This window comes from Drosophila miranda, chromosome XL, assembly GCF_003369915.1.
Source record: "Drosophila miranda strain MSH22 chromosome XL, D.miranda_PacBio2.1, whole genome shotgun sequence".
In the NCBI taxonomy this organism is placed as follows: domain Eukaryota; kingdom Metazoa; phylum Arthropoda; class Insecta; order Diptera; family Drosophilidae; genus Drosophila; species Drosophila miranda.
This window is the reverse complement of record NC_046673.1, coordinates 17547418-17613416: the sequence shown is the minus strand read 5'-3', so window position 1 is coordinate 17613416 and position 65999 is coordinate 17547418. Positions and strand designations below refer to the sequence as shown.

General features: G+C 47.0%; 18 protein-coding genes across 21 annotated transcripts in view; 2 read left to right on the top strand and 16 right to left on the bottom strand.

The window, feature by feature from the left end:
* The window catches only part of LOC108161463 (tyrosine-protein kinase hopscotch), a 9156-nt gene extending 7518 nt beyond the window's left edge, over positions 1–1638 (top strand). The window contains exons 8-10 of the mRNA XM_017295731.2: positions 1–108; positions 166–333; positions 464–1638. The exon at positions 1–108 is cut by the window's left edge and continues 77 nt beyond it. Of these exons, the coding sequence (XP_017151220.1) occupies positions 1–108; positions 166–333; positions 464–644 (457 nt within the window). The 3' untranslated portion in view covers positions 645–1638. The remainder of the gene's footprint in view (positions 109–165; positions 334–463) is intronic.
* Positions 1639–2770: 1132 nt separating this feature from the next.
* On the bottom strand, positions 2771–3699 carry LOC108164913. Its single transcript, XM_017300899.2, has 2 exons — positions 3285–3699; positions 2771–3215 (listed from the first exon to the last, which is right to left on the bottom strand). Exons 1-2 carry the CDS (start codon positions 3569–3571, stop codon positions 3056–3058), a joined length of 447 nt encoding a protein of 148 aa, XP_017156388.1. The 5' UTR covers positions 3572–3699; the 3' UTR covers positions 2771–3055.
* Positions 3700–4455: 756 nt separating this feature from the next.
* On the bottom strand, positions 4456–7397 carry LOC108164601 (segment polarity protein dishevelled). Its single transcript, XM_017300439.2, has 2 exons — positions 7379–7397; positions 4456–7292 (listed from the first exon to the last, which is right to left on the bottom strand). The coding sequence occupies exon 2, from the start codon at positions 6803–6805 to the stop codon at positions 4940–4942; it is 1866 nt and encodes a 621-aa protein (XP_017155928.1). The 5' UTR covers positions 6806–7292; positions 7379–7397; the 3' UTR covers positions 4456–4939.
* A 2354-nt stretch (positions 7398–9751) lies between these two features.
* LOC108158504 (nucleolar protein dao-5) lies at positions 9752–14822 on the bottom strand. The gene is made up of 2 exons (XM_017290852.2): positions 14166–14822; positions 9752–13817 (listed from the first exon to the last, which is right to left on the bottom strand). The coding sequence occupies exon 2, from the start codon at positions 13802–13804 to the stop codon at positions 10745–10747; it is 3060 nt and encodes a 1019-aa protein (XP_017146341.1). The 5' UTR covers positions 13805–13817; positions 14166–14822; the 3' UTR covers positions 9752–10744.
* A 1193-nt stretch (positions 14823–16015) lies between these two features.
* Positions 16016–16485, bottom strand: LOC108158514. The gene has a single exon (XM_017290895.2). The coding sequence runs from the start codon at positions 16407–16409 to the stop codon at positions 16110–16112; it is 300 nt and encodes a 99-aa protein (XP_017146384.1). The 5' UTR covers positions 16410–16485; the 3' UTR covers positions 16016–16109.
* A 108-nt stretch (positions 16486–16593) lies between these two features.
* Positions 16594–17285, bottom strand: LOC108158507 (uncharacterized protein C1orf131). The gene has a single exon (XM_017290882.1). It carries the CDS (start codon positions 17193–17195, stop codon positions 16632–16634), a length of 564 nt encoding a protein of 187 aa, XP_017146371.1. The 5' UTR covers positions 17196–17285; the 3' UTR covers positions 16594–16631.
* Positions 17286–17898: 613 nt separating this feature from the next.
* LOC108158506 (alanine--glyoxylate aminotransferase 2-like) lies at positions 17899–25453 on the bottom strand. Its single transcript, XM_017290867.2, has 4 exons — positions 25093–25453; positions 24078–24196; positions 19463–19697; positions 17899–19386 (listed from the first exon to the last, which is right to left on the bottom strand). The coding sequence occupies exons 1-4, from the start codon at positions 25185–25187 to the stop codon at positions 18342–18344; spliced, it is 1494 nt and encodes a 497-aa protein (XP_017146356.1). The 5' UTR covers positions 25188–25453; the 3' UTR covers positions 17899–18341.
* Positions 25454–31278: 5825 nt separating this feature from the next.
* On the bottom strand, positions 31279–38004 carry LOC108161915 (putative vitellogenin receptor). Of its 2 annotated transcripts, XM_017296340.2 has the most exons (6): positions 37457–38004; positions 36935–37351; positions 34280–36862; positions 32087–34208; positions 31786–32028; positions 31279–31666 (listed from the first exon to the last, which is right to left on the bottom strand). In XM_017296340.2, exons 1-6 carry the CDS (start codon positions 37866–37868, stop codon positions 31513–31515), a joined length of 5931 nt encoding a protein of 1976 aa, XP_017151829.1. In that variant the 5' UTR covers positions 37869–38004; the 3' UTR covers positions 31279–31512. The 2 variants fall into 2 exon arrangements, with proteins under 2 accessions (XP_017151829.1, XP_017151821.1); XM_017296332.2 differs by having other exon boundaries at positions 31786–34208; positions 37457–38003.
* LOC108161948 lies at positions 37889–39300 on the bottom strand. The gene has a single exon (XM_017296394.2). It carries the CDS (start codon positions 39179–39181, stop codon positions 38204–38206), a length of 978 nt encoding a protein of 325 aa, XP_017151883.1. The 5' UTR covers positions 39182–39300; the 3' UTR covers positions 37889–38203.
* Positions 39301–40249: 949 nt separating this feature from the next.
* Positions 40250–40934, top strand: LOC108161970 (prisilkin-39). Its single transcript, XM_017296432.2, has 2 exons — positions 40250–40352; positions 40430–40934. Exons 1-2 carry the CDS (start codon positions 40350–40352, stop codon positions 40805–40807), a joined length of 381 nt encoding a protein of 126 aa, XP_017151921.1. The 5' UTR covers positions 40250–40349; the 3' UTR covers positions 40808–40934.
* A 938-nt stretch (positions 40935–41872) lies between these two features.
* LOC108161942 (probable ATP-dependent RNA helicase ddx17) lies at positions 41873–43050 on the bottom strand. Its single transcript, XM_017296380.2, has 2 exons — positions 42944–43050; positions 41873–42878 (listed from the first exon to the last, which is right to left on the bottom strand). Exons 1-2 carry the CDS (start codon positions 43025–43027, stop codon positions 41985–41987), a joined length of 978 nt encoding a protein of 325 aa, XP_017151869.1. The 5' UTR covers positions 43028–43050; the 3' UTR covers positions 41873–41984.
* Positions 43051–44549: 1499 nt separating this feature from the next.
* On the bottom strand, positions 44550–45290 carry LOC108161959. Its single transcript, XM_017296421.2, has one exon. The coding sequence runs from the start codon at positions 45201–45203 to the stop codon at positions 44829–44831; it is 375 nt and encodes a 124-aa protein (XP_017151910.2). The 5' UTR covers positions 45204–45290; the 3' UTR covers positions 44550–44828.
* Positions 45291–46714: 1424 nt separating this feature from the next.
* LOC108161934 (cuticle protein) lies at positions 46715–48311 on the bottom strand. Of its 2 annotated transcripts, XM_033397786.1 has the most exons (3): positions 48260–48311; positions 47757–48188; positions 46715–47705 (listed from the first exon to the last, which is right to left on the bottom strand). In XM_033397786.1, the coding sequence occupies exons 1-3, from the start codon at positions 48260–48262 to the stop codon at positions 46782–46784; spliced, it is 1359 nt and encodes a 452-aa protein (XP_033253677.1). In that variant the 5' UTR covers positions 48263–48311; the 3' UTR covers positions 46715–46781. The 2 variants fall into 2 exon arrangements, with proteins under 2 accessions (XP_033253677.1, XP_017151856.2); XM_017296367.2 differs by having other exon boundaries at positions 46715–48188.
* Positions 48312–49061: 750 nt separating this feature from the next.
* Positions 49062–49415, bottom strand: LOC108154124. The gene has a single exon (XM_017284297.1). It carries the CDS (start codon positions 49413–49415, stop codon positions 49062–49064), a length of 354 nt encoding a protein of 117 aa, XP_017139786.1.
* A 518-nt stretch (positions 49416–49933) lies between these two features.
* LOC108154188 (flocculation protein FLO11) lies at positions 49934–53850 on the bottom strand. Its single transcript, XM_017284428.1, has 2 exons — positions 53812–53850; positions 49934–51865 (listed from the first exon to the last, which is right to left on the bottom strand). The coding sequence occupies exons 1-2, from the start codon at positions 53848–53850 to the stop codon at positions 49934–49936; spliced, it is 1971 nt and encodes a 656-aa protein (XP_017139917.1).
* Positions 53851–55509: 1659 nt separating this feature from the next.
* Positions 55510–56664, bottom strand: LOC108154268 (proline-rich protein HaeIII subfamily 1). The gene has a single exon (XM_017284545.1). The coding sequence runs from the start codon at positions 56662–56664 to the stop codon at positions 55510–55512; it is 1155 nt and encodes a 384-aa protein (XP_017140034.1).
* A 907-nt stretch (positions 56665–57571) lies between these two features.
* On the bottom strand, positions 57572–58510 carry LOC108161951 (cuticle protein 16.5). Of its 2 annotated transcripts, XM_033393288.1 has the most exons (3): positions 58400–58510; positions 57799–58266; positions 57572–57768 (listed from the first exon to the last, which is right to left on the bottom strand). In XM_033393288.1, the coding sequence occupies exons 1-3, from the start codon at positions 58400–58402 to the stop codon at positions 57664–57666; spliced, it is 576 nt and encodes a 191-aa protein (XP_033249179.1). In that variant the 5' UTR covers positions 58403–58510; the 3' UTR covers positions 57572–57663. The 2 variants fall into 2 exon arrangements, with proteins under 2 accessions (XP_033249179.1, XP_017151898.1); XM_017296409.2 differs by having other exon boundaries at positions 57572–58266.
* A 1756-nt stretch (positions 58511–60266) lies between these two features.
* Positions 60267–62637, bottom strand: LOC108161926 (fibrous sheath CABYR-binding protein). The gene is made up of 2 exons (XM_017296353.2): positions 62633–62637; positions 60267–62524 (listed from the first exon to the last, which is right to left on the bottom strand). The coding sequence occupies exons 1-2, from the start codon at positions 62633–62635 to the stop codon at positions 60302–60304; spliced, it is 2226 nt and encodes a 741-aa protein (XP_017151842.2). The 5' UTR covers positions 62636–62637; the 3' UTR covers positions 60267–60301.
* Positions 62638–65999: the final 3362 nt, after the last annotated feature.

Genomic DNA, 65999 nt, shown 5'->3' with positions numbered 1-65999 from the left:
TCACATCGATCTGGACTGTGTGAAGATCTCGGACTTTGGTCTGGCACAGTTTGCCAACTCTGAGGGCTACTACTATGCCAAAAGCAAACGAGATATACCCTTCAAATGGTAGGTGTTAAGCCTGAAGCCCCGCCCGCCCAGATCTAACTACAATTCCAACAATAGGTATTCGCCGGAGGCCCTTCATGCTAACGCTAAATTCTCATCGTTTTCGGATGTCTGGAGCTATGGCGTGACGCTCTATGAGATGTTCACACATGGCGAGGCACCTAATCTGGTTCCGCCTCAGGAAAACGAAGTAAATTTCACCGAACGCCTCAACAATGGTGAAAGGTGAGTAAACTAATAAAATCAAATTGCTGACCATGGGCTGTCTTCTATCGTCTGCGTTTTTGGCTATATATTTCTGTCATTAGTCTCAATAATTTGAATACCTTTATCTGTTATATTTTTGTGGTTGTAGATTACCCCAGTCGCCGGGCTGTCCAGATTTCGTATACAACGAACTGATGCTGGCCTGCTGGAATCCCGTGCCACGTGCCCGACCCACATTTAGTCAAATTATAGAGATTATTACTGCCCAAATAGGTAATAATGTGGCGGGCACGGGTACAAGTACAGCAACAACGGAATCAGAATCATGAATAAAAGCAGAAGCAACAGAAGAAGCACATCACTGGGGAGCCGGAGCCGGAGCCGGAGCAGGAGCTTTAGAAAGAGAGTCAAAACCACAAGTGTTCTGAACACTAAACTTTTTCTATGCTTATATATATATATGTGTGTATATTTACAGATTTAGAGCTTGTTTGTAAGTAGCATTTTAGCATTTTAAAGTGTACGTTTTGAAAAAACACAACCAGACCCCCACCCTCGCAATTGACGGAACCTCTGAAGGGTTCTTAATCGTAAATCGTTTATTTTTAATGCTTAATGTTTAATGTCTGCCCACCCTGTCCCCTTTATTCTACACACTTTTTAGGTTCCCAATGCCCACCCACCACAAAATATTACTAAACAAATTCTCAATCACTTGTGTTATATTTTAGCAAACTTTGTTAAATATTGTTAAGCTTGTGCATCATATACATACACATACATAGGTATATCCTATAGTTTTTTTTTAAATAATAGAGTATTTTATAGTGTTGTTGTAGGAATGTACATAAATATCAATAATTTTAATTAGGCTTAAGCTTTAAACACGTGCAAATCCCAAACATACGAAAAAAAAACACACAAAAAAAAGTATAATAGATTTAAAGTTGCATATGTGATGGTTGTGTGTGAGTCTTTGTGCGTGCGTGTCCCGCATTATGTACGGGTGTTTATTGTTTCACACGAAAATCTAAAATTAAGTAACAGAAAAAATCTAAAACAAAACAATGTGCACATATAGCGTCTAAGGGATGTGTATTGTCAATTAATGTTGATGTCGATGCCATTTTCAATTAAAAAATATATATATAACTATACAAAAAAAAACACACACACAGAAAACGAATCAAAAATAAAATATCAAATATATTTACGAAAAAATGTACCACATATACAAGCACCACCCACTGGCACAATAACTTATTATTGATTATAGCTACAAGGATATGTCAAAAATAAATTGCATTTCTTACGTGTTTAAAATATCTGAATGTTTTTCTTTGTGTCTCTGGATAGGATAGATCTCCTTAGCTATTAATTGATTTGTTTTAAATTTCAGGAATGTTGAATTGCAGCGTCATGCCATAAGTTGGGTTTATCTTTGAAAACAATTACGTATTACGAGTGATTGGTACTATTTGGTACTCAAAGATTAATTTATTTATACAAGTGTAGACTAAGATAAACCCCAATGTGCTGCCCCTTGCTGCCTAATCGGCTTCCTACGACAAAAATACAGTATTTGGTGAGGCGCAATCGGTCCCAGTCTCGGAGATAATATGCCGTGCAATTGTATTATTGTATTATTTTGTGCTTCGCCAAAGACTGTGTATTTATTGTAGGATTCTGGGACGACTCGGCTGCCCAAAGCATAGGCAAATACGAGGCGTCCTGCGAAAAACCCACCACAGAACAGCTTTTTGGTTCAACATTTTCTTATTGTATAGTCTATAGGCCAGAGCAGCAGGGTCTTCCGGCGCGACTCAAAGACAAAGATAGGAACAGACTACTACATGCCATTGCTGCCTGCAAAGGCAGCAAAACATCGAATCCCTTAAGACATTATTTGTTATGTATGCTTTTATTTGGTAGGGTTTAAAGATACGCGGAATAGTTTACAAAAATAAAAAGAAAGGAATCAGCAGAGGATATCGTGAAACCTTTTTTTAAACCAGATCTTTAAAGAGGCTGGGCACCACGCGCTGCACAAGACTGAAGGAGAGCGCACGCACCCTTTGCCTGCACTCTTCTTTTTCACTTCTTCTATTGACAGTTTTGTTGTCTCTTGTTTCCGTTCAATTTTTTCAATTCTTTCCAATTTTTATATTTTAAAGGAATATATGTATATTTTTATTTACTTTTTCTTTGTTTATATAAAATGTTTGCTTAAATTTAAATATATATAAATTGCGTATGATAGTAGTAAAAGATAATACATGTATTATAAATTCCAATGGGAATTCCAGATGCAAGGACACATTTTTTAGGAAAATGGAATACGAATACTCATGCCCCAAATGGACTGCTCCAATAGGAGACCTTATCGTATAAAAAAAAGTATTTCCTGCTGATGACCCTATTTCTAATTCTATTTATATCTAATATATTTGTCTTGTTCTGCATCCCTAAAGTCTGTTGCTGCAATATATGATCTATAGCATAATCGAACCTTAAATTTTAATACATTTGAGGGGTGTTTTACTTAATGGCTAGACATAAAACATCTTAATACAACGTGGACAAAACAAATAGCCTAGGATAAAACATGATTGGTAGTGCCTTAAATACAAAATATTACCTTGTCGATCCTCCAATTCAAATCCAGAGTCAGGTATCCAGGTTCCGCGTCGTAGTCGTATCAGAAGAACGGCCTATGGCTGATACTACGCTTCCCCGTATGCTAGGAGCTTTCGGCATTCTTCTTCTTGAGCGTCTCCATAACACCGGCAAAGTCGGCCGTCTTCTTTTTGGCCGACTTCGGCGTGGATGTCTGGCTGCGTACCCGCATCTGTGTGGGAGCCACATCGTCGCTGAAGTCAAAGTCATTCGCCTTCTGCGGTCTGTGGGAGTAAACAAAATAAAAAGCCATGTTATCTATGTGGGGCTTACGCCTTTGGTGCTGTTCTTACTCCTGTTCAATGGCATCGGTGGCCTGCTCCAGCTCTTTGCTATTCCCCCCAGAACTGGCGTCCGGCGAGGGCGCCCGCCGTCCGGGAAATATCCACTGTAATTCCGGTATGGTACCAGCCTCGAGCATTAGATAGTAGCTCTCCAATTCCTCAGCATTTGCTGAGAACTTGTCTGCCGTTGTGACTGGCTCTACATCTGTTGCCATTGTTAATCTGCCTGCTTGGGTAATTTTATTCCACCTATGTTTATTTACGCGCACGCTGGATTCGATAGCTTCTCGAAACATCTCTGCGCAAGTGCTGGAAACCGGGCGAAGCCACGTGCCGTACGAAGCGCGTCATTTGAAGGGATCATATTCCTGTTCAACGGCATTGGTGGCCTGCTGCTCCAGCTCTTTTCCATTTCCCTCAACGTTCTTTTTCACAAGCGGCGCTCTTTTCGCATAATAGGCGCCGGCGAGGGTGCCCGCCGCCCAGGGCACGGCCACTCCAATATTGGTACATATATTACCAGACTGCAGCATTAAATAATATAACTCCAGTTCCTCAGCATTTGCGGCTTTTGCGATGGCTGGCACTGTTTTCATTGTTTATATTATTCTGGCCTTGTTTGGGTAAAAAGCAGGTCCGTTTTTTATTTTTATATACGCTGACAAGCCGGTGGATTCGATGCTTTTAGAAGCAACTCTGTGCCACTCGTGTTGAAAACCGATCACAGTGATGTCTGAAGCGCGTTTTTTGAAATAGTCATTTGTTTTCTGCAACAGAAATGCTTGGAACTGTAGAAGGAACACACAAAATGACGATGAATATGTGTGTAGATAAATTACAATTAGAATGCGATAGAAGAAAATACGGACATGGCTACGAATGGGGGTTCCAAAATGTTTACAAATCTGTATTTGTCGGCTGCTCTGCTTAATTGTTCCTCCAATAACCCCGTAAACAGTCAGGAAAGTCTATCAAAACTCTCAAATAACATTCGATTGGCTTTCCAAAGCGGCTCCCATTACGTTCCTAGAGAAATGTCAAGTTTAAAGAAAACAAAAAAAAATCATATTGCATAAAAGTACAAAAGCACCGACTTGACCGGATCGACAGATAAGAAATGCCAACCGACACGACACCCATGTGGCACAGTCAAAATGAAAGGGGAGTAGGCAATGGAATATTTTGGTTTTACTTTTATTTATTTACTTTTGTGATTACTAAATTCTTAGAACTTTATTCAAAATCTCGTCCCCACGCATGCATCCATCCCATCATCATTATCTCATTTCCTCGTTGTCCGCTCTTTCCCTCTCGCTCATATATCCGTCTGATATCCTGGATCTGGACCGATCCCAGAGGTATATCCACAACCGATCCGGATGTCTCCTCTCTCTCACTCTCGTTCGTTCTTTCTTTCGTTCTCTCTCTCTCTCGCTTGCATTTTGCATGTTGCATCTTGCACTTTTCGTTCTATATAGCTTACAGATACGTACATATACATAAGTATTATTAATATTGTTGTTGCTGTTGGTTGTGGTTGTTGGTTGTTTGTTGTTGGTTTTTTGTTTTTGTATACTCGTATATAAAAAGAATAATTATACATATTCATTAATAATAAATCCATAATAATTAAAAACACACAATTTGATTGCAAGAAAGAATTTCTACAATACGTAATTAAATACGGATACATCCTGATCGTTGGTATTGCCACCCCCTCCGCCGCCTCCTCCTCCACCTCCCCCGCCACCACCACGATTCGAAGATCCAGAAGATTTGTTCGAACCATGTGCGGCAATGGTCAGCTGATTGGTCTGATGTATAACCGATGTGATGTCGCTTTGCGATGCAGATATATCCTTGCTGGTGAGCACATCCGAGCTGCTCGAACCCGATGAGATGTGGCGCTCGGTGATGCCGTACTGTATCGGCTGATAGCCGTGACTGGGATTGTACGTGGCCGAGTATGGCATATAGATGGGGGGATTCGGCAGCGGCCCAATGTCGCTGGTGATGCTCTCCGTGTCCGCATGACTGAGCGCATGCTGGCCGTGCGGATGCGGATGCTGCTGCTGGTGCGGATTGAGTGACCGCAGATTGGGATTGCGCTCCTCATTCACCACATAATAGCACTGCTCGGAGAAGGTCAGCTTGTTGACCGTATGCTTGATGTAATTGTTACGCAGCATTGCGGACACAATCCGGCGTGCCTCCCTCCGGTCCTGCACATCCTCGACATTCTCCAGCACCCAATTGACCGCATCGGCGCCAATAAACGCATTCGGTATGGTTATCTTCAGCCACATGCGGTCACGTATCTCCAGACCGCTGTCCGGCTTCGTCATGGCCTTGACTATCTCCTCGAGATTGTTCTGGTCGAGCCGCTCCTTGATCGGTTCCGGTATATCGGCAATAATACTGTCGTGCGAGGTTAGCGCCTGGGTGTGCGCCACCCAGGCACCGGGATCTATCGGCCGTACCGGTTCCGTGCGCGGTATGGTAAAGTAACCCTTGGGATTCGGGTCCCAGCACTTGGCCACCACCAGCTTGATGGGCCCCGGCTTCTGTACGACCTCACGCAGCACACGCACCGCCTCGTCGTTGGTCATGTTCTCGAAGTTCACGTCGTTCACCTGGAGTATCATGTCGCCCGGCTCGATCCGGCCATCCAATGCGACGGCCCCGCCCTTCATGATGCTGCCCACATAGATGCCACCGTCGCCGCCACGATTCGATTGGCCAACAATCGAGATGCCCAGAAAATTGACAGCCTCCATGTTGATCGAGACGGTGATGATGTTCAGGGACATGGTCGAATCGGTGATCGAGCTGTATGAGGAGGTACGCGACATGCTGGGCGCCCGCTTTTTGCGACGCTGCGGCTTCTTGCGCACCTGCAGCCGCTGCACGCTGCTGTAGTCGGTCATGTCACGGTCCAGCGTCAGCTCCGATTCGGTGCCAAAGAGACTAGTCGAATCGAGGTCGCTCGATAGCACCGATGCCGATTGATATGTGAGCGGTGGCGGCTGGAGCATCTGGTTGCTAATTAGACCGCCGCCGGACAGCTTCTGTTGTTGCTGCTGCTGCTGCAGGTGCTGTTGATGCTGCTGCTGCTGTTGCTGCTGCTGCTGGTGCTGTTGATGCTGCTGCTGTTGCTGTTGCAGGGCAAGCTGTGTGCGGACATTGGCCCGACCGAGGCCGACCATTTCGCATTCGCTGGTGGGCAGCTCCGAGCAGTTGTCCGACTGATTGGTGCCGTCGGCCGAGACCAGCCAGGAGACGACACGGCCGTTGAAGCAAGGCAAGATGGTGGCATCGTCGGCGATCTCCTCCTTAACGACACCAAAGTCGGCGTCCATCGACTTGAAGAAATACTTGTAGTTGTTGTTCTGTTTATTGAGCACCAGCTTGAAGTCCTTGAGGGTTACCTGCGACGAGGGTATGGGTATTTTCACCAAATAGGGGGTGGTCTCATCGTCAATATGATAAATGACTTTCGTCTCTTGTCCATTTGGTCTATCTGTATCCATCGCGCCTGCCTGTTGTTGTTCTGCCTACTGGCTCTATCTCGGATCTCGGTCGGGTCTCGGTCGCGTCTCTTAATAAATTCGTGCGATTTATTTTGCCGTTTTTCAGCGATGATTCTCTGCTTATTATTTATGCCTCAAACACTTTTTCCATTTGCACAAATTTAAATACTTTTTCATGTGTGCGTCGGCTCTGTGCTTCCTTCACTTCCACTCCCCACTCCCCTCAAAACTCATCAAAACTCCACAACTCCACACTCCACTCGCTGCTGCTGCTGCTGCTGCTGCTGCCGCTGCCGCTGCTGTTGCTGCCCTCTGCCTCTGCTTCTGCCGCTGCTTGCTTTTTGGGTTGGGTGTCAATGGAACTGCAGCTCCTCCTCCATTTGAATAAAGCACAACAGCTTCGGCCCCAGCAATTGGCAAGGTAGCGTATTAGAATTCAGCTTTTTTCGCAACTCATCGATGGCTCACAATTCGGGGGCGTTTGCAACTAAAGATTAACCGAATAATAACAAAAAAACAGATCGAAATTCACTTTTTGTCGTAGTTGATGTAAAAAAAAGCATCGGTGCTTACTCAATTTATGACATGGCAACTACGCGGTATCTACACATTTGCTACATGATGGGAGGAAAAAGAGGGTATGGCCAAGAGACAAAACAGGCCAGAAAGTGCAACGCTTGCAAGGTAAAATCCACCACTTTTGCCGAATATACCTTCGGCTTTTTGTCTTCAAGATATATTGTCTACACCCGCGAGAAGGGTACGAACATAAGAATTTGCCATTCCTGTTTTTGCCTGTTGTCCATACCCTTTTTTATAGCCCATTCAAAATTACGACTCATTTTTTCGTCGCACTTATCGATCACTCTCAGGCATCTACTGAAATATACCGTCTCATTTTCAAAATATACCGTAAATATACCGATGAAAAAACGAACTTAGCCCACTTAAACCCCCTTTATTGGAACAAGATAACAACTTGAGTTAAACCGCGGATTCTTGCAGATCCATCCCATCCTTCATCTTTATTTAAAAAATACCACAATATCTCTTATCTGAACTGCGCTAAAATTCTTTAAGATTCATAATTTTCGTGGAGTTTATTATACCCACTGGTCGACAATGGGGTAATCGTTCGCTGTTTATGATAATATTCGGTTTAATATTACTAGCTAGGTAGGAATTTCAGGCACATAGTTTTAGCCGATGAATGAATCAATTTTCTACAAGATTTGCTAATTTTACATACTCCCTCCCTCTTATTTGATTGTGACTAAGATAAGTTTTAAGCATAAACATAAGTGGGTATGGAATGTAACGTGTGGAGTGTTTTTGCACTACGTAAAGTTGTTGTTGCAACAGCAAGTTGCTGCAGCATGCTTAAGAGTTTCCTAGCAACATGTTTTCAAACAAATTTTTGACCAATGAAAATTGTCGTCAAAAATGTTTCGTCAGAACGATGTCATAAAAAAATATCGATTAATTATAAAAAAAACAAAGTGAATTTTCGTCAAACAACAACAACATGCTGGGTTCACCTGGGGTCAATGTTTTTGAAATCATCATCATAGTTCTGTCAAGGCAGCATCCCAATGGTTGTAATGCTCCGACATCCTCGTCATCAAATGGATAATGTCGTACGGATTGGAATTGACTCAATATGGACTGAGACGAGACTCTGTTGCCTCCGATTCAATACCAGATTCAAAGAAGGCGACAAAGAGAGCCATAACTGATTCGAAGAAAGCAGTTCGGCTATTGATATTATCGACTAGATAATCGCTAGAGCTGAGCGCCAAAGTGGAATTGTTTGAAAGTAAATGAGTGACAAGGGTATGAATGCAATTCATCCGCCTGGCTGCATTTTCCGTGTTTTGGTCTGCTTGATATTGAGTTTTTGTTTGAGGATCCCTCAAATCCAGCAAATCGTCCAGTTTTTTTGAAAGTCCCTCCCTTCTGTTTGAGGGATCCAGCAGCAAATCGTCCAATTTTTTCTGGCCGGCGCCAATATTTTAATTTGTGCTTAAATTAAAAATTCAACAAGTTTTGCAATATCACCGGCCTATTAGGCTTTATGTATTGCTTTATTTAATACAACAAAAACCAATTTATGAAACGATTTTTTTTTTTTTTTTTTTTTTTTTATTTAAAAATTAAAATACGTACTCCAATTTAACTGCTATTTTCAAAATTATCCAATCTTATTAAAAATGTATTCATGAATCGGATTTGTAAGGAAAAAAATGAAAAAAATACATTCTTGTAATTTAATTAAAGATTATTAAAGGTAATTCAAGAACCCATTTATTTTTAAATAACATAACTTTATAGAAATCTTATTAATATATGGTTTAAGACTATTTTTTTTTTTTCGAATTTTGAATTTTTTTCTGCACTCAGAAATCTGCTGTTTGGAATTATTAACATAAAATTTATCACAAGTCTTTGATTCTTGAATATGTTACGCTCGAAGCAAAGCCTGGATAGCATCCACTGGCAGTACTATATATAGATATTTTGTTGCAGGAAACTTTAAAGTACATTTTTCCCAAAAATTAGAAATTCTTTATTATTTAATTTAATTTTGAACACTTTCGCAGGGAACAAATATTTCCTGGGTCAATAAAAGTTGGGCCTATTTGGTATATTTTTTTTTTTGATTTTTGAATATGCAAGAGAACTTTAATCGTAGAAGCTTTAGCTGATTTTAACGTTTTCATATGTAAATTAAGTTTTAAGGATATACAAAAATTCTAATTTCTAATAAAAAAAAAATGAAAATGTGTGTTCTACTGATCATTTTTGGGTCTCTTTGGGAGCTTTCCTTGGAAATATCCATATGATGATCGCTTTTTGGGGAAGTCTGTCATTATTTCAGAGAACCTCCAAGAGGGCTAAAATCCTGTTAGAAAGGGACCCTGCCTCCCATGCTATTGAATGTGAACATTGTGATGTGATTTCTGTTTATTTATTATGATGGGGGTTCGCTCTTCAATTAAATGTACAATAGATTAAATTACGATCATTTTCCTTCCAGTGCAAAATGCAGACGCACAATAATATATAGGGGTTACATACGAATTATAAAACTAGATTCCATACAAAAGAAAGATTTTTAGCATAATTTCTTCTGTATCAAAATTGTACAAAAAAAAAAAAAAACATTTGAATTCCGTTTTTTTCTTTAAATTATCGCCAAAAATACATATTACAAATATTATAAATCGAAGGTCCACACTCTGGGGATAATAGGGCCGACAAATGGAGGGGGGAGAATGGATTAAAACAACTCTTAGAGAAAATATGTGTGTGTGTCTGTGGAAGGTGGGGGGGGGGGGGGGGGGGGGGGGGGAGGGGTGTCTCTATCTTATGTATAGAAAGTTATTATTATTTAATATTAAAATGATACATATTTCTGTATGTAATCATGCATTGTCCTGAACCAGGGATTGCTAAAGTTCTAATCGGTATCGTTATCGGCTCTATTGTTTTTTTCTCCTTTCTTCTCTCTTTTTTCCTTCTTTCCTTCCTTCCTACACTTGTTGCAAGTACAGCCGGAACCATCTACTGTTTGCGCTTTCTTTTGTGTTTTTGTATCGCCTTCTGTTTCTTCTTCTTTTATATCTAGAAATATGCTTATTTTTTATAATTATATATATATATTAATGTGTGTGTGTGTGTGTGTGTGTGTGGCAAAAATACCAACCAGCTAATATTATGCTAAAGCAACTATTAAAAACTAGTGTGTAATTCGATCTCGACATAAAAAAAAAAACATCTTTTAATTCTACATTCATTTATACCGTGTGGGGGATATTCCGTCTTCGTTCCTTCTCTGGGAAGATCCTTCTCCTTCCCTCGTTTACTCACGATTCTTCCTCTGCTTCTGCTTGCTTTATAGTACATTTGATTCGCGTCTCGGTTCGCTTCTGTGCGGGCCTACTTTGAGTTGACCGTCTCCACCAATTGGCTGTTCAGACTCAGCGTGTCCACAATGTCCAGCAATATTTCGACATCCTTCATGCAGCCGACCGTCTCTGGGGCACCCATCAGATTAACATGCTTCCCATCGATGTTTGCGTAGAAGCAGCGATTCTTGAATATAATGGCCCGATCGTATGGCACCCGGCACTTGCTACGATCGACCACCACACGGCGGAAGAGCACACACGATGGCTGGTACTTGTGGCGATCCTCTTCGGGTATATTGTACACCTTCAGATCGCCCGTGAATATGGTCATTGTCTGGCGCTGCATTAGCGTCGGCGATACCTTGTAGAGCGTCACCTTGCTGCTCCACTTCGCCGACGGCATCTTGATGCGGGCCGCCACATTCGCCAGCTTGACCAGCGGCAGCTCTAAAAGCGTGCGCTGCTGGCGCGTCTTTTCGGGCAGCTCACGGGGATTGCTGATCACGTGCCAGGTCTCGTAGCAGGTGATCTTCTTGATAACGCGGCCATCCTCCTCCCGCACTGTGGTTGTCTCTGGCGGGAAGTATTTCGGATTCTTCTTCCCCTTGTTCTCGTTCTCCTCCTCGTCTTCGTCCTCGTCGAGGTTATCGGCCTCATCGTCATCGGTATCCTGATCTTTGATAACGATAGTGGTAGTCGAACTGTTGCTCTTGTTCTCTTTGCTGTAACGCCGCTGCTGTTGCGCTGCAGGACTCACATTGATGGGTGGCTTCTTGAAGCTCTCCTCATTGGCCTCGCCCAGGAGTTGGGCCAACTTGCGATCTCCTGCGCCATAGTTCCGACTACTATTTGTGGTGGCATTCGACGAGAGTATGGGACGACGTGCCGTATATTTCGCCGGGGCTGGGGCTGGGGCTTTGGCTGTGGCTGTTGCAGCCGCCTGACCGCGATTGGTCGCAGCAGCAGCTGGGGCCGCACGGCGAGCTGGTGCTGGCGGCGATAGTGTTAGGTCGACCTCATCGAGATCTAGATCAATATCGGCATCATCTTCTTCGGTATCCACGTCTGTGGGATACAGCTCTTGGCTCAAGCTCAGAACCGGCTTAATGGGCTTTGCCTTCTTGCCCATCTCTGCATTGAGTATACGGGGACGGGGCTTGGTCTGGTTCTGGCTCTGACTCTGGCTGACGGTCTGCTGCGGTGGTGATTGCTGCTGCTGCTGCTTTTTGATGAACGTGGCCGAGGCCTTGACCCGCTTGGATGAACTAAAGCCGCCCTGCGCTGAGCTATTACTTGTGGGAGTCGATGAGGAGGTAGGCATTTCCGCTGATCCCGATCCCTTGGTGGGCCTATCGCCGACGAGTATGTTCCGTGTCCTGGGGCGACCCACCGACAATTTTTTGCTGGCGGCATTCAAAATGCTGGCCGTGGGATTATTTGTGCGACTGATGAGCACATCATCCTGGTTGATAATGTCATTGATATTCACGATCGTGAATGTGGGCACATCGTCGACGATCTTGCTGCTCTCCGCCTTGATGCTGGTGCTCCTGGCCGCTGCTGCTGCGCCTCCTACTGGTTTGGAGCTGTTCATCTTGATGGCCGTCGTGGCTGCTGGGCGCTGCTTGTTGATCAGTCCCGCTGCCGTTGTGGGTCCCGTGCGTAGGCCACTGTTGCTGGCGCTGCTGCCAATTAGGGTCTTGGGTCTGCCCGCAGAAGCAGCAGGCGAGGGCTTGCCGGCCGAGGAGCTGCCGTTGATCACTGGTAGACTGCGATTGGGTCCCCCTGCTGCTGCCAAAACCATGCGCTTGCGTGCCACGGGACTGTCGGTGGCATCTTCCAGCTTACGCTTTGCGGCCCCCTCCGATGCAGATATCTGCAGATTGTTGTTGCTGCGGTTTCCCATGGTCACGGCCATGGTGCGGCGCATCTGCTGCAGATTCGTCGACTGGCGGGCCACACTGGAAGCGAGCTTGGGCTGGGGCGTGCTGGTGGCGGCAGCCGCTGCTGCGTTGGCCGATTTGGGTGGACGTCCACGTCCACGCTTCACTGGCGGCACTGGCGCCGGTATCTTCTCGCGACGCATCTCCTCCTGGTACTCATCCTCGCTCAGATCATCGTCATCGTCATCGGATTTATGCATTTGCGGATTGTAGGCCACATCGTTCAGTTCATCATCGTTGTCCTCGTCCAGATCGAGCAGATCATGCATATCGTTGTATTTGGTGGCGGAAAAGAGCTTCGAACTGGAGTTGCCGCCGCCACGCTGTTGACGCGACGAGGGTGTGTCGCTGCTGGCCATTGAGGCCAGGTACTTTGGTGTGACCAGGTCCTCGCTGGCATACTTGGGATTCGGTTTGATGGAGCGACGTGAACGACTGGCGGCAATCGTCGGCGGCGGGGTGACCGACACCACATGGGGGGAAACCTTCGATTGCTGTTTGTACATTTTCGGTGTTTTGGGACTGATTATGTGGTCCTGTGTCTGTGTGGCCCGACGGGCGTTTAGAGCGTTCCGCCGTATGGTCGAGGTGGCCAGCGTGCTGAGATGCTTGGCCGCTGTGCCTGCGGCTGTGGATGGTAATGCCGAATTGCGTCGCTTGGCGGCCAGGCCCGGGCCCATCAGCCTTTTGGCGGGCTGTATGGTTGTGGATTTTGGCGTCGTTGGCGATGCCAATGCCAGTGATGGTGGTTGCCTCCGTGCGGGATGGGATGGGGTGGGCACCAAATCCCCCTTGGATTGGCGCAACCGCCTGGCGGCAACCACAGCTGCTGGAGGTGACAGCTTGTCGTTTTCTACGGCTGCCCGCTGACGCGCTTTGCCACCAAGAATGATTTCCGTCGAAATGGTCGCAGACCGTCGAGAGGTACGCGTCGCGCGTAGTGGGATGGCGGCGCTTGGTAGGGCGGCAATGGCGACGTTTCTATGGTTGATTGTCCGAGCTGAATTCGATTTAGCGGCTGCTCCTGCTGCTGCTTTTCCAGTGGCGGCAACCGCTGGTAGACGACCTTCCCTCAGATTCTTCACGTATACAATGCACGTACGAGTCTTTACTGTCTCAGCATCCGTCTTTTTTCCCGCTGGCATTTTTCATGGGTGCCTGCAACAGATGCGATAGGATAGGATAGAGATCGGTTCGGAAATGGGAGGATATGTCGAATAATAATATTGTTTTTTAGTACAGTATAGGTATATGTATATGTATGTGTAGGCAATAGGTAACGCAACGGCTTGTGTTTCTAAGGGTATTTCAGCTCTGGCAACTCTGGCGCCTATTTTCGTCACTTTAGTGCTCTGCTCTCCTCTCGCATTAGGGAATTTACGACGATTTTTTTCGCGCGCCAGAGTTGCACACACATATACACATATACAAATATAATATAAATGCCCAAATGCCCGTGGGGCAGCCCACTAATGGAGCCGCGTTTTTGTTGTTTTGTGTACTTACAATATGGCTTTACATTTTTTCAAGTTTTGTTTTACGCTCAATGCTTATTTTTTTCCTCTCGTCTCTTTCGCTCGCACTTTCACTACACAGAGAGCGAACTTTTGGGCAGAATTTTCGATTGCGTGGGATAAATACGTCCCTGTTTGGCACCGATGTATGTCCGTTTTTTAATTTAATTTTTATTTTTACTGCTTGCGTGTGGCAAATGGCGAATACGATGCGTTTTCAGTAGGTTTTTTTTTTGTCTTTTTTTTATTATTGCCTCGTCCCGATTTTAGTTGGTTGGTAATTGCGCTGCAACTGAACGCAACAGAGAGCAGAAGTGGCTGGTATAATCGCAGTGGTGGCAACAGTAGTGGCAGCTCCGAAAGAGAGCGACGACAATGGCGATGTTTTTCTACCCAACTGTACCACTCACACACACGCACCCCGTTGTTGTTGTTGCTGCCGCCGCTGCTGACTGCTTGATGGGCGAGAGCAGCTAATTCGTTTTCATTTATTTTAAAGCGAAAAGCGATTGCAATATTTTTACTGTACAGAATTTAACGCACGAATATTTCCCAGTATTCATTAAGGATGCTTTTAACAATTGCTTATTTGACCGATTTACTCGACTTATTAATTTCCGCCAGCGTGACCGCGGACTTTTCGATAAATTATACGGTCCGACCCTCAGGAATATACCGAAACTTACCGTCTTACTTTAAAAATATACCGTAAATATACTGACGAATCAAGTACTGTTATACATATTCCTCAATTTTGATATTCCGTCGAATATTCCCAGCTATATAAAACATTTAGCCATGCCCACATAATTTTAACCGATTAATGAATCAATTTTCTACATAACTGGCTTATTCTAAATACTTGCTTTTATTGGATTTGGCGAAAAAAAAAGGTTTTAGCGAAATAGGTCAAAACAAAAAAAAAAGAAAGAGGATAGTCGTTCATATTGCTTAATTTAGAGAATCCGTTGAATAATTCTGGCTAACTAAAACCTTAAGTTTTGCCCACGTAATTTTAGGCCATTGATTAATCAATTTTATACTTAACTGGCTAGTTTTTGTTCCTAGCTTTTATTGTTTTTTAACTAAAACAGGGTTTAAGCAAAATAGTTCAACAAAAAACAGTCGCAATGTTGCTGGTATTTTAAGACATGATGCGCGTGTAGGCCTTTGTATACCCTATTTCGTTAATTTCATATGAAGATATAACGTAATTTATAAAGACCTTTTCTCAAATTGATATGTTTTAGACATATTCATGTGTATTATTAGTATCTTGTAGATATTTATCTCGATCCTGATACCTACGCAGACTGGGATGACAAACATTTTCTCAATTCTATAATATCCCTTTCCCTAGGGTATAAAAATTAATGTTGCCGGTAATCAATATTGTCAACCGGTTATTCACCAATAAATACTCGTTTAATATCTTCCGTCGAATATTCCCAGCCATATAGATCTCTCAGTTTTGCCCAGTTAATTTTATATGATTGATGAATCAATTTTGATCAGTATTAATTGCTTTTAAGTGCTCGCATGTTTTTTGTTTTGACAAAAACACGGTTTCAACAAAAATGTTCAACAGTCGCAGTGCTGTGACGTCAATGCATTGGTCAAGAGGGTGAGTCAATAACGCGTCTTAAAATATACTGGAAAATACTATAAGTATAAAATTTGCAAAGGTCTGTGAGCTAGACGTGGTGGCAAGAAAAGACGGAGTGCGGAACTGCTGTAAATGCGGTCACACTATCTAATACCACTCTTCCCGCCATTCCCCTCCCCGACAAACTATGCTAAACCAAATATATTTAACTTAATTTGAACAGGCTTAGCCTGATATCTGATATTGAGGCTGGCTTAAGAAACGTTCCGTTTATTATACATTTACTACATTTGGTTTCGCAATCTCCTTGGAATACTCCACTCCACGCCACTACTTCTTCAGCGCAGATGGCTGTGGGCAGCGGTACTTGGCCATTTCCACCTCGGCTTCAGCGAAGCTGAATCGGTTAAAGGAGAAGTATTCGGGAACTTTGTAGCCGCTGGATGCTGAAGCGCCTGGTCCCACAGGAGCTGATGTAGGTTTCACGCAGTTGCTGCTCAGGCCCGTTACTTTGGAACTGGACGGAGGAGCGCCTGCTCCACTGCTGCGGCCTGCTGGATTGGAGCCGCCCTTGATTTGGGTGTAGCATCGGCCCATCGCCGGCCCGAGAGTTCGTGAGCGTGAAAACATTTTTGGCCCGAACAGACGAAACTTTCCACAAATATTCACGTAATCGTATCAACAACAATAAGGAATGCACCAGTGCTCTGCAAGGCAAGCGATATGCGCCCACATAGCAACACTGCCAAACATGCTGGTCTGGTCACACTGAATGGCGCAAAGCAATTTCAAAACAAACACATAAAACTGGAAATATTTGACTAAATTAGGTTTATTCTGGACATTCTATGGCTATTTTCTTTTCTTGAATTTAGGCTGCGCCTTGCCATAGTGCTGGTCGATGTTCGAAACGGGGGCACGTTTCTTCTGCTTGCGTTCCTCATGGTTTTTGCTGCGGCATTTGACACTAGCCGCACCAGCTTGATTTTTCCCCAGTTGATGAAACTTCTTTCGCTCCTCCCGTATGTTCTTCAGACGCTGACGTTCGTCTTTCAACTCCTTGTAGTTCCTTGCCGCTTTCTTTGGCGGCTTGGCACCGAGCTTGATCAGTTGGAAAATCTCCATTTTACGCTTATTCTTGGTCACACGCTGATTGCTCATGGCAAAGTTGAGCACCTCATGTCGAGCCTTTTTGATATCGAACTCGGGGTTTGTGCTGCTGTCTTTGTCCGTGCCCGCCGACTTGTGGGGCCTCCTTTCAGATTTTTCTTGCTGTTTGTCGGGATTCGAAGTTGCCTTCGACTGGGACTGCGGCTCGTGGAAAACCAATGCCTTGAATTCGCAGGTGGCCTGTTTTTTTTGAGCCGCAAGTGCAGCCCGTGTTGGCACGGGCTTGAAGTCTTCGCTGATGTTCATGGCAAACACGAAGTCACTCCAGTTCCAAAAGTAAATAAACTCAAACCAAAATATAGAATGCACATGTACAGTTTTGTAAAAAGTACTAATTTTAGCAGACTGCGTCTCACATTTTTTCAGCAGAGTGGCAGCTCTATGTATTAATTACATGAATACATACATACATTTGTATTGTTGTGTTATTTGTTTTTTTTAACGACAGCTAATCTGTAGAACGACAATGCCCTGATTATTGTGTGCCGCGCCGCAGGCGCGTATCCTGTGGAAGAATGTAGAGCAGCCGCGTTCCCGGGCGTACTGGTTGGCGGTCACGAGTACGTGTATTGGAGCGACTGGAACCCCGGGGACATTGATCAAGATGATGGGCCAGAACCGCATGCAAGATCAACAACGGGGTGTTATCCAGATCGAACGCAGAACTCACAGCATCAAGCGTTCGCTGGAAAATGGCACAAAGGTGAGCGTCTTGGCCCACTCTGGACAGCCGTTCGGCATTGCCATAGCATAGCCATTGACCTAGCCAGCCGGGAGGGTGTGGGGTAATAGTGACATGAGGACTGTATACCCGTCTCCAAGCGCTGTGACGGCCAAAAGGACTGCCCGGCGGATAAAAATTAAACTTATTAATTATTAAGACGCTTCTAATGTAATCAGTCCCCTGCCACCACTTCTGGCATTCCTTCATTAAGACCCAATTCTAAAGTTTGTGGTTAAAAAAAATATAATATTCAATAACGTTTCTCACACATTTTCAACTTAAGGCTAAAAAAACAAAAAAAAAGGACAAAGTAAAAGAACGAAATTCGTACTGAGCTCCCTACATATTTTTCTAGATACTAGAAGATAATTGATAATCGACTCAAAAGATAATGGTTATATAGTAGGCATGCGCTTAGATATCGGGTGGTTATACGTATGGCTCATGGGTAATGCCTAGATTTGTTCTAAAAGCTAAAGCATGGCACTAAAACTAATCAAAAAAAATAATTATAATATACATACATATCCATATTCGGACAAGGGACTGTGGGGCATGGGGGCAAGGGAATTCGGGATCATGGAATAATATAAATATCCTCGGGTGTGGGAGGACTAAAGCTAGTTTGTGCCTTTGAGCAGAGTCGGCAGGGAGGCGTCGCCGCTGCCTCAGACCGACTTTATGAGGCGATCCTGCCGCTCGAAGAGCTTCGTCTTATTCGCCAGCGTCTCTGCGGCGGTGGCGATGACCCCATGGGTGGTGGTGGCAGCGGCTGTCGCCGCCTCCGTGGCCATCTTGTCCTGGGTGAGGGTGGCGAGGCACTCGCGGAAGGCCAGCAGGAACTCGTCGGCGTTCTCGCGGCTGAAGCACATGGGCGGCTTTAGCTTGATCACGTTGTCGTTGGGCCCGTCCGAGCTGACCAGCACCTGGTGGAGCTGCTTCATCCGATTGACCACCCAGCGGGCGGACTTGGTGTCGGGTATGCGTCCCTCCCGCTCCTTCACCAGCTCGATGCCCACAAACAGTCCAACACCGCGCACATCGCCGATGCACTCGAACTCCTGCTTGAGGTGGCTGCACTCCCGCAGCAGGTAGTCGCCCAACTGGAGGGCGTTCTGCTGGAGTCCCTCCTGGTCGATGACCCGCATCACGGCATTGGCAATGGCACAGGACACCGGATTGCCGCCGTACGTATTGAAGTAGGCCACTCCGGTAGCGTGGAAGGCCTGCGCTATCTCCGGGGTGGTGACCACAGCGCCCACGGGATGGCCGTTGCCCATGGGCTTGGCCACGCACACAATGTCGGGGACAACGCCCTGCGTCTCGAAAGCCCAGTAGTGGGTGCCCACGCGGCCGAAGCCAACCTGGACCTCGTCGGCGATGCAGAGGCCGCCGGAGGAGCGTACGGCATCGTAAACGGCCCGGAAGTAGCCGGCCGGTGGCAGAATCTGTCCGCCGCAGCTCTGCAGGCTCTCGGCTATGAAGGCGGCCACGCCCTGGCCCTTGGCCAACTGGCGCTGGCAGATCTCCTCGATGGGCTGGGCATAGAGAGCCCCCAGATCCGCGTTGGGGTACATCTTGTCCGTGAACTGGCCGCCATAGGTGTCCGGGCAGGGGGCCACGTGCACGTAGTCGGGCTTCTTCTCGCCCCCCGGCTGATTGAACTTGTACGGCGACACCTCCATCACCGCCTGCAGATGTCCATGGTAGGCACTAGAAGAGAAAGATAAGCCACAGGCATGTAAGCATCATCTCGCGGAGGTGGCAGTGAGATCTTTGATCGACTTACTGGTCAAGCGTGATCACATCCTGGCGCTTGGTAAAGTTTCGGGCCAGTCGGAGGGCCAAGTCATTGGCCTCCGATCCCGAGTTGACAAAAAAGCACACGGACAGTGGCTCTGGCATCTTGCTGGTCAGCGTCTGGGCGCACTGCACCAGCTCATCGTGCAGGAAGCGATTGTTTGTCGAGATGGTGGCCATCTGTAGGGCACCGGCACGCACTACCTCCGGATGGCAGTGACCCACTGCAAGAAAACAGAAAGGATAAATGCAATGATTAGTCGAGAGTGGAAAAAGCCGGACTCTGTCATGATTAACTTAAATATAAGGTTTTATGATACAAATATTTGCACTTAGTGCATGAGGGGCAAGCCCTCTGCCCAATTGCAGAATTATTGAGAATGACCATATCTAGCAGATTGCTGAATCTGGATCAGATCGGACCATTATTAAAGCCAGAAGGAACAAATGAAATTGCCCCTTCCACGCCCTTACTCATTCTCTCCCGCTCACACACCCTCTTCCTCGTGCAGTGTGCGCCCTTTGGCGGAGCGCTACTGAGTGAGTATTGGGTATAAATGTCGCAAAATGTCGCAATAATGAAGAGATGGAAAAATCATTGTGAAAATGTAATTTCTTTCTTTTTAATTTCCACTTTTGGAGCCAATGTATGTACTTATTGGTGTACATTTTTAAATTGAAGTGTAAATATTACAATTTGTGGTCTTTTTTCTGTGGATGACTCAAGTTCCAAAACCCATTTCCCATTCCCTATATAACCATTTTCAGTACCATTTAGGCCATTTAGACATCAACTGTACTTCTACTATTAATAAATTCTCGAGCGAATTCTATTCATTCCAAGACTCCCCATGGCCCATGGTCAAAGTGAACTGAAGTGCGTAATCAGCGCAACCAAAGACAGAACAGAACTCGAGTCGGACAGCATACTCGTAGTACTATCAACTAGACTACGGCTGCGACTACGACTACGAGTAGGTGGGAGCAGAAGGGAGGCAGAGGGTGGCAGAAGCACAGAAAAACGTGTAGGAATCGCGTGCGCTTCACGTGATACCCATGGGCTAGTGGGTACGACCACCACAACGAGGAGTCTTATCGCTGCTGGCGAATCCGAATTAGAATTGGAACCATACAATCACAAAGGCAGAATGTGAGGGCGCGAGAGCCAAGTAGTTGTGGCTGATGATGAGGCATATATGTACATACATATGTTGACCCCCAAAACTACGTAATCAGTCAACAGCCGGGCAGTGGACCGACAACCGACAACAGACAGCCGACCCAGTGGCAGTCAGTCCCCAGTCCCCAGTCCCCAGTGGCTTATCGTCGATCCGTAGCTGTCGGATCGGCTGCCGGGGCCTGACGCGCTCTACTTGGACCCGGGCCTGTCCGCTGTGCGACGGAGGGGACCGCCTCACATTAGTAGAGTTTCTCAAAATGTATTTTCGGTGTCACACAATCGCCAGCATCGACAACGGGACGGGCCCGATGCGCAAACGATGCGATAACGCCCCCAAGGTGGGCAATAGACGTGAGACGGACAGTCCCCCTACGTTCACGTGTAGTATTATTCACTTTATTTTTAGGCATGTACAAACTCGCACACTCTGTTGCTTGTTGTTTGGCGACAACACCATCCAACTGGGTAAAGTTTTTCGCTGCGAATCGACAATGCGAAGCGATCTATTAGCGGGGTTTCGCTAATCTACCCTGATACGACACACCACTCCACTCAAAATGGTAGCTAAGGTGTTTATTTTTGGGATTTGCCTAGACCAAAAGGTTTTTGGACTCTTGAACTCTTGCTGATTAAGATCTCTAGATATTGGATTTTCCTTACATTTCCGAATTCTAAGAACGGCCCAAGAAGAATGGTTTTCCATTCCGAAATTGGACTTCCCTCTTCTTCAGATATTTCTCTTGAATGAAAAGAGCGGTACCCCAGCAATGAAAATGTATCTAAAAGTCCCTCTTAATTTCGATTCTCACCCATTAGCCAAAACAAGGTTCTTCTGAACATCATTTTCCGTGTGGATCGGTGTACAAATGTATCGAAATGTGGCGGATTCTGTTCTTTGCTTTTCGCAACAACATCATCAACACACAACAATACAATCTGATCTGTTTGACATGCATATGCATATAGGGAATGTGTACGAATATCTATAGGCCGGGTGTTTGTTCGACTTTTCTCGAACCCACCACAGAGAGAGAGAGGGAGAGAGAGAGGAAGAGGGAGAGGGAGAGTGTGTGTTTTTCTGATTATCTATTCAGAATTTTCCACTCGCAATGGAAACGCCATCAGCTGATTGCATGGATGGTCTAGAGGGGCATTACATACGAGCACTACAACAAATATTGAATCTAGACTAGGGGCACAGACGGTCGGACCGATGGGATGTGGACTGTACGCACTACGGGACATGCATGCATTGGCTACCCCCATCCATCCGCTGATTGTTTGTTTAAGCTATCTCAAGTACATTTCCATTTGGCACGAGACGTTCACATGTTGCTCGACGTCCCTCAATGATAAGGCGCCCCGGCCCCGGGTCTTTGCCTGTCCCAGTACCAGACCCAGTACCAGTCCCAGTAGCTGAGGCAGAGTCTCCTTTCCGTTCGAATCGGAAAAGTAGCACGAGATTACAAAGAACGTGGCGATCGCAAAGCGTGCGTGCGTGCGTCTTCCAGTCGTCTTCTTCAAGTTTCATAATAGCAATAACAAGCTTCGCCTCGAGTTGTTGTTCTCACTCCGTTGGATGGTTGGATGGGGATGGGGATGGGGATGGGGATGGGGATGGGTGTTGGGTGATCGGCCAACACGTGCACTTCGAGGCCTTATCACGTTTTACGAGTATAGAGTAGTTCTAGTTTCTCTTTGTTTATGAGTCTCATTGGAGTCGATGAAAACTGATTCCATATACGTTTTACGTTTGTTGGTCGATTGGTTGTTATTGATGTGTTGATGGGCGCTAGGCCATGAGTTTGAGTCGATGTTACAGGTTACATAAAGGTCTTCTACGCCCGATCGATCGCACGATCGGTGCGAGGCGGCTGTTCACGCGATGTGGGAAAAGGGTCAAAACGAAATGGGTTCTTTGAGATCTTTGAGTGATCGTACGCGATCTACTATCCATGTACTACTGGATTACTGGATGTGGTTTTTAATAATCTACAAAGTGGGAGATCGCTATCGAACAAACTATAAGCTGCATATCAGTGCAGTTATAGAACCTTTTAAACTCTGACTGCATTCAAATCTCAAAGCTATTTATAATCAAAGGGCCTATCAGAAGATCAGCTGAAAGTGGCGAAAAAAAACCATTTGCCTCCTCCAAGGTGCATTATCAGCATATGATGTTGGGGCCGATTTAGTGCAGTGTCCAAACGGGTTATGGGGGACTCTATAAATAGTACAGAGGGAATGGATGGATGGATGGTCTTATCACTTCCCCCAAGCCCCCCCCTCCCCACCCCCCCAAGTTAATTTCCATTGTACTGTTCGCAATGCCAACGTCCGCTGAGTCTTATCAGCGATGACAGCATAAATCGAGTGCAAAAAAACAAGAAAACAACATAACTCATATATGATTTCTGTGATGGAAAGTCTTAACCTTCTCCCTTTCCCTTTTACCTTTTTGCATTTACTAGTATTTAGAACGAGCCGATGTTTAACACCTGATGCTGGCTAAAATCTGGCTCTGGGTTCTGTTTTCTGGTTTCTGGGGTGCATGGAAATTGTACCAATTAATGGAAAATTCCGGACACAAACAGTTGTCAGATTTTACGGCTTTACAGCGTCGTCATTGCGTCAAATTGGCAAATTGTCCGCAGAGCAGACGTCAATCTTCGTTGTTGTTCTGTACGAGTATTTTTGTTAGACCGGAGACCGACCGCACCGGACTGCATTGGATTTGTCCGGGTGTGATACTCGTACTGATATACGCAAATGTGCATATGCAATACGTACGAGTATTCAATTTCATTTTGCTCGCTTTTGAGATGGTATTGCTTTTCTTAATCATCAGTTATTGCCTCCCGTAATGTGCGTTAAGCCCTGTGCCGGGGCCCGAAATCATCATGACCGGTCCGGACGGGGGGTTCAGATCCAGATCAGGCCTGTGTCGGGGCCCGAAATATCACGACAGGGGGTGTCGGACCAGGCCCAGGCCCAGACCTACGGCAGGCAGCATCTAAAATCAGACACAGCACTTGGCAATTGACTTTGATAAGGCTGACTCAGTACGTAGCGTCCGCGCTATGGGGGAACGGAACTCAATCGGGGCCGGGGCCTGAACATGCCTCTGATGTCTGGGCCTTTTGTACTCTATGGTCGATGGCTGTAGCACCGTCGTAACCTTGAACTTGATTGCCAAATACTGTCTGCCTATCGCTGACTCTTCCTCTCTGGCATGCACTTTGCATCCAGAAAAAGCGATTGGCATGCGCCACTAATCGGGGGCATAAACAGAAGTACTATACTCGTATAATTAACAATTCTGGATGGATTGTGATCAGGGGGCACATCAGGCCCCGGTTCCCAGCTCAATTTTATATGAATCTTTCGGCTTTCGGTTTTCGTTTTTGGATTTTGGATTACTTACCATGTGCCACATTGTTAATGCAGTCCAGATAGCGTGTGCCTTCCTCATCGAACATGTACTGGCCCTGTCCGCGGACAATCTTCAAAGGATCAGAGCGATAGAAGAGCTGGCAGGCTTGCCTGGTTGGATATATTGCATATAGAAAAGGGAGTAAGAAAGGGAATAAGTACTTGGAAGAAATATTTATAGATACTAAGACTAGGGCACAACTTTAACCAGTCCCCATACAAACTTATCACATTATAAATTCCGCATCAAAGTTGCGGGGACCCTAACAAAGTATTTTTCTATAAAGAATGACTTATCTCTGGGACTGTACGAATAAGATGGCGCCTGGGACACCCACTCCCCAGGTGTGATAATTCCCATTCCCACTGCGATTATCGTGTTTTTGTTAGCCGAACAAATACTGGCAAGCGACCGGCAAATACTAGGGGGTACTTAATGCAAACAAAGGAATCAGCACGATTTATAACAGATTAAAAAATAATTATACGAATACGAGCAAGACCGTTTTAGCTTTAATGTGGATATTAATCTTGCACTTTTCCATGCCTTTCTTAATGAAATCTTCCACTAAAATTACTTTAAGAGTTCCCCTTAATATTGTGCGGGTGAAAGGGCTGTGGTTGTTGTTGCCAAGCGTTGAAAAATAATCAATAGGTAACGAGCCAAAAATAAATGAGTGCAGCGTCTACTTTCGGCCAAAAGTTTTCAACATTTTTTGTTGTTGTTGTGTTCACGTGGCAACAGAAAGGGAGAGCAACAGCCAGAGCAGCGCAGAGGAGAGCAGAGCCGAAGCAGACGCGATGAGTGTGTGCCTCGCTCGGTTGGGGGATGCCGCCGCTTGACCTTGACAGCCAAACGGAACTCAAGGGAAGGTCGCGTTGCAGGGCAGAACAATGGGGCAGGATGTGAAGGCTAATAAGAGACGACTGCTCTGCTGCTCTGCTGAAGGCTGCCGCTTGTCTCAAAGGATATGCTCGTGTTATATGACTTCCCAAGTGGGACTTACCCGATGTGTTTGTTTCTCAGTTTTATGGTCTCCGTCTTGGACAGCTGTTCGCTGGCCACCGTCGACGACTTTGATTGCTCTTGTGCGAAAGGCATTTTGCAAAATATTATTTTGATTTTGATTTGAATTGAGATTTCGACTTCGACTTCGCGCACTTTTGCTGGAGTAGAACTTTGGGTAGAACTCTGCAACTGCAAGTGCAACTGAAACTGTAACTGCAAGCGCAAGTGCAACTGCTAGGCTGTTATCCCGGCAAAAGGATGTCTGGCACTGATGTGGGATGATTATCGCAGGCTAAAGGCACGGGACGCCTTCACGTCTTTGGGTGCTTGGAAATTGTCGCCGAATGACAAATTCAATGCGAGAGTGTAGCATTTTTATAACAGAGGCCGAGCCAACGGCTATGGCTGGCCCACTGTGGAGCGCTGTTGTTGTTGTTGTTTTTGTTGGCGTTGCTGTTTGCAGGCACTGTAATGTTGTGGCTGTTAACAGCCTGCTATCACAGACAGTGCTGCTGCTGCTGTAAGAATTGCCACTGTTACTGCTGCTGCTGCTGCTCTCGCTCTCTCTGTCTCCCTCTCACTCACTGCCTGCGCATGCATGTGTGTGCGCCCAAAGTATATTCAATGAATGGTAAGGCACCCAAAACACAAAAGCAGCGACTAATAATTATTGGGCAAGCGCACAGATTTTTGCAATTAAATGTTTTTCAAAATGTTTTCTTTCTCTCTTTTCTCCTGCATATATCGTTAATTCATCGTTATCGTTAATCATCTTAGACGATAATTCTTAATGAAAAAAGGAAAAACATAAATAAATCAATTACTCTGAGCGGATGGATGCATTTTTTAGTGCACGTAAGTTTATATACAAACCGAAAAATGTTCCACTCTGTTAAATGTACCTTGGGCCTGTGTATGTGGGTTCGTGTGTGTGCGTAGCAGCTGTAAACGTATCGCACGACAGCATACACGTGACTCGACCCATGATGCAATTATACAAGGTGGTCTCGTCGGCAAAAGTCAGTCTCTTAACGTATGCTAGCAATAAGTGGGAGTAAAAGGCACATAGTACAGTGAGTGTGACTGAGACGACATATGTTGATGTTGATTAACCCTTAACAGGCCCGTGGGTTTTAAAATTTCCTTTTATAAATCAAAGAGGTGAAGTTGTTTTTATAGTTTTATTCTTAATAATTTTTCATTTGCTGTTCATATAAACAGCAGCGACTTTCCAGTCAACTTTCTCAGTTTTGTTCGAACAGTCGAACACATCACCAAAACAAAAAACAATAAACAACTAACAAAATTAATTACATAAACATCAGACGTACAGTATGTCAAGAAACTCTTTACACACTGAAAATAAATTAAATTTTTTGACTTTGGATAAGAAAATAATGGCCTTTGGTTCAAATTTATCAAATTTTTTTAATTCATAACCATTCAGGGATTAATTATAAAGTAGTTTGTGAATTAAAAAAATTTGATAAATTTGAACCAAAGGCCATTATTTTCTTATCCAAAGTCAAAAAATTTAATTTATTTTCAGTGTGTAAAGAGTTTCTTGACATACTGTATGTCGCCGACTACTGCATCCTTGCGGCATACGGGGGCAACTTGACCGTCCTCTCCCAAGAATCTCCCGAATGCACGAGTCGCCAAAGAAATGGCCGCACTTCAGAAAAGTATTGCGATGGGGCCCAGACGTGTCCCAGCTCTCGGAGCAGATGATGCAATTGGGAATGAGTACGCCATTGGTCTGCGCGGGACGGGGTGCCACCTGCATTACGGTCGGCAAAATAGTCTCAATGGATTTGGTCTGCTCCTCCAGTTGGGCAACGTGTGATATCTGTTCTTGCAGCTGCAACAAAAGTTCCCTTCGCTCTGAGGACATATCCCGGATCCTGTTGCGGTCCTGGTCCAGGGTTGCCACCAGTTCTTCTTGACGGACTCTGTGGAAGGTCGGATTTGTGCGCCTCAACGGACGGGCAATGGCTCGGCTTCGAGGATTGAGCTCCCGTTGAGTGTCCCGTGGTGGATCCGGCTCTTCGTTTGAATTTTTGCGATTCATTTTATTATTTTTGTGGGGAAAATAAATACGCACGAATATCACAATTTCCGAAGGCTTTGATGCCTTGATGCGATCCTCGCACGCAACAATAAGGGAAACTCTCGCTCTCCATGCCAATCCATTGCTCTCCCAGGAAGGCTGAGAGAATCTCGCGCTTGGGTTTGTTTAGATTTCGAGCTCGTTTCGCTCTCGGGCTTGTTTCGCTCTCGGGCTCATGACTCGACCGTTCTGCTACTATCACTATCCCTCTCCACCTATCAGACGCTCCCTCCCTCAATCTTTCTCGCTCACTCTCACCGGTCAGTGCATGCATACGAGAGTGTGTAAGTGTGTAGCGTTCCTCTGCGATAACACCAGTCACATATGTAGATACGAATTTCGCGCAACGTGCAAAGGGCCAGAGGCAAGTTGCATTCACACAGGGTGAAGCCATTGCCAGAGGGTGCTCTTCCGCCAGCGTTTTACTGCACTCATAGGAAGGTTTGTATGCATGAATTTCTCTCTTGCATTGCGAAAACCATATGTACATATGGATATTCTTAACAGTATACCTTTCAAAAAACAGCTTGATCTGGTGGGAGACAACATTAAACAGCGCGTCATCGGCATTGGCAACGTTCTCCCACGGTTGGGAGCATAGAGCGGGTACGCAATATAAGTATGTAATGAAATCGCATGAAAATAATCAAAAAAGAAGACCATAGAAACTATTCATCACCACCAATATACAGATACTTCCAAGTTTTTCCATGCATACGTTCATCAGACCCTTCTTTATGCTAAAATGGTGGCTACTTACGCGCATAATCCCTATACTCTGAGGAACGCTACGGAGCGCTTTATAGATCTCGTTCGCACAATCTCACCTTGCCAATCTTAACTCCTTCTGATTTGCCAAAACCAATAAGGAAGGCCGTTGAGCCCGTTATTGGATCCACTTCGGTACCATTGAATACGATCGTGATAACTTTGAGACAGTCTTTAGTTTCAGGGAGATCTCAAAGTGTGTATAATGGATTGCTCTGAGGTGAGAAATGAATGCTCGGCAATGCAATTGCAGCTTTAAATAGTACACTTATTGAAGGGTTATAAATAACACATTTATTCCCGTGTTTCTTATGCGGTTTTTTGCAAGGTATTACAGACGTTTGGATTGGTGTTACACTATTAGAGGGCATTAGACGTATGCATATAAGTGTTAAGTCAGTTTAGCAAGTCGGGCATCTGTGATGTGTGTGGTGCAAGCAAATGGCTCTTTGATTCGGCGGCAGTAATCAATTTTTAGTGTACTGTTGCATTATGCTGTCTCGGTATTGCAACCAAGTCATTGCAGTGACGTTTGGGTGAGTCCAAGTGGAAGTTACTCGACCATCCTGTGCATCCCTCGGACTGGCGTGGAGTTCTGAAGGGTGGCCCAATGGTGGCGGCGGGTTCGCTGCGGGCATGCTGATCGCTACCTGTAAAGAGATTGATTATTTTAGAGCCCGATCATGTAACGGGACGTACCTCGTGTAGCGGATGACCGATGCTTGGGTAGTAGTATTTCTGGTAGTTATTACTCATATTGGCTTATTCGTCTATGAAATATTATCTGTCAAATGGTATCTGTCAGTGGCGCCAACTAGATTGATATTTGTTCAGTGCCTGATACATATGTACTAACAAAGACTATACAATACCAAGACGTCGCATGAACGACCAAAAAGCTGTTCTATGGCGGGTCCTAACATTAGGACCCAAAAGGCACGAGGGAGCGCGCGGGGTTTCAATTCCCTTTTCACCTGTACTTCGTCTCTACCGCGACCCCGCTGCCCATCGGTTTCGTCTGTTCGGCAACAGCACCGTCGAAGCGGTGGTCGCGAATCGCCGATGTCTTTGGAGCGGCACAGTGGGACCTTTGGCCGTCTCAGCTTGCTAAATTAGTTAGTTAGTCAATAAATATTTGCACACTGAAAAAATGTTAAACTTCGAGTGCTTATATCTCCTAAACTAAAACTATCTTGAAAATTCGATTGGAAAATTCTCTATTAGATGCGTACATTAAATTTATCTAAAGCACTCATACAATTTTTTTACTATTTCGGCTGAGTCCCCTCTGTGCCGCGCCAAAGACAAAGACCACGCTGCCCTACGGTTTCGGCACGCAGACACTGACATGAAGCTAAAAGCCGTATATGCTGCGGGCGAAACCGGTTTATGGCCGTGCCGACCTAGGACATACACACATATACACAACTACAAGCATATTTCTGGGTTGGCTCGAGCTCGTGCTGACCGAGGCATTGACGAAGCCGAGTAGAACTTCGGAGGCGAAGGTAGCGTAAAAAAGAATTGAAGTACTAGCCCCGCGCGCCCGTACCATGAAGCGTCAAACGAAAATTGAAAAAGCATTTGTTCCTCATGCGACATCTTGGTATTGTACCTTAGTAAAATGGCTATATGTGCATTGCTTTGAATGACGTTTTTTTTCAACACGTGTTTTCTTGATTTATTTTATATTTTTATTTGGGTAGCTGTTAATAAGTACAAAACAAGAAGGCATAATGAAATTCAATATCAATTTTTTTAATAACAAAAAAAAATAATTGTACATTTTTCACATAGAAAATGGGTATAACAGCAAAAAATATTTTGTATGAAAAAAATTTCCAAGGAACAAGTTTATGGGAATATGTACTGTTTTAATAATTAATGGAGTTAAACTTATGCTCCTTAAGCTTTTGCAGCCTACTGGGCATTGAGTTCGCAAAGTTTTTTAGTGTTGTTATTTCTATCCTGTTCCATTCTGCAACTATCGCTTGTTTTAATTGCTTCAATGTTTCGTTCTGCCTTGTACAGGCATAGACTTTTGCTGCAAGGATTCCGCACAGATCCTCAATTGGATTTAAGTCCGGACTCATTGAAGCCCACTTAATCAACGGTTTATTGTGGGTCTCAAAATAGTCCATTGAGGCCCGGGAAACATGAATTGGCGCATTATCCTGCTGAAATGTCTATTGATCACCATGGAAATTCTCAGAAAATGAAAAAGGTTCACTATCTATCAATTCTATCTATGCTTGAGCATTCAAGCAATATCCGGCCGGATATTAAACATATTGGAGACCTCCCTTTAGCACTAAAGGGAGCCCATATCATTAGCGATCCATCACCATGGTTTGGCTTGGAGCAAGTTTCCCGTGGATGACGCGGGTCTCTCCAATATATATGATGGACATCTGAACCGTGTAAACTCATTTTTTTTTCATCACTAAAAATGAAATTTTCTAATTTGGGGTCCCAGAACTTGTGTTTTTCAAAAATGACATGCACGCATCATTATGACGTTTAGTTTAGAGGAGTTTGCCCACTTTCTTTTGATATGTCAGGTTAAAATTTTCGTTTGAAATTTGGCTCACACGTTGCCTGGGGATTGTTAACCCGAGTTCTGCCTTGATTTTGTTGCAGCTCATTAGGTCTTCAGTTGCAAACTGCCCCAAGTGCCGTTTTGTCAATTCTATTATGGTTGATACTGGGCCAAGTCGACGATTTATGCGGTAACCGTCTGGATCTATGAAAATGTTTGAAATAGTATTTTGATGTCGATACATTAGCGAAGCTATTCGACCAGTTTTTATGCCGGCTAATTTCATTCTCTTGATCCTTTCCTGTTCTTCCTCAGAAAATGATTTACCATGTGGCATTTTTAACTAAAATGCAATTTTTTTTTAAAAATTTGTATTGCTTTGAAGCAATAATGAGTGCTTACGTACAGAATCAATCAGCTTGTCACTTTTACTGAAAAGATGCTAACACTGCGACTCTCAAAACATGAATAGACATGATTGCACATATATCTATTTTCTACGTAGAGCGCGAGCTTGATCTCTTATCTAAGCTAATGGTACCACAAATGGAGTTCAAAGAAGACGAAAACAAGCATCTATTACTTTTTAAGAAAAATTGAAAATAAATTTTGCACATATTGCCATTTTACTAAGGTATAGTCTTTGCTGATACATACTACATACATATTTCGCCAGGGAAACCTCCTTAGCGTTGCTCCGATCGACACAGAAAACCACAATAAAAAGTGTCAGGAAATGCAATAATGCAAGCGAGTGACGCGTGGCGTAGAGATCTTATACTCGTATTGTGTGCGGTTTTATTCACTGGGAATGTACATGATTCGAGCAGATTTTCGATATATCTTATTATAGAATTACGTTTAACATACAAATTGAGGCACACAGAAACACTTAACGCTATAATAAACTATGTTGAATAAATACAAAACAGTGTAGCACTTGGCAGCTAATGAACGAGTTTAAACTAAGAGTAGGATGTCCTCCGGAGCTGGATAGTTGGCTATTTACGGCACAAGTCGTGCATTCGCATCATCGCCGGTGTAGTCTCCCCCGAAATGTCCGTTTGTGAGGGTATCATCGTCATTGTCTGCCACCAGAATGACCGGCACTCCTCCTGCTTTCCGTCCGTTGTCCAGCGTGTATAGTTCGCTTGCCTGCGGACGAGAGAGAGAGTAAAAGAGAGAGAGAGAGAGAGATATAGACGAAAGAGGGGAAGATTAGAATAGGATCAGTGAGGAAGGTCTTGCGAGCACCCCGGCTCTCAACCACTTACTCTGGAGTTTTCGAGTAGCATATCGGTAGCCATGTGGGAGCCGCTGGACGCCTGTTTCGGTCGTAGCAATCTCTGGAGAAAATTCGGCATGCCAAATTGTTGAGCCGCGAACGAAGACGAGGCGCTGGTGGTGCCCGTCTCATTGCTGCTGTGGCTTGACGCCAGCCCATCCATCCCGTTGACGATGGCTTCGTTCCTTTCATGGTCGAGGAACGCTTTGCTGCCGATCGTCGCCAGCGGATTCTGGAAATGGAGGTTAATGTTGAGATCCGTGTGGCCGCGCTGCCGCCACTGATAGTACATGTACCCAAGTCCTGCGGCCAGCGAGCCCATCACCAGCACCAGGAGTGCCATTATCCACCAGTGGAATGTGGACTGCGGCCTCTCCTGCCTACTGGCCCCTACCTCCAGCTCGTTCATGGAGCCATGGGGGCACTGTTCGCCCTCGGCCACCACCTGGTTGCCGCACATGCACTCGTAGCCGTAGTCGGCCAGGATACACATCCCATGGCATTGCGAGTGGTGGCACGGATTGGACGCTGGCATCGGCTGCCTCGATCTTCCGGCCACCACAATATCCTGGGCATTGAGCACATTCAGATTGATGGACTTGCAGATCCGCTCCCCGTACAGGCGACACCGCACCGCCTCCTTGGAGCCAAGATTGACGATGTACGCGTGATTCTCGTAGATGCTCAGCCCCGAGGGCTGTTTCAGGGCATTGGACTTCTGGAGCATCATCTCGGGCCGGCGATGTGGCCCCGTACCGGACCTTGTCCTATAGCTGATCCTCTCGAGGGTGCGGCTGTGCATATCCAGGTAGTAGAGCTGCTGCTGATGCGGATCGAGGGCCAGGGCCGTCATATAGCTGTCTTTTTTGTGCAGCATAAGCTCCTTGTGGCTGCCATCGAGACGGGCCACATGCAGCTCGGCGCTGGCATGCCCAAAGCCCTCCAATCGCATGGCAATGTAGAAGAGTCGCCCATGGTAGCCGTCGATGGCCAGGTGCCTCAGATGCATGTGTGTCTTCACCTGGAGAATGCGGCCGCACATACGGGCCGGGAAACTGCACGCGTAGATCTCCTGCGAGGCACTACCACCGGCCAGGACATACACGTTGCCGGTGGCCCAGTCGACGGCCACTTTGGTGGGCGATGGCACCGCCAGGGCACGCACAATAAAGCGCCGACGCATATCTACCTGATAGACGACACCCTGCTCCTCGCTGGAGAAGTAGCCCATCTGTCGTTCCATGTCCACATCGAAGCCATCGATGCGCGAGTCATTGGCCGACCAGGCCACCTGAAGCATCATCGGCTGCTCGCTGAGATTCCTCACTTCGTTGTAGCTGCTAAAGAGTAGCGTGGCGCCCGCCTGGAGGCTCTTGCAGCTGACCCGATCCTGGCGCAGCATAAAGTCCGCATGGCATTGGCACTGGTAGCCCCCGAGGGTGTTCTCACAGATCTGGGCGCACGGCTGGCCGTCCAGGCACTCGTTTACATCCACACAGCTCCGTTGATCCGTGTCCAGGCGATATCCGTCGAAGCAGGAGCACACAGCACCCGCGGGTGTGGCACGACACTTGTGCTGGCACACAGGACGTCCGCCGCCGGCGGCGGCTCGGCAGGCCTTCGCACATTGCGGCCCCTCGTCGCTGCCATTCTGGCAGTCGGGGAAACTGTTGCACACGCGCGACATGTCCACGCACTCCCCATCCTGACAGTCGAATAGATGGGGACGGCAGGCACGGCTCGCCGTGGTCCAGGGTTTGCTCAGTGTCTGGTTCTGAATCTTGTCGCAGGCCTCTTCATCGCTGCCATCGAGACAGTCTCTGGCGCGGTCGCAGTGGAACTCCTTGCGGATGCACTGCTTCCCGGTGCGGCACTGAAACTCATTTATGCTGCACATATCCCCACAATCGGCCTCGTCCTCGCCGCGCGGGCACTCGGCGGTGCCGTTGCAACGCACTGCCGGATCGAGGCAAAGCTTCAGGTTGCTGGCACACTGATAAAGCAGGGATCCACAGGAGATGTTTGCCTTGGCATGGGACGCTGATCCGCAGTTGAGCTCATCCGAGAGATCGCCACAATCGTTGTGGCCATCGCAGACCAGTCGCCTGTCCAGACACTGTCCCAACAGGCACCGATGCATATCCGGCGGACATCGGCGATGTCCGCACTTGTCGTGCTCGTCTGAGGCATCACTGCAGTCGATCCGGCCATCGCACTCCCAGCTGCCGGCTATGCAGGCCCCATTGCTGCACTGGAACATCCCCTGATCGCAGCTGGCGGGGGAGTCGCACTTGGCCTTGTCCTCGTCCGTGTTGTCGCCGCAATCGTTTTTGCCATCGCACATGAGGCTCTGGTCCACGCACTTGCCATTGTCGCAGGCCAGCTGATGGACGTGGCAGCTCCTGGTTTTGTCTGCGAAAGAGAGAGAGGGAGAGAAGGAGATAAATATGCGGATGGGGAGGGGATTGGCATTCACACTTTACCAAACTGCGAACAATGCTGCTCATCGGAATTGTCGGGGCAGTCCTTGTGGCCATCGCAACGCTTGTCCTTGTCCACGCAGGCTTCGGCATTGTGGCAGGCGAACTGCTTGGGGCCGCACATGACCTTTGGCTTGTGCTTGTGCCCCTCCTCGTCGCAGTCCTGCTCATCGGAACGATCCACACAGTCCTGCCGTCCGTTGCAGCGATGGGCCAGGGTCAGGCACTCGCCGGAACTGCGGCAACGGAACTCACAGTCGAGGGCCTCCAGGCACGACCGATTGCTGGCATCGCGATACACAAAACCCACGGGACAGAGGCAGGTGGCGGCCAGTTGGCCCACGCCCACACAGATGTGCGAGCAGCCGCCGTTCTGATGCTGGCAGGGATGCTGCTGCTGCTGCTGCTGCTCTTCCCTGTCGGTCGAAGGCGGCGCACTGGAGGCCAGAGCAAGACGCCAGGGGGCTGCCACCATGAACATGGAGTGTCCGTTGGTGTCGCCGGAGTCCCGTGTCGGCACCACATCGATCCGCTTGCGGGGACCCATGTTGCTCTTGTGGGCCCAGTAAATGGACGACGATCCCAGTTCGCTCCAAAACAGATCCTGATGCACCAGGGCCAGGCTGTAGGGCCGTCGCAGCTTGCTGCGGAACGTCATCGACTGCGTCTGGCGATAGTCCGTGTAGCTGATCATCCCCATATCGCTGTCCGACCAGTAGAGCGTATGCTGATCGTGATCGGTGGCCATCTTGATGTCGTCATCGCCCAGCTCCTCCTCGAACACATGCGTCGGCGAACCCTTGCCGCTCAGCGGCAGCCTATCGATGTGTGTGTGCCTTCGCGCCTTGAGGGCCACATACAGATACCCCTCAGCGGGCATCACACTCAGTCCAATGGGGGATTCTTGGCCAGCAAAGAAGCGGATGAGCGCCCGGTGTCGGGTGTGAAAGGAGTACAGCTCCACAACGCGACGCTCGGCATCGGACCAGTACAGATTCTGGCTGAGATGATCGAAGGCCAAAGCACTCACATTGCCCAGATTCGAATGGATTAGGGTCCTCAGGCGTCCTTGTCCCAGTCCCGGTTGATACTCCGCAATCATCCGGCGCTCATTGTCCGCTATGATCAGGGTGCCATTGACGCTGTTGTACACCATCTCGCTGATGACAATGTCCAAGGCATGGGAGGCACTCACCACATGCCTGCCAAAGGCCGTGTGCTCGATCTCCAGCAGGAACTGGCCCACGCCCACAAACAGTCGCTGCCTCTTCACCGTCTGCATGCAACGCTGCTGATCGGGCGCCAGTCGCATACCGTCCGGACAGGCGCAGCTGTGGCCGCCCGCCTCTGGTTCGGCCAGGAGGCACAGGTGCGAGCATTTGGCTGTGGCGCAGGCATTGGGAGTCTGCGGCTGCTTGGCCGAATGATAGATATGCACCGCATAGATAGTCCGATCTTTGGCCAGGACACGGTGTTGCTTGCCGGAGTACTTGTGGCAGGCGTGAATGCTCTTGGTGCCCCAGTCCGACCAGTACAGCTGATCCTCGTAAACGGCCAGGCCGTACGGATGCTTCAGCATGCCATCGAGTACGGTGCGACGACCGGTGCCGTCGGGTCGGACCGTCTGGACACTCCCGAGCTTGGCGTCCACCCAGTAGATCCTCTGCTGGTGCATATCCAAGGCGATGCCGTTCGGCCAGTGTATGTTTTCGCTGACAATCGGCGTGGAGCGCGTCCCATCCATGGAGGCGCGCACAATCATGGGCTTTATGCCCCAATCGGTCCAGAACATTTGGCCACGCTGCGGCCACAACGCCAGTCCGCGCGGCTGGTGCACATCTTCCGTTATGAGGACGACACAGTTGAAAGCATCGTGGGAGCAGACTGCAATGTGTCGCATCACATTATCCGAAAAGTAGATGTTCTGCGTGAGCCAGTCAACGGCCAGATCCTCGGGGGCATCGAGGCCGGAGGTGAGCAGGATCTCGGCATGGGTGCCGTCCGCATTGGCCTTGACAATGCTCTCAGCCTCGTTCTGAATGTTGGTCCAGTAGATGTGGCTACCATCGTACGCCACGCCAATCACTTTGCTCAGATTCCCGGCCACCTGGTAGACGTGGTTCCTGCTGCCCAGGTGCATGCCCATGACGTTCATTTGGGTGGTGTAGAGCAGCAGGGGGTGCTCGCTGCCATGCGTGTTCGCCGCTCGACAAGTGCGATTATCCTTGGCCAGCAGGTAGCCAGGATCGCAGCTGCACCGATAGCCGCCGGAGGTGTTCTCACAGCTCTGGCTGCACAGTTCTGACTCGCGCTCCTGGCACTCGTCAATGTCCTCGCATTTGTTCTGGAACTTGGCCAGCCGGAAGCCCGCAGGACAATAGCACTGCGCACCATCGGTGGGCATCATGTGGCAGGTGGCGCCCGCTGGGCACGACTTGGCGCTGCAATCGGGCTTGCTGTTACAGGTCTCGTACTCATCGCTACCATCCGAACAGTCGCTGTGGCCGTCACACACTTTGGCCAGCTCCAGACAATGCTGCTTGTTGCGGCACATGAACTTTCCCATCTCCGGCTGGCAGAGATCCACTAAGTGACAAAACAAATACAGATCCATACGTGAATACAGGACACTCTATACAGTTCCAGTTATCATCTTACCGCAACCATGCTCGTCGCTGCCATCACCACAGTCGTCGACGCCGTCGCAGAGCCACTGCTTTCGCTGCAGGCAGCGACCATTGGGGCAGAGATGACCCTTGCAGCTGGCCTGGGATTCCTTGCAGCCGTCCAGCTCGTCGGAGTTGTCCGCACAGTCTGATTTGCCGTCGCACTGGAACTCGATGGGAATACAGTTGCGATCCCGCTGGCACATGTACTCGCTGGCGCTGCAATTACGCGGCAGCTTGCGGAAGCTGCCAAAGCGCGAGGACATTCCTAAAATGCCAGGGGGACAATTGATTTCGTCCTCACCGTTGGGGCAGTTGTCGATGCCGTTGCATTTTAGTTCTGCTGCCAGGCAGGCTCCATGTGGCTGGGCGCACGGGAACCAATGCGGTTCCCGGCACAGCTTGTAGTCTGCAACGAAATTGAGGTTAGGTAAGGTTGAGCCAATGCCATCGGTGGTGGGATGGGAGGGGAGGGGAGGGGCGAGGTTGGAAAATGGCGTTTGAGCCGCCCTACCGCAATCCAATTCATCTGTGGCATCGGTGCAGTCGCTTCGTGCGTCACACATCTTCGCTTGTAAGATGCAGCTACCGTCTCTGCACTGGAATTGATCTTCATCGCACCGCGTGTTCGCTGGTCCCGACGCGGCGGCAGCAAGCGCACAGAAAATGAGCAGCAACACTGCCAGACGGCACCACCAAAATGGGCGGCGGGACACCTGGGGGAGCCCATGGCCTCCATAACGTTTCCTTCGCACATTATCGGAACTATTGTCGGTGCTCCCGTTCCCGTTGCATACGGTCGTTGTGTGAGAGGTTAGGTTGAGCATTTGCCAATCGCTGGTGATCATGGTGCGTCCACGCCCATATATTTCACTCCGCTGGTGCTGCAAACAGGTGCCTTCTGTGGTCTCCTTCACCACGCACATTCAACACAAACTTAAAACGATTTACTTTTCACACTTTATTCACGTGAGAGAACATACAAAAAACGAAAAAATAAATTCAACAAAAATTGCGGCTTGCAGCTTGGAAGGCCGAAAGCAAATTGAACGAGCAAATTCTTTCCAGCCCGCGGATCACGCCATCATCGTCCAGTCCATGGAACGGACCCGTTAGAATAGTGTGAGCGCTGTAGACGGAAATACCAAATGTTTTGCGTACGGCGTTTTAACATAATCTTAAAGTTACAACATAAGAAATAAACAAATTAACTGATTTTCACATACATATGTATATGTATGGGATTAACTAATTTCCACATCTATGTATGTGGGCGTGGTCCCTGCTGATACTGTCGGAGCATCTCATCGACGACTTGCTGCAATATTTTCGTACCCTCCACCTGGGGCGGCTCCATAATCCTATCCAGCAGCTCCAAACTGAATAGCGGCTGGATTAAATTCCTCTTCATGGCAAACGCCGGCATCTTGATGTCGAACCGACGGCAGCTATACTTTTCCAACACGGGCGGTACGCTAATCTGATTCTCTACGATTACATTGTCGGGCAAATCATCCCAATGGTAATAGTTGGCAAGGTCTTCCTCAGCTCTGGCAGGTATTGAGCCTGGCTTCGGTGTCTTCTTTGCAGTCGTTTTGAATTTGCGTTTCGGGGGTGGTGGTGAAAGTTGACTTTGATTCAACTCGGGCTTGCGTTCGTCCAGTTGGTATTTCTGCTTCCAAGTCAAATACACCATGTGGAGCGATCCGAGCTCTGCGCTCGACAGATCAGTCAGATTATTATAAAGGCTGGACATAACATCCTCTATGACGTCCGTGGCGAAGACGCGTGATTCGGGTATCCATTTCCCCTCCTGCTCCACCTGTTTGATGGTCGGCTTCCTCTTTCGCGATGGACGCGAGGTGGTCGGATCGGTCTCTAGTTGTGACGCCTTATCTGTGTGCTCTGTGTTCAGCCGTTTCAGCTCCGAGGCTGGCACCTTCCTTATGTTTCTTGGAACTGCCTCCGTTCCTTTCTTTTTTCTATTTTTTTCAATTGCCTCTTTCGTTAAGTATAGTGAAACGGCCGCCGGTGCCTCCGCTGCATTCAATCGGATGTACTCTTGGATATCTGATGATTTCATGTTCATAGCAATTAACGGCATGGCCCGTATCGTCCCTGCCGCGGAATTTTCTTTATTTCGCTCTTTCGTTAAGTTTAGTGGAATTTCCGCCGGCATTTCCAGAAATTCTAAAAAGTTTGACGCTGGCTGGTTGCAATATTTTCTCTCTCCCGGCATTTTAAGCGTCCTCTTAATTTTAAGCTTTTTTGCCTACCAGTGTGACCGCGGATTATATACCGTCCGACCCTCCGAAATATACATAATATACTGTTTCATTTTAAAAATATACCGTAAATATACTGACGATTTCAAGTTCTATTTTACATATTCCTCGATTTTGATATTCCGTAGAATATTACTAGCAATGCTATCTAGATCTATCAGCCCTGCCCACATAATTGTATCCTATCGCTGAATAAATTTTCTACACTCTGATCAAAGCTCGATCAGCTGACTCTGCAGATGTGGCAGCGCAGGGTGGGCAGCACTCTTGATAGAAATTGAAATTTAAATTCAAAGGGATTGGATTGCAGAGAAACAAGCAAGCAGCAATTAATCATTTTGCCGTGATGTCATGCACGTCCACTGCCAGTTCACATGACATGTAGACAGCGGAGGCGATTGCAATGCGAAACCGAAACCAAAACCCATCTGCCCCAAACTCAATGACCCATTGCAACAATTAATAACGGTCGGACCCCCTGGTACCTGGGCAGCTTGGGGATTTATGAGCGACGGCATATAAACAAGACCAAAGCGTTTTAGCCGGTGCGACCGCCAGATGTCGTAAAAAAAAAAAACAAAAACCAAAACCAGAAGAGAGCATTTAAAGCAATATATCTAAATTGTACGAGTATAATTAAGGAAAGAGAGCGCAAGCGCAAACGCGACAATGTTTGAAGCTCCAGCGTTTCACACGCCGTTGGGGGCGTGCCTCAGTAATAAAAAAAAACCAACAAAACACCAGCAAAAATACTCCATATGGTACAGTAGACGTGGTTTTCCCATTGCTAACCAATTTGGGGACGGATGACTGTCGTCGTGGGAGACACGACGACAACCACCGAAAAACATGATGAACATTTCTAAGCATTTTGAGCATTTGAGTCTTCTGTCCGGTTAACCGCCCGCCCGCCCGTTCGTTGAGTAATGGGCCATGTCCGCCGACATGCCGGGGCAAGGCGTTAAAATTAGTTGTAAAAAAAATACATATCTGGGTGCATAATATAATTCAGTCTTAGAAGCGTATAAAAAGTAGAGCCAGCAGCAGAATCGGCAACAGTTTTTCAACGGCATCCATTCAGTGCATACAGCCAATCCCTACGAATCCTCTCAAAGCAATACCATGGCAAGTAAAGGACTTCCTTCATTGTGTTCGCAATACCACGGAAAAATCTAAGATTTCTTTGAAACTTCTCCCCACAGAACTCCATCGCTGTGCTCGTCATCGTTGCTGCATCTCTGGCCCTGTGTGACGCCGATGTCTCCCACTTGTCGCGGAGCTATTTGCCCCCCCAGAGCATTGGATACAATGGTGGATACAATGGCTACTCGGGCGGCTATAACACGGGCTACTCCTCGTATCCAACAACGTACTCGACCGGTGGCTACTACTCCGGCTCCGGTTCAACCTATGGCTCTCCTCTGATCTCGTCCAGCTACAAGAGCTATGCGGTGCCACAGTACAATGCCTATGCAGCGCCCTCGCGCACCTATCTGCCGGCGGACACTGGCTACTCCGGGTACTCCGGCTACAATGGTCTGGACACCAAATACGCCAGCAACGGTGGTTATGTCTACTAGATGCACCGCATCCATGGACCAAGAATTGGAGGGCAGGAATCCACTAGCGTTGCAAAACACTCCGAAGAGCATATTAACCTATTTTTTTTCCTGCTATAATAAATAAAAAAAGTTCATCCATTAAAACTTATGTACACAATCGAGAAATTATTATCTCCAAAAAGATTTTAAGATCGCAATAACTCTGTGGGATCTTCGTTTTTTAAATTTAGATCCAACCCCTCGTCGTTCTCAGTTCAACGAGGACGCTAATCATTGAAGAGTCGAGAGATGATCAGCGAGAGGAAGCAGGCAGCAACGATTCGGCATAGAATCTGACGAGCTGTGCCATGAACATGCTGGTAAGATAGCTGTTAGATTATTATGCGAGGAAAATTAGAACTAAAATTGGAAGAGGAAAGGAATTAGTGGTGGATATAATGTGGTAGAGGGAATTAAAATCCGAGCATAAGACCATAAACGGTTCATACAAGGAATAATTTGATCTACAAAGTGGAAGGGACAACGATATATAGTTTCTAGTGAATCTAATAGCAATCGTAAAGTGTATGCGCCTCAACAGATCAGGGCTATCTACGTCACCCTTGATCAAGTTGTGCCTATAAATCACACCAAGCATTTTTCCACGATTAACTAAGGATGGAAGGCCTATAAATATCAATCTTCTAGAGTAAGATGGCATTCTCACACCTGCATCCCAGCTAAGCTAAGGCTAAGGCAAAAAGTAAGAAGTTTTTCTGGACTGATTCTATACGGTCATTTTCAGGAGGGTCTGCAGAGATTCCGTATCCCGTGTTGCGAAGAGACCAACCATATTTCGTGTTCCTTTTTCGGCAAAACAGAGAATACGCGCAATCCTCACGGCTAACGAGTAGAAGCAAAAGCAGGTTAGAACCATCTAATTTAGTGGGCGGGGGCCGTCTTCTATGCATACTATCTGCGGTGGGAGTTCGATGGCAACTCAACGATATGTACATTATGAGTGCGGTGTATCCAAGATCAGAATACTCATTGGATTCTACTTGAACCATAAGGAGTGGCATCCTTGGGAGGAAATGGCGGATAGGCTTATTAAATCAATCACTTTATTTCCATTGATACAAAAAAAAGAAGGAGTTGGATATAATCGTTCGGTAAGTATCTTGCATCCGTACTACTGATTCCATTTGAGATCCGTTTAATGCTTCAGGCGGTATTCATAGCCACCGTTGGAGGCATAGCGAGTGGCTCCGGAGTGGCCATGTCCGTAGCTGCTGCTGCCCGACGAGAAGGACGAGGAGTGGCCTCCAGCTCCATAGCCCGAGCGGGATGCATAGCGAGCCGGTGCCGAGTAGCTGACATGGGAGACAGCTGCTGGGGCGGAATATCCCCCACTCGATCCGTGTGAGTATCCGTGCGAGACGGCTGGCGCGGAGTAGCTTCTGTGGGACACGGCCGGAGCGGAGTAGGACGAGCCAGCACTGGAGTAGCTGCTCTGGGACGCAGCTGGAGCCAAGTACTGTCTGGATGGGGCAGCCACGGGAGCCAAGTACTGTCTGGATGGGGCAGCCACGGGAGCGGAGTAGCTTGTATGGGAGGCAGCAGGCGCCGAGTAGCTGCTGTGGGAGGCAACTGGGGCGGAGTAGCTGCTGTGGGACACGGCCGGAGCGGAGTAGGATGAGCCAGCACTGGAATAGCTGCTGTGGGAGGCGGCTGGGGCGAGGTACTGCCTAGATGGAGCGGCCACAGGTGCGGAGTAGCTAGTGTGGCTGGCGGCCGGAACGGAGTAGCTGCTGCTGTGGGAAACAGCCGGGGCCGAGTAGCTACTGTGCGAAACGGCCGGAGCAGAGTAGCTGCTGCTGTGGGAGACGGCCGCTGGCGCCAGATACTGGCGTGACGGAGCCGCTGCCGCGTGCGATCGGGTCGCATATGTGGCCGAGGGGGCTGCGTAATGGCCGGTGGAGCTGGAGGCTGCCGTGTTGTAGGTGCTGTGGGCATTGGCCTGGGGCGGCAGGTACGAGCTGCCCAAAGGACTGGCCATGGCCAGAGAGGTCACGGCAAGCAACACAGCGGTGCAGGCCACAAAGGAGTGCTGTCAAAGAACGGATGGGATTGAGTCTCTGGTGGATCTGGAGATCTGCTGCATAGAATATTTACCATGATGATTTGACAGATGGTTGGTGGTTGGTAGTTGGGTGCTTCCCGTGAGCTGGGAACTGGAACTGATGCCAGTGGTGGCATGAGCCGACACTTTTATAGAGACACCGAACAAAAGGTGTGTGTGAGTAAAAATCTTAAATCGACGCACAAACAAAAGAGGTGAACCGAGGCAAAAAAGAAAAGATGGATAGATGGAAAGATAGATAGATCCGAAGTACGAGTACGAGTAGAAGCAAAACAATATTAGAACGAAACGAGCCGAACAAAACGGATGGGAATGGCGCTACGACAAGAGCTGATGATTAGAGCTTCGGTGGCCGGCCACTGGATAGTTACACTGTGCAACAAGTTCGGATTCTGATGGTACATACAGATATGCGACTAATCTAATTACAGTTTTTAACAAAAAAACCAGCAACCTGCTCTTTCTCTCTACCAGAAAATCAAATCGAGATTGTAATGATTCGAAATTATTCCATCTAATAAGAAAGCTGAATCGCCGGTTCGAACTGTCCGAACGAAGCGAATACCGAATCCTTCCGAATCGATTCGCTTGCTTGTTCATGCAAGGCTCTGGTACATACATAGATACATATGTGTATATGTATCAGATTAAAAAAATGTTTGTTACTAGTGCCTTAAATATAATACATCTTGTAGCCCTGGGATATAAGACTTCCCTTTAGAGTTTCATTTGGAACTTATCTTACGAGTACATTGGCCCAAAAATTGTGCTGTCCAGTGTTAATGAAGAATGGCGCGATTGGAGGATGTCGTTGAGTCTATTTATTTGAGCGTTTATTTTTAGCCATGTCCATTTCGGAAGTCACCGACGCAGAAGCCTCGAAAGTGTAATTAATGATGCGTTTTATAGCTGGCTGGCTGGCGAGAGTTCGCGAAAGAGCAAAAATACCCAAAGCATCAGCAGCAGCAGACTTTGAGATTCCCGAGATCGTGAACGTGAAACAAGTAATCCAATTCAATCCAATCCAATCGTTAACGGATCGCATCGACTCACAGAGAGCCCCCATGCAGCACTGACACTGACACTGGGCCGACAGCAGCCCGCGTCTAAAGGCGACGATTACTCACAATACACATTAATTATAATAAACACCATACATCGTATATGTACGTATCTGGCCTGGCTTAATGGTCGCCTCTCGGGCCTCTCCTCCCATCATTCTCCATCAGCCGTCAGTTCTCGAAAGCCAATTGTTTATACCTTTTGCGTGAGCTTATATAATTAAAACAGAAGGCTAAGAAGAGATGAACAGCTAAAAAGGGGGAATTAACAGCAAATCCAATAAAAAATATTAACCAAGAAAGAAAGCTTATTTTTAGGCGGATCCGAAGCCTCAAATACTCTGGCTGATTCATCAAGAGATTCGATTGTGCTATACTCGTACATATTATGGATGGGATGGTAATGAAAGCTACTACTAAAAGAACAACTAGGGGGCAATCCACCTGCTTCGCTTCGCTCGCTATTGGGACCTCGACGACGACCAAAAATTTTTTTTATATAATAGAGAAATGTACTTGGGAAGTAATTCGTTTCTAAAGTGTCAAATGGCTATATATTTTGAGAGAAAATCTATAGATTCTAGATCTAAATCGAGGGATACACTATGGACATCTGTGCGCTATAGAGTATCCATTTAAGAGATATAATACTTTACACTTTTCGGCTTTCGTTGTGCGTAATGGAATAATGGTTTTGGGATTGCGATCAGTTCTCTTGTAGCTTCGAAAGTGAATGGATGCCGGGATGCTGGGTTCCCATGCCCCAAAGAAGAATCGATGCAGAAGAGTTGCTTTTGAGTTTGTATTAAAGAACATCGTATCGTATTACTTATGTATACTCGTAACTAGGGGCGGTCTACTCCTTGGCCTGGCTAGTTTTCAGCAAGTCCTTGGCATATGCTACAAAAAGGATGTTGTGCTTGCTGGCTATGGGTTTGCGGCCCTCCTCATCATGCCTCACATGAACGCTCTGCGAGTCAAGGTTAATGCTGCCAACTATCTGTCCCGGCTTGATGTAATAGTTCTGGCCCAACGCGATCGGACGGTGTTCGATGATGCGCTGATAGATCATCGGCTCTGCCTCCTCTTCGATGATGAGTTTCGGTCTGACTGTGGTTGGAACTGCTTCTCCTGCAGCGGCTGCGAGTGGATGTGGCTGTGGCTGGGACAGGACTGGCATCATCGTCGTCAGGCAGATGGAGAGTGCCACAAGGAATCCCATGGAATGCATGACGGTATTGTGTCTTGCCCTCTTATGTAATATGTGTTTTTGCGTCTGCGGGCAATGCCTCAATGCGGTTCTGTTTTCGGTCTGCTGCATTCTTATATATATCCTCAGATGGGATTCTGGTCAGCATTCTGGTGCACCAGGAAGATCACTTGCTCTCTCAGGGCTGCGCCTTTTGTTCAGTTCGCTGTGAACTCTTTTGAGTCTTCGTTTTCATTGTATTTCTTACCTTTTTGTGCGAGTTTTGCATTGTCCGTTTTGGGCATAACAAGTTTTGGACATTAACCCGATTTCGATTTCGCACTAACAGATACTGTTTATATATGATTATGTATATATATATATATATAATGCACACGCGATATCTCCATTCACAGCCAAAAGATGCAAATTTTCAGCTGAATATATGCACATGTATTTGCTGCATACGGGTATATCCAGCCGTATATGGGGGGGCACTTGCCTGACGATAGCCACACACACAGATACTCGAATGGTTTTGGTTTGCTCTGTTTGCGGATTGCTCTTTGAGTTATACGGTTCGATTTGTATAATTAATAAGTTTCTCTAATGGCAAATAAATGTTTGGAAAATGTATTTATTGTTTTTATTTGCTATACTTATGGATATCTAATTAGTTTCGTTGAGGTGTCTATCTATCCATAATGATGTTGAGCCACAGTGGCATAAACTAGGAACGGAATGGATAATTTTATAAGCTCATTTTGAGAAATAAAAAACTATTTATGCTGTTTTTGCAGCTGCAACCCCACTATGATCGGTTGGTGTGCCACGGGATACGGGATTTCCTGCAGACTCTCCTGAGAAGGCATTGAAATATTCAACAGCCAGAAGAAACAAATTTGAATGGAACTTATGTACTTTAAATGCTCGCAGCAATGAGCGACCAGCCGTAGGCTTCGAAGCACTCCAGGGAAACCTGAATTTACTAATAGATTGACGTCGTCACCACATCTGCTCTCTTTCGAGGGTCTATCCGTTTCTCAAACGTGCAGAGCGTATTACGTTCGCTATCTCTTTTTAGCGCTTGTCTCTCCGAGAGCCGAGAGAGCGAGTTGAAACAAAAGGGATGGACCTTCACCACATCGGACGACATCACCTCATAACGTCAACTTATAATATATTGGTCATAGAAGAAATCGGTTGTTGTTCCAGAGTCTTTGGTTGGGATGCGTTAAAGGCCATAAAAGGGCCTACCAGCAGAATTTTGTTGACCATGGACCATCTTCTTAATAGGCATTTAGTCAAGTGTAACAAGTATTTAAGGTTTATACCATTTCAATGGTTTCCATACTGCATAGGACAGAGTCTGCTAGAGTCGGAATCTGGGTGCGTTTCTGGTATGCCCGATTTCCTTATTTCACATTACTTACAAAAAAGTCCCTTCGTTTCTAAACAATCCCGTTGGAGCTTTGCATTCGTAGGAATGATCATACGATTGCTGCCATTTAAACATATTCTACAATTCGGTGAAAAAAAATACGTTGAAAAGCTAGATTATTTGATTTCGATTTATACAAAAAAAAGTGCGCTCATTATGAGAAGATTCGAGTTCAGTGTCTAATAGACATATCCACCGTTGGTGCCGTAGGTGGTGTCGATGCCAGAGTATCCGCTGACCACGGCTGGAGCGCGGTAGGTGGATACGGCAGGCGCCGAGTAGGTGGATACGGCAGGTGCCGAGTAGGTGGACACAGCTGGAGCGGTGTAGGAGGACACGGCTGGGGCTGAGTAGGTCTTCACAACAGCGGGAGCAGTGTAGGAAGTCACGGCTGGCGCGGAGTAGGTCTTCACAACAGCGGGAGCAGTGTAGGAGGTCACGGCTGGGGCTGAGTAGGTCTTCGTGTAAGAAGTCACGGCTGGGGCGGAATAGCTCTTCACCACAGCGGGAGCGGTGTAGGAGGAGACGGCTGGCGCGGAGTAGGTCTTCACAACAGCGGGAGCAGTGTAGGAGGTCACGGCTGGGGCTGAGTAGGTCTTCGTGTAAGAAGTCACGGCTGGGGCGGAATAGCTCTTCACCACAGCGGGAGCGGTGTAGGAGGAGACGGCTGGGGCTGAGTAGGTCTTCACAACAGCGGGAGCAGTGTAGGAGGTCACGGCTGGGGCTGAGTAGGTCTTCGTGTAAGAAGTCACGGCTGGGGCGGAATAGCTTCTCACCACAGCGGGAGCAGTGTAGGAAGTCACGGCTGGCGCGGAGTAGGTCTTCACAACAGCGGGAGCAGTGTAGGAGGTCACGGCTGGGGCTGAGTAGGTCTTCGTGTAAGAAGTCACGGCTGGGGCGGAATAGCTCTTCACCACAGCGGGAGCAGTGTAGGAAGTCACGGCTGGCGCGGAGTAGGTCTTCACAACAGCGGGAGCAGTGTAGGAGGTCACGGCTGGGGCTGAGTAGGTCTTCGTGTAAGAAGTCACGGCTGGGGCGGAATAGCTCCTCACCACAGCGGGAGCAGTGTAGGAAGTCACGGCTGGCGCGGAGTAGGTCTTCACCACAGCGGGAGCAGTGTAGGAAGTCACGGCTGGCGCGGAGTAGGTCTTCACAACAGCGGGAGCAGTGTAGGAAGTCACGGCTGGGGGCGTGTAGGTCTTCGTGTAGGAAGTCACAGCTGGGGCAGAGTAGGTCTTGGTCACCACGGGGGCGGAGTACGAGGCAGCAGCAACAGCGGCGGGCTGGTCGTAGGTCTCCTCAGCGGCGGTCTCGGCGTAGGACTCGGCAGGAGCGGCATACGACTCGCTGTTGTAAGTGGCGGCAGGAGCGACATACGACTCGCTGTCGTCTGTGGAAGATGCGGCTTCCGCTGGGGCGGAGTAGGACTCCGAGGCAAAGGAGGCGGACTCGGCGGGAGCCGACTGGTAGGACTCGTAGCTGGTAGAGGCGGCGCCAGAGCGGGGCGGCAGGTAGGTGTTGCTCAGGTGGCTGACATCGGCCGAGGCCAGGGCCACGAGGGCGAGCGAGAGGATGGCGAAGAGTTGCTGGGGAAGAGTCGCAGAGAAGCTCCGGTTAGGAGAGGACCGTGGACGGGAAGAGTGCTGCTGGGGCTTACCATGTTACTGGGACCGAAGACGGGAGATTACTAGCTGAATGTCACAGATCTGAAGATATTTATAGGCGAAATTTTAACCAACTTGATATACGAATGTCAAAAGGCGCCTGGACCGAGAACCAGAACAAATGCGAGAGGTTTGTGAATACAAAAGACCATAAACTATATCGCCTATACTCAGGCACACATACATACATACCTGTCCCATGGCTTCTATTTGCCATATGTATACCCGAAAATAAAAGAGAAATAATAATAATGAAACATTTCGTCTGAATTAAGTTTCCATTCTCCTCCGCTGGCGATGACTCGACAAGCTCATTAGCCGCCCATAATATTCCATATTCTGTCCGAATTCTGTAGGAGAGAGAGGAGCGAGACGCGGCCAAAGTCGAAGAAATTGTATAACTCGTTACTGGAGAAGAGTCCCAAGTCCCCCCCATTCATAAGTCGGCTCCCGTCACTTACTCATCTCGGGGCCATCCGCCCATCCAATCATCCATCAAAACGAAAGCAAAAGCACACAATATTGAACGGTTGAGTAATTTATCATTTTTAGGGAATTACCTTTGTGGCAATGTCTTTGAAAGGCGTTCAAAGTGCACGGAGTATCCGTGGTATCCGAGTCCAACCCCTTCCCCATGGGAAAAACCCCTGATATAGCCAACCACATTAGTCCCATAGTTATAGCTTATTTAATAATTGTAATTAATTAATTCATAAAATAATAAATTGCCTTTTTTATGCCCCAATATTTCAATCAGTACTTCCCAGGCCACAGCCTGCTATAGGCGCAGCCCTTTTATATTTTATTCTTCTTCAAGTGGGCCATCAGAGTGAAGAGCAAGGAGTCAATGGCATTGGGACAGCCCAACGCCAGCTTTTCAAGATCTCTAAGGGACACGCCCATGTGAAGTTTTCGTAAGACCCGCTGATTGAAGATTTGCCAGTTCAAAAAGTTCAACGGCAGGCTAATGCACGGCGAGTAGCTAATAAGGTCATCAAGTCCTGGTTGGATCCTATTGAAAATCCTTGCCACCTGCAGTGCGTCGCAGAAGTCCTTTTCATCGCGATAGGTAAGCGGGATATGGTTGAGCTGAAGCCAACCATCCAAAGCCCCGCGCTCTTCATCGCTCAAGTCTCGGATAATGGCCATTTGGGATTTACAATTAGAGAACCAGGAAACTGAGTTTATTTTTATAAATTTAGAAAATTGAGTAATCTTGTTGCTTTGCGGGTTTGTTTGATTGCGAATCGAAAGCAACCGTGATGAAGGAAAAAGTGCAAAAATATCCAAAACAAAGTCAGGTACAGGAGATCCAGCAGGACTACGGCAGCCACGCCACAGCCGCCAGAACTAACAAAGCTCGTTATTCGTTACTCGTTATGCATTCCTAATATATGTACATATATTAAAGGTATTCGCAGTTCTTGAAATGGAATATTTTTCAAAGAATAAGTCCTTCTTTTTTATTGGAAAACAGGTTGTAAAAAAAAGAATTGTATAAATTCTATATAAAAAACCTAATTGGTGCTAGAAATTGACTAAGTAACAATAAGTTCTGATGAAACGATCAGCGATTAACGTTCGCCTAACGATCCACGATATGTGGGACCGACGATCCACAACTCGATGCGAGTTCGGACATCTGCTGGGGTCCTTTCACAAGCATCTCAATGCTTCTCGTAGACGTAGCCGCCATTGGCAGCGTAGTCGGTGCCGATCTCATTCGTGGCCGTGGAGGTCGTCACCACAGATGCCGTCTGTTGGACGATGGGTGATGGTGCGGATGGAGTGTAGCTGTTGTATGTCGGCACCTGTGGCGTATACTGAACGATTGGCTGGGGCTGGGGCTGGGGCTGGGCCTGAATCTGGATGGGTGCTGGTGCTGGTGCTGGAGGTGCAGGCACAAACGATTGCTGGAACTGAACCGGAGCTGGAGCCGAGTAAGTGGTGGTTTTCTGCTGGATTGGAGCCTGGTAGCTGTAGCCACTGTATTGCTGCTGAGGCTGGGCTGGAGCACTGATGCTAACGGTCTGCTGAACTGGTTCAGGAATCGAGATCGGAGCAGTATAAGTTTGCTGAAAAACGGGAGCAGGAACAGGAGCAGTGTACTGTTGTTCCTGGACCACAGGAGCAGGAGCAGAGTAGGTCTGCTGCACCACAGGTGCAGGAGCAGAGTAGGTCTGCTGCACCACAGGAGCGGGAGCAGAGTAGGTCTGTTGCACCACAGGAGCGGGAGCAGAGTAGGTCTGTTGGACCACCGGAGCGGGTGCGCTGTACGTCTGTTCCTGGATCACAGGAGCAGGCGCAGAGTAGGTCTGCTGAACTACTGGGGCTGGAGCCTCGTATGTTTGTTCCTGGACCACTGGAGCCGGGGCAGAGTAGGTCTGCTGCACCACCGGAGCAGGAGCAGAGTAGGTCTGCTGCACCACCGGAGCAGGAGCAGAATAGGTCTGCTCCTGAACCGCAGGAGCAGAGTACGTCTGTTGGACAACAGGAGCAGGGGCCGCGTATGTCTGTTGAGCCACAGGAGCAGGAGCGGGATATGAATAGGTCTGTTCTTGAACCACTGGCGCGGGAGCCGAGAAGGTCTGCTGAGCTACTGGGGCTGGAGCTTCGTATGTTTGTTCCTGGATCACCGGAGCGGGAGCAGAGTAGGTCTGTTGGACCACCGGAGCTGGAGCGCTGTACGTCTGTTCCTGGACCACAGGAGCAGGAGCAGAGTAGGTCTGCTGAACGACTGGTGCTGGAGCAGAGTAAGTCTGTTGTACAACTGGTGCTGGTGCGGTGTATGTCTGCTCCTGAACCACCGGGGCAGGAGCTGTATAGGTCTGTTGGACAACTGGAGCTGGGGCAGTATAGGTCTGTTGCACAATAGGAGCGGGATATGAATAGGTCTGTTCTTGAACCACAGGTGCGGGAGCCGAGTAGGTTTGTTGAACCACGGGGGCTGGTGCGCTGTACGTCTGTTCCTGAACCACTGGGGCAGGAGCAGTGTAGGTCTGTTGAATCACTGGAGCGGGAGCGGAGTAAGTCTGTTGAACCACCGGAGCGGGAGCAGTGGTTTGCTGCACCGTCGTCTCCACAACTGGCTCGGGAGCGGGCACGAACTGCTGGACAGGTGCCGCTGGGGGCAGATAGGCGTTGTGCACCGTGGTTTGGGTGGCAGCAATCGGCTTAGGTGCCTCATAGATCACTTGGGGAGCTGGGGCAGAGGCCTGCACTTGAACGGGAGCCGGAGCGGGAATCGAGATCTGAGCTGGAGCAGGGGCTGGGATCGAGACTTGAACTGGAGCTGGAGCTGGAGCGGTAGACTGGTATTGTCCGCCAGACTGGATGGAGAAGCTGGCCAATGGGATGGATGCCTGAATGGACTCCACCTGGGGGAATGATTGGGCCTGGGACTGTGCCTGTGCCTGGACCTGATTCTGGTACTGGGGCTGGGGCTGGGCAATCTGCTGGTAGCTCTGGTTGGCCGAGACCTCCTTCTGCGGCAGTGGTGGAAGGTAGTTCCGGTTCGATTTCAGCAGATGACTCACATCCGGACGGGCCTGAACGAGGGCCAGACTGCAGGCAGCCAGAACGATAAAGGCAAAGGGTTTCTAGAGAGAGGAAACCATAGAAAAAATACACCAATGATTAGCACTTGTCACAAGAAAAAAATGCAGATAGGTTGAACACAGATAGGGCTTACCATCTTCACTTAGGGTCACAAAGGCACGAGGTACACCAAACGAACGAGACCGATAAACTGATGCCCATCTCAGAGCACCATCGAGCATTTATAGTTACAAGCGTTTGTCCATATCCGCAGAGGCTTGGTTTCCTCTTAATTGGTTCGGTCCGCTCATGCAGATGGCAGTTGGAAGGTGGAAGATGGTAGACGGTGGATGGTGGATGGTGGAAGGTGGCAGATGACAGTTGGTACCATGGTGTAAGGTCAAGGGGGGAAACGCGGCATGCTAATGCAGACGACCAATAATAAAATCATGCAAAACACATTTCATTTTGGTGCTGATTAATAAATGACCAAAACCCACGACGCTGCCATTCCAACAATGGCACAATGGCCTAGCCCCAACCAAAGAGCGCGGACAACAGAGATACAGATACAGAGCCTAATCCTAAACTTGATAGCACACCGGAGCAAAGCGAAGGCGGAAAACGAGATGCCAAAACTGCTGTGCGACTGTGCAAAAATGGTTTAAATATTTATCAATCGCTTGTTGCATGGACTATCCCGGCACCCGACACCCGACGCTCGATCTGTTCATTTGCTTCTGTATCTGGGTAATTGACACCTTCGATGGATGGATGGATGGGTGCGTAATGAGCTAAGTGCATTGACTTGGACCTGTATTCCCCCATTGCAGATTGACATGCGAGGTGTTGTCTATTAGCTAAGAGTTTCAACGCTTGGGTGTTGGGTTGATTGTAGTATGGTGGCAAAACGACGAGTGGTAGAGGAGTGAAAGATTGCCTTTAAAATAATTGGTGCAAAGATCTAAAAACTATATAGTGTTTCGAATATATGCGAGTATAGGAAAAGATTTGATTGAAATGTAATTAGAAATATACAACTTAGACATTGTTATACGCAGGGTATGACCAAAGAGCAATGATACACGATTTTTAAAGGGTGGCTTTAGGCTTATTACATTTTTGTTGAAAAGCCACAAAAGAGCGTTGGGCTCTACCCATTTGAATATTTATATTATCGTTGGAATGAAAAGGCTATGATGGGCTGAGAATAGGATATGATATGATACGTTAAGAAAAAGTCTAAAACAAGTTAGCAAATGATATCATAGGAGTTGTAACTGACAACAATTGAATAAGAATATTATGATGGTACGATGAGCTATTAACTAGGATACATATATACATTTATGGTGGTACGTAGAGAATTATGTTCCAAAGTTTACACAAGAAGGAGAATAATTCGAAGAAGCCTTAAAGATATACAATTATGTACATTTGTATATTACGAAAAAGACTCCCCTTCTTCATAGTTTATTTACTTTATCTACTACTACTAATTATTTAAGGACTGCAGCTAAAGTTATCCAATGCAGTGACAGAAATATTTCTCTCAACTGGGGACATGTGCGGGCCCAACCTTCGGACATTTGCAACGGCCCATAAGTTACGTACGATTTGGGGGCCTCCGATTGTTTGGTAGATCTAATCATGATCTTCATACCGATGTTTTATGCATGCGTTTCGTAGGCGTGTTTAGGCGATCATAGATAAGTTCGTTATGCGGCGGCTTACAAATGCGATGGCCCCCAGAAGAAGCCAAAGACCAGCCCAAAAATTGAATCATTGTAATGATAATACTGTTTCGGCGATTATGGGAGATATCCGAGGCGGATACTTCTGCGCCTGGCGGCTCAAAACACGCGCCACGCACCTCACACCACACCAGCCGCGAAAATGAAGATATAAATTTAAAAACAAAGCCAAAGCCAAAAGAAAATGTCGAGTTGAGGGCCCCTGCCAACCCCGGGCACAGTTTGGCTTAATTATGACTAATAGCTGTGCGAACAGCCTCCATCACCGTCTTCATATTCATCTGCATCTCCATCTCCCCGTCAGAGTCCCCCATCCATTCGCTGGCGTGGTAACTCTTTCGCGGACAAATTAAAATCAAGCTCCATAAATATTCAAAACTGAGAAAAAAAAAACAAAATTGCAACAATCTTATGAATTGAATTGAATAACTAAACAATGAAACTGAAAAGTAGTAGAAACAGAAACAGATACGATACCCCACCAACATGATTTGCATAAAACAACGAATGGTCAAAAAGGTTAACAGCTGCAAAACGATCCGATCTCTGGAAGCCGAAACCCAAAACCGAAAATTGAGAATCGCTGATGTGAGTGGGAGTGTGGGAGGCCCCTTCCATTTATGAGGGACTGAGGAGACAGCTAAAAAACGACAGAGGGGCTTATTTTGAAGCCAGTTTTTAAACATTTCCCCCCTCTTTGGAAGACTCTTGTAAATCCATAAAATGAAGATCATAAAACTAAGTAAAATCTTGCACAAAAAAAAAATTGGATACACCAAATAAATAAATAATTCAGTGGGAATATCAAGAAAAAGATGAATAGGAATTAATAAAGTCTTTGTTGTACCTAAAACGAATCTTTTGATTACAATTTATACGATCTTTGAATAGGAAACCCCATAAAGGGAATATGAATACATCTTATATATACATACTCGTACGATCGAATTGAAGAGCCCTTTCCATTCTGTAAGTACTATGAAGAGGGTATTTTTGTAGATAGAGAATATAAACCTAAAAAATTAGTGTAAGTATTAAACCATTTGGAGTTTACCTAGTGACAAAATTCTTAGGAAGTTGATTCAGAGATATAGTATTTATCGTTCTCAATCGCATGATAAAACATTTCGTCTAAAAATTATGACCAATATATGCACCTCTGACCGATATATAATCCCTTACAATAATGTATAATATATACATATATCTAAGGTAAAAACGTGCCCAGTGCAACTACATATATTGGGCAATAGATTGACCAATTTTCTCCAATAAAGTATGTTCTCAAATAAAAAATAAAAAGAATTTCCTGGAGGATTGTACATAGTACTCTTCAAAGACTGTTCAAATCTGTTGTGATTTGCTTTATTGTTAACATGTTAACATGTCCTAATAGCTGATCAATTAGCAAAAATATGTAGATTTCGCACTCCGAGCACTCCGGCTATATCTATACATCTTTGAATGAAAGGGTATACTATTAATGGGGTCTTCTCTTTGCTATTTCTTATTCAAAAGTATAGTTTCAAGATCCTACAGTTTGTTATATGCCGAAACAGAGGTGTAAGCACCTTCCACCTACTCTCCTTTTGGCAAGACTTTTATCGCCCTAGAGCCAATAAATTATGTATGCAATTGACGTATGATTTTGTGATACATGGGTATGCATAAAAACATGTTTCCATTCTCATGGGGTGTACGAGTATACAATGTGTATCATCCAAAGCGACACAGTGTCTCTCGTTTATAGATGCCTGTCAACGTCAAAGAGCTCTATTAGCATAAAGACAAACATGTTGTCTGTTTCGCGTTAATGCCCATAAACCAAATAAACAAAGAAACAAACGCAAAAAACAGGTTGTTGCTGTTGATACAAAAAGATTGATAATAATTTATAATGAACTCGTCTCTGGCTCGAGCCGATCCAAATAGGCCTATAAAACCATCGTAACTCACTTGACCCGCTGATAGACGTAGCCGCCATTTGACCCATAGATGGTGTCGCCGCTTTTCGGTGACTCCGTGCTTGCCTGTGATTCTACAGGCTGTGGCTGCGGATATTTCTCCGGTTCGGCGACCTCCTCCTCCATGGGTTTCTCTGGCTCGTCAGCGAATGCCTGCGGTCCTGGTCCCCCAAAGCCGGGTCCGAACTGCTGAAACGGATTAGAGCCTTGTGGCTGTGGTCCACCGAATCCGGGTGGCACATTAAATCCCGCGTAACTTTGTTGGAAGGGCGACTGCGATCCAGGAATGGGCAGGCCTTGGTTGGTCAGATAATCTGGTGGGAATGGGCCGGGGAATGGATTACCCTGTTGAGGGAATGAACCTCCCTGTCCTGGGAATGGACTACCCTGTCCTGGGAATGGACCTCCCTGCCCTGGGAAAGGACCTGCCTGCCCTGGGAATGGACTACCCTGTCCTGGGAATGGACCTACCTGTCCTGGCAATGGACCTCCCTGCTCTGGGAATGGACTACCCTGTCCTGGGAAAGGACCTCCCTGCCCTGGGAATGTACTACCCTGTCCTGGGAATGGACCTCCTTGTCCTGGGAATGGGCCTCCCTGTCCTGGGAATGTACTACCCTGTCCTGGGAATGGACCTCCTTGTCCTGGGAATGGACCTCCTTGACCTGGGAATGGACCAATCTGTCCACCATTAGGGAACGGACCACCCTGTGGAAAGGGTGCCCCTTGTGGTGGCTGCTGTATGGCCGCATTCGGTGGACCGCTTCCAAACGGACTTCCATTAGGATCCACGGATTCCTGGGGTCCACCAAAGCCAAAGTAGGGCGGGTAGATGGGTAGCGGGAAGTTGGGCGGCTGGGCGGGCGGCGGCGGCACATTATTCCCCGTGGGCACCGCATAGCCCGGGGGCAGAGGCAGACCCAAACTCGGATAGAAGCCATTGACGTCATTGGAATGTCCCTCAGGATCGTGTTCGTGTTCTTCATGTTCGCGATGAAGGAGGGGCGTCTCCTGATGATCTATAGACTGCAGTGACTCCTCCTCTTCTGGCGTGGGGGGAATGTAGTCCTTGGGTAGGTGACTCACATCGCTCTTGATTAGCGGCAGCAGGAGTAAAACCAGGAATAGTGGCCACCGGTGCATCTTGGGGGCTCAACTTCGACCTTCAACTTCGGTGGGGACTGTGCGGCCTCGGTCCGCGCACTGCGCTCTCTTATAAGACTTTTTTGGATACCGCCTCGAGGCTTACATAAACTGCTCTTCATCTCCATCGCTGGGCCCGTTCCGGCTTCGTCTACGGCTTCGGTTCATTTCACTTTCCATTTCCATTTCGCGAACGGAAATTGCTTTGCATCACAATAAAGGTTCCATAAATAGTCCCGCAGATCTGGCCTCAGGGGGATAGTGCTGGAATAGACTGTTCCATGCGTTTGAACTATAAAAATTAATTAGGCAGGCAGACTTTACAGACAGAAAATAATAACATGCAGACATCCAATGTCCAAAGCAATTTTGCATAAAGCGGTGGAAAGATGAATAGAGAAAAAATCATTTCTCTGGAGTTGAAAGAAAGCCAAATTTTGGAGGGATTGTATAGCAGAGAATACATTAAGGAATGACATAAGCTCTTTAGGAAACAAGGGGTCTTAAAAAGCCATAATTTGTTTAAGGATATTTATTTGCAATGCAACCTTTCAAAACGCGACAGAGAGTAAAGCCTCATTTCAGAACTCCAGGAGTACAGCTTTGTTTCTGTTGAATTCTTATCCTAAATAAAGCTCGTAAAGACCATATCAACTGTTCCACAAAGCTCGCTTCTGACCCTTTCAAGCTATTGAAAGCCCTAAAGCTTTTATGCTGCGCATCAGATCATAAGCTTTAAATTAGCCCCGAAAAACAACACCATAAAAGCTTGTGTGTTAAAGCTTTAAAGCTTTACACAAAACTTTATATCATCAAAAGCTTTGCTTTAACGAGCCTAAACGCAGTGCAATTCCTAAACCAAAGCCCATCTGAAAGTCGGTTAAAATCATTTTTGCTTTTGTTTTTAGAACATTTTCATTTACTTTGTTAAAGAAAAAAAAAAGAAAAACAAATTCACACAAAGAAGAGTTATTTACAGTGGATCAGTTTTTCAGCTTCTTACTTCCTGTAGACATAGCCGCCGTTGGAGGCGTATTGGGTGCCCACATCCTGGGAGTAGCTCACGGAGGGAGCAGAGTACGACTGCTGCTGGTAGGCCGGAGCAGAGTACGACTGCTGCTGGTAGGCCGGAGCGGAGTAGCTGACGGACGGGGCAGAGTAGCTCACGGAGGGAGCTGGGGCCGAATAGCTAACGGAGGGAGCAGAGTAGCTGACCGATGGAGCAGAATATGTCTGCTGGACAGCTGGGGCCGAGTAGCTCACGGACGGGGCCGAGTAGCTCACGGATGGAGCCGAGTAGGTCCTCTGGACAGCTGGAGCGGAGTAGGTCTGCTGAACGGGGGGCAGATACTCGTTGCTGGGGGCGGCATAGGTCTGCTGCTGGATGGCTGGGGCCGAATACGTCTGCTGGATGGCCGGTGCGGAGTACGTCTGCTGCTGGATGGCTGGGGCCGAGTACGTCTGCTGGATGGCCGGTGCGGAGTAGCTCACCCATGGAGCCGCGTATGAGTTCTGGATAGGTGGCAGGTACTCGTTACTGGGGGCCAGGTGGCTGACATCGGCGGCCGCGCAGGCGAACAGGGCGAACACAATGAGGAGTTTCTGCAAGAAGGAGGGGAGACACACGTTACACAGACACAAATTACACCAAAGCACTTGCAAAAAATATAATACGAGTACAAAATATAGCCAGTGAAAACAAAAGACTATTTGCGGGCTAAGAGCAGGCACTGACCATGTTTGATATGGCTGAGAGTGATTGGCGACGACTGTGCTGGACGAGCTAGAGGCTGAGACTGATGCCGTTCCCTAGAGCGGTCTGGCAATTTATAGTCGAAGCAGAAGAGTCGAAGAAAAGCCCCTGCCCAGAGGTTGCCTTGCAGCAGCCAAAGAAGCGAAGCGGCAGCAGAAGTCGCTACATATACATTTTAGGGCGAAACAGCAACTGTCAGGAACGAGATTAAGGTATTGTGGCAGCAAAAAAAGAGTGAAATATAAATAAAATTTAACATAAAACAAAAAAAAATCACACACGCGTAAACGAGTTTAACTCATTTACAAAATAGTTTTCCACAACGGGTTTCAGCACGGGCAACGGATCATGCATGGGGGGCATGGAGCATCAGGCTTCAGGCAACAGGCAACGGACTCTTATGAACTACTTTGGGACCTACTTTGGTTAGGTCTTCAATCAAGCCGATTAACCGGCTCCACGGGCGGAGGGGACCCCGCCCGCACATGACGAGCTCTGGGTTGAGTTTTTTTTTGGGTTTTTGTTGCCTCGGTTGTGGGTTCCACTAATTAACATTCAATTTAACACTTTATGGATATATGAAACCCCCAACCTTTGGGCCAATGTGCGGTTGACCGCAGAAATGGGCTACGGCGAAGCAGCATGAACCCCAACGGAAAGATCCATGCATATGGCCTTGCCTGACAACCAGCCAGATTGATTGCACCAAAAGAACGAGCCGCGTGGAAGCCGACCTGGGGACCGCTCTCAGCGAGCACTTTCTAAAAACCCATCAAGAAGACGCTCCCATCCGAACCGATGCGATCCGTGGACGGCCTTGAGAATGCCTTAGAGTTACGAGCGGAATGGCGAGCTTTACATAATAATCATGAGCCATGAGCCCGGCTCCAGTCGGGACAGCCATCCAGCCATCCGGGCAGTCGGGCAGATCAACTTTTACTTTGGCCACCAATGCAGATCTCTGTTTTTTTGCCCATGAACTTGAAATGGAACCGGCAAAGGCACTCAAAAACATGTGGCCACGGCTACGAAGGGAAGGGTATGGAGGAGGAGGAGGAGGGAGAATGGGAGGCATGACAGCATGTTGCATGGGCCTGTTGCAGTGCTGGTGCGTGAGAGTTGAGCATGAGCGGTAACTGTAGAATCACGATGATCAGGTTAATGATGAGATCACAGCCACAGGGAAGAGCAGGCAGTGGCAAAGGAAGATGTAGAGGGGAACTGTGTTCTGTGAGAAATGTGATCTCTTAAAAGATCAGATTTCGAAGCAAAGATCATGAAAGGGATCCTGTTTAGCGAGCACGAACTAATGATTGAGTAACTGGTGTTATGTGGTCAGGAAATGGAAACGTATTTAACAAGTGCGAGAATTGTTAACAGGAATTAGGGATTGTTTTACAGTGGCATTTTAAACAGATGAATCATTTTTAAACGTTTTTCAAGTAAATTGAAATTCGACACCACCTAGAGATTCGTCCGATATTTTACTCATATCAACGCGAGCGAATAACGCGATTCGGCGAGTGAGCGAAACGAGTGTGCAGTGGACTTGACCCCTAGTACATAACAAAGATGGATTATTGGAGTCCCTTTACTTTTCTCCAAGAATGGTACCAAAATCAGTTACCAGATCAGATTTGGTGATCTGTAGGCAATGATCGGTTCTTATTGATATTTTTAATGGAATTTTCAACGAGTAAGTAGGATTTAGCTGTTAAGGATCTGTTACATCTAGGTATGTATATATTACCATTGATCCATTAGATCCAACCTTGAAAATTACAGGAACAGTAGCTAACCCATCAAAAGTACAAGAAAATAATCGATTCGGTTGATGATGAGATTATTTATTATTATTTTTTTTGGAACTCTTAAAGACTAAACTTAGTAGACATAGCCGCCGTTGGTTGCATACTGAGTGTCTTGACCAGTCGAGGAGGAAGCAGAGGAGTATGCGGAGGAGGAGGACGCAACGGATGAGTAGGTGCCTGCCTGCAGGTGAGTGGGCGTGACGGTGTTGCCACCAATGGCCACGGGCACATGGGTCTCGACATTGAACTCCTCGATGCCGTTCGACACGGGCTCCTGGTACAATTGGGCAGGCTTGGGCTCTCCCTGGCCATAACCGTTTACGGAATCCCCATGGAATGGAGTCGCAAGCTGATTGCTGATCACAGCCTGACCCTGGGCATTGGCATACACGACGGACTCACGGAGTGGAGCCACAAGCTGTTTGCTAAAGATAGCTTGACCCTGGACGTAGGCGGGAATCACATCAGCTGGCCGATAGCTGCCGGCATTCGAGGCAGCCACTGAGGATCCAACTCTGGTGGCGACGGCAGCAGGTGCCTGCACCGCGGTTGCCAGAGTCTGGGTGTAGCTGTACTGGACAGCAGGAGCAGCCTGGACAGCAGCCACTGTCTGGACCCCAGCAGAGGTCTTCAGCTGCTCAGGAGTGTACTCAGCGGGCTGGTAGGAGCTCTCGTCACTTCCGGGAGCAACTTCAGCAGCCGCTGGAGCCACCAGGGCAACCTTCAGGTGGGCGGGAGTATATTCAGCGGGCTGGTAGGAGCTCGAGTCTTCACCAGGAATGATGGTCGCCTGCTGCGGTTCCTGGACATATTTGTAGTGAGCCTCACGATCTGCCTCTGGGATGAATTGCTCGGGGGTGTAGGTGTCGGCTCCGATGCTGGGGATTGCCTGAGCAACAGAGGACTCCACCTGGACTGAAGCAACCTTCAAGTGAGCAGGAGTGTATTCAGCGGGCTGGTAGGAGCTCTCATCACTTCCGGGAACCACTTCAGCAGCACTAGAAGATTCCAACTGAGCGGGAGTGTATTCAGCGGGCTGGTAGGAGCTCTCCTCACTTCCGGGAGCCACTTCAGCAGCACTAGAAGATTCCACCTGGGCGGAGGCTACTTTGAGATGAGCGGGAGTGTATTCAGCGGGCTGGTAGGAGCTCGAGTCTCCACCAGGAATGATGGTCGCCTGCTGCTGTTCCTGGATATATTTGTAGTGAGCCTCGCGATCTGCCTCTGGGATGAATTGCTCGGGGGTGTAGGTGTCGGCTCCGATGCTGGGGATTGCCTGAGCAACAGAGGACTCCACCTGGACTGAAGCAACCTTCAAGTGAGCAGGAGTGTATTCAGCGGGCTGGTAGGAGCTCTCATCACTTCCGGGAACCACTTCAGCAGCACTAGAAGATTCCAACTGAGCGGGAGTGTATTCAGCGGGCTGGTAGGAGCTCGAATCTCCACCAGGGATCACCTCATCAGTGGAAGATTCCACCTGGGCGGAGGCTACTTTGAGATGAGCGGGAGTATATTCAGCGGGCTGGTAGGAGCTCGAATCTCCACCAGGAATGATGGTCTCCTGCTGCTGTTCCTGGACATACTTGTAGTGAGCCTCACGATCTGCCTCTGGGATGAATTGCTCGGGGGTGTAGGTGTCGGCTCCGATGCTGGGGATTGCCTGAGCAACAGAGGACTCCACCTGGACTGAAGCAACCTTCAAGTGAGCAGGAGTGTATTCAGCGGGCTGGTAGGAGCTCTCCTCACTTCCGGGAGCCACTTCAGCAGCACTAGAAGATTCCCACTGAGCGGAGGCTACTTTCAGATGAGCGGGAGTGTATTCAGCGGGCTGGTAGGAGCTCTCCTCACTTCCGGGAACCACTTCAGCAGCACTAGAAGATTCCAACTGAGCGGAGGCTACTTTCAGATGAGCGGGAGTATATTCAGCGGGCTGGTAGGAGCTCGAATCTCCACCAGGGATCACCTCATCAGCGAAAGATTCTACCTGAGTGGAGGCAACCTTGAGGTGAGCCGAAGTATATTCCGCCGACTGGTAGGAGCTTGAATCTCCACCAGGAATCACCGCAGAACCGGACGATTGAGTCTCAATGGAGGCCACCTTTAGATGGGCAGGGATCAGCTCTTCAGGCTGATAGCTGCTCGAATCGCCTCCCGGCACCACCGATGCGGAGTAAGATGAGGAGGAGGAGGATGAGGTCAGTCCATAGGCGCCATCTGCTGAGAGACCGAGCTTGAGGTGGCTGACATCAGCCGCCACGAGGGTCACGAAAGCCAGAGCAATGACGTATGAGATTTGCTGAAAGAAAGTGAGAGGAATATAGGAGCTAGAGCTAGAATTGGAATTGGAGTCGGAGCTGAGGGTAACAAAAGATCCGAGGTGGTTCCCCCTAGAACCGAAACTTACCATGTTTGGTCTGAATCTGGTAGTGTCGAGAGGGGCGTTTCAGGTTTTTATACCCCACAAAAAAGATTAGGGCCTATGCTAATTGGAGTTTTGTTTTGGTTTCCTTTCCGTACGATTCCTACATCATTTCTGTCTGTCTTCCCATATTTTGTTTTGTCGGTTGATTTTTATTAAATTTTTGGTGAATTTGCATAGCTAACATAACAAAAGATGAGATGTGATCTTATCGTCCCCTTGCGTTTGTTCGATCCAGTCGAATCCCACCTCAACTTGATTAGAACCTCGCCATCCGCGTTTGGCCTTTCCATCAATTAAACATCGGTCCGTCCGCCTCTCCCTCTGCCTCTCCGTCTTAGTCTATAGATAGTAGCTCTCTAATAAGTCGCTAAATGGAGTCACTGATTAGCGCCTGGCAAGTTCAGCCGGGTGTCATAATCGGCTTGCATTGGCAACGGCAGCCAGTTCCACGCACTCGCCCCACTCGTCTGTCAATGTGTGTCCGCTAATTGGGCTCCAAGAAATCAATCGATGGATACTTAAACGCACATTGATGTTGGTTATTTGGCGATGCTCAATCAAAATGCGGATTCCACTCGTATTTCTTTCATTTTTTTATCTTTTAATTATGCATTCAATTGTACGGAATGAACTTGTTTGATACCCATTCTGAAGATATTCAAGTTGATATTTTGAGGGATGTACTCTTAAAAGATATATAGTAGAGAGTGTCTCATAGCGAAAGGATCGTTATAACTAGACCATTACCCTAACATATATCTCCGCCCGTTTTGCATACTCCCCCAACGAGTACGAGCAATAACCCCCTACTAGATCTGATGATCAGCTTTCATCATTAATCATTTATTACGGGGTATTTTCATAGCTGTTTTAATTTCCAATATTCTTGGCTAGATATCGGTCTAACATAATTAACGATCGTTGAACTGGGTGGCGGCAACGTTGAAAACTTGTTTTATGCCCAAATTCAGATTTAAGTTTTTTATTGATTTGTTTTGGTCTTCAGATTCAATCATTAAAATTTGGTTATATTTGTATTATATGTATATAGAAATTTGTATACAAAATTGTTGGAATTATTAACCCATTGGTTAATAATGGGTACCAATGGGTATTTAAATACCCATTACAATTAATAAACTTGTAGAATTTTAGCCACGAACTGGTAAAAGCTATCGCAATAGCTTTTTCTTTTGAGTAAATAGGAAAAATGTATTCATACGGTGATTTTTCAAACAGCATAATTTTTCGGGGTTTCACTTGTAAAAATAAAGGTTTTTCAGTGGTCCGAAGATTGAAAATCTCGCAATATGATTTCATTGAGTTTCATATTTTTTGATATGAACTAAATTCGTTAGAATTCTTTTCCGAAAGAACAGCTTAAGCAAAATGAAATAACGAGATGAATATCAAAGTCCCCTATTATTTATCGAACTGGGAATTTCCTTAAATATTCTATTGATATGCTTCTTTTTGTGTTTATATTTTGATCAGTGTTCCATCGATTCCCGCCTCTTACCATGACGTCAAGCTCTACTATTACCTCATAAATATGCAATTCGAAGTGTATTTTTAGTCCCCAATCAACATTCGCATGCAAATCCATGGTTCTAGCAACAGTGTTTGAGAGGGGACAGTGTCTGATCGCAGAGAGATTTCGGTCTGTCTGAATCACTGTGAGTGGCAGAGGTTCTTCATTGGGATAACCAGAACTGGTTTCTGGCTTCAGAGTGAACTTTTGGGCCTGCCTGCAAAAACTAAGAGTGCTAATGTGTTCGTGTCTCAGGCCTTAATTATATTATGAAAATTTATGCTTTGGGTTGTGTAATTAAAAAAAAAAGAACACAATCAAATAGAATTCAGGCACATCCAGTTTCGTCTTATGTGAGAAATATACGGAATTTATTGGTTTTATGTAAAATAAATTTAAGAGTCTGTCCGCCAAGAAATCAGGTTGGACCACAAAAGATTTATAATTTTGGTTCGATCAGCAATATATATATATTTTTGGTTTAACACACCCTGTTATTGTCAAACAATAGATCAAGTTTATACATGCTTAAATTGATTATATGTACATTCGTCAGACAAACTTGTTGTTAATTTAATAAAGGTGCGGACTTCGGCTTCTTCAATTCTTCAATTCTATCACTTATATTTGCTTTCTGTGCGGTTTCAAAAAGAGACTCCCGAATGAGTTGGAAATAGTACATCTCTTTTGAGATATTTACTATTTTCTTTATGGCATCCCTTCAATCGAGCTTTGCATATGTGATAAATGATTAAGATACATATGAATCTGTAAATGCATCTGAGAATGGATACTTTGGATAAAATTGTATGATCTGTGACGGTCACGGTGAACGTGGGTGTTCTCCATTGAGAGCTCTTAGTGTGGAGAGACGGACGTGGCAGAGACGGACCCCCATCTGTCTCTTTGTTGTCTGTTTGGCAGGGCCAAATGTTTGCTTGAGGTCGCTTCAGATGGGCCTCGGCAGCGAGCATAAAACAATTGCGGAACAAGCGACAAACGCGACAAATTGTTTGGGCCAACAACAGCAGCTCCAGGCACAACTCCTCCTCTAGATACTCGTACAGCTTCATCCATGTGCAAAATTAGTTGTAGAGGCTGGGCCTTTGTCTGGCCTTAGTTTCAGGCACATGTGTACCAGTGTACACAGTGCATGTTGGTATGCAACGGACCAACTACGAGTATTTGCTAAGTATTTTGGCCACGTCTTGGCCTGAACCAAACCAAACCGAACCGAACCACCGATGATTGTTTGCCTCCAGCCGCCAGCCGCCAGCCGGCAGCGATCGTTAAAAGAAAAACGAAATACAAATAAGACAAGTACGGCGATAGCGAAGAGCTCTTAAATAACATTTGTCAAATTGCAGTAGTGTCTGTTTAACATTTTCGCAAAAATCTTTCAAAATTGAAGTACACACGCTGCTGCCTCAGTGGCTGGCTTTGTTTTGCAACGAGTGGGACTAGTGGCAACTTCCCGCCGGCTTCGTGGTGGGTGTGGACCGACAGCCGGAGAACGAACCCAGAGAAGACGATCGTAGTCCGATGGTGGGGCTTTAACACTCATATTTACAGCGATTGATTGCATCCATAAAAGACTTCTTCAACACCTTCCCCATTCATTGGATTACCCCATAAAATAAATATTAGACTTACATCTGTAAATCCATTTGCCTCCAGCCGCCAGCCGCCAGCCGGCAGCGATCGTTAAAAGAAAAACGAAATACAAATAAGACAAGTACGGCGATAGCGAAGAGCTCTTAAATAACATTTGTCAAATTGCAGTAGTGTCTGTTTAACATTTTCGCAAAAATCTTTCAA

Bases quoted from the DNA above. Each gene is read 5' to 3' on its own strand.
- LOC108154124 (XM_017284297.1), bottom strand. From the start codon at position 49,415: ATGGCCATTATCCGAGACTTGAGCGATGAAGAGCGCGGGGCTTTGGAT.
- LOC108161915 (XM_017296332.2), bottom strand. From the start codon at position 37,868: ATGTGCGTGGTGAAGGAGACCACAGAAGGCACCTGTTTGCAGCACCAG. The intron at 37,352-37,456 runs GTAGGGCGGCTC...ATTTCGTTGCAG, and splicing joins CACAGATGAATTGGATTGCG to ACTACAAGCTGTGCCGGGAA. The intron at 36,863-36,934 runs GTAAGATGATAA...TTTGTCACTTAG, and splicing joins CAGCGACGAGCATGGTTGCG to TGGATCTCTGCCAGCCGGAG.
- LOC108161948 (XM_017296394.2), bottom strand. From the start codon at position 39,181: ATGCCGGGAGAGAGAAAATATTGCAACCAGCCAGCGTCAAACTTTTTA.
- LOC108154268 (XM_017284545.1), bottom strand. From the start codon at position 56,664: ATGCACCGGTGGCCACTATTCCTGGTTTTACTCCTGCTGCCGCTAATC.
- LOC108164913 (XM_017300899.2), bottom strand. From the start codon at position 3,571: ATGTTTCGAGAAGCTATCGAATCCAGCGTGCGCGTAAATAAACATAGG. The intron at 3,216-3,284 runs GTAAGAACAGCA...TTACTCCCACAG, and splicing joins ACCGATGCCATTGAACAGGA to ACCGCAGAAGGCGAATGACT.
- LOC108158507 (XM_017290882.1), bottom strand. From the start codon at position 17,195: ATGAACATCAGCGAAGACTTCAAGCCCGTGCCAACACGGGCTGCACTT.
- LOC108158506 (XM_017290867.2), bottom strand. From the start codon at position 25,187: ATGCCTTTCGCACAAGAGCAATCAAAGTCGTCGACGGTGGCCAGCGAA. The intron at 24,197-25,092 runs GTAAGTCCCACT...ATATCCAACCAG, and splicing joins CTGAGAAACAAACACATCGG to GCAAGCCTGCCAGCTCTTCT. The intron at 19,387-19,462 runs GTAAGTCGATCA...TTTCTCTTCTAG, and splicing joins GATGTGATCACGCTTGACCA to TGCCTACCATGGACATCTGC.
- LOC108161959 (XM_017296421.2), bottom strand. From the start codon at position 45,203: ATGCATTCCATGGGATTCCTTGTGGCACTCTCCATCTGCCTGACGACG.
- LOC108158504 (XM_017290852.2), bottom strand. From the start codon at position 13,804: ATGCCAGCGGGAAAAAAGACGGATGCTGAGACAGTAAAGACTCGTACG.
- LOC108161942 (XM_017296380.2), bottom strand. From the start codon at position 43,027: ATGCCACCACTGGCATCAGTTCCAGTTCCCAGCTCACGGGAAGCACCC. The intron at 42,879-42,943 runs GTAAATATTCTA...GTTCTTTGACAG, and splicing joins CCATCTGTCAAATCATCATG to CACTCCTTTGTGGCCTGCAC.
- LOC108154188 (XM_017284428.1), bottom strand. From the start codon at position 53,850: ATGGAGATGCAGATGAATATGAAGACGGTGATGGAGGCT. The intron at 51,866-53,811 runs GTTCGCACAGCT...TCCTCTCTCTAG, and splicing joins TGAAGACGGTGATGGAGGCT to AAACCCTTTGCCTTTATCGT.
- LOC108158514 (XM_017290895.2), bottom strand. From the start codon at position 16,409: ATGTTTTCACGCTCACGAACTCTCGGGCCGGCGATGGGCCGATGCTAC.
- LOC108164601 (XM_017300439.2), bottom strand. From the start codon at position 6,805: ATGGATACAGATAGACCAAATGGACAAGAGACGAAAGTCATTTATCAT.